General features: G+C 39.7%; 2 protein-coding genes and 1 pseudogene across 2 annotated transcripts; 2 read left to right on the top strand and 1 right to left on the bottom strand.

Moving 5' to 3' along the window:
* The first annotated feature begins 26,711 nt into the window (after nt 1-26,711).
* LOC138354304 (uncharacterized) lies at nt 26,712-35,229 on the top strand. The gene is made up of 3 exons (XM_069308454.1): nt 26,712-26,726; nt 28,943-29,032; nt 34,972-35,229. Exons 1-3 carry the CDS (start codon nt 26,712-26,714, stop codon nt 35,227-35,229), a joined length of 363 nt encoding a protein of 120 aa, XP_069164555.1.
* Nucleotides 35,230-36,181: 952 nt separating this feature from the next.
* LOC138354303 (NADH-ubiquinone oxidoreductase chain 4-like) lies at nt 36,182-37,446 on the bottom strand (annotated as a pseudogene).
* Nucleotides 37,447-38,017: 571 nt separating this feature from the next.
* Nucleotides 38,018-52,482, top strand: LOC138354302 (DNA excision repair protein ERCC-6-like). Its single transcript, XM_069308453.1, has 2 exons — nt 38,018-38,068; nt 52,087-52,482. Exons 1-2 carry the CDS (start codon nt 38,018-38,020, stop codon nt 52,480-52,482), a joined length of 447 nt encoding a protein of 148 aa, XP_069164554.1.
* The last annotated feature ends 19,607 nt before the right edge of the window (nt 52,483-72,089 follow it).

Below are 72,089 nucleotides of genomic sequence, written 5' to 3'. Positions count from 1 at the left end.
GAAGAAGGCTAGGAGGAGGATGGATAACGGCCTGAATAGATAGGCGGTGAAGAGGGGCAAGAGAAAGAGGGGAGGGCTGAGAAGAAGAAGTGGTTGAGAAGGGAAAGAGGGCACCACAGGAGACAAGGAAGACCGGGAATGAAAGAAGGAATCACCAGACGAAGAACCAGGAGGAAGACCCTGTGGCCCAGAACGCAAGGAGCAGGCGAGGTGGTATAGGAGGTGTCAAGGTCCAGGGCCTGGAAACGGCTGCGAAACTAGAAAAGCGGGAGGGGGCAAGAAGGCAAATGTAACACGAGCATAAGACATGCCAGAGAAAGAGGGAAGTCGACGAATCTGGCGTCTTGCCTCAGGAAAGGACAAAAAGGATGTTTTGATCACCATGTTTCAAATTGAAGCTGATTTCCTCAGATTTGTAGTACTCACCTAGTTGTACTCACCTAGTTGTGCTTGCGGGACCAAAGAGCTCTGGCTCTTTGGTCCCGCCTCTCAACTGTCAATCAACAGGTGTACAGGTTCCTGAGCCTATTGGGCTCTATCATATCTACACTTGAAACTGTGTATGGAGTCAGCCTCCACCACATCAGTTCCTAATGCATTCCATTTGTCAACCACTCTGACACTAAAAAAGTTTTTTCTAATATCTCTGTGGCTCATTTGGGCACTCAGTTTCCACCTGTGTCCCCTAGTGCGTGTGCCCCTTGTGTTAAACAGCCTATCTTTATCAACCCTGTCAATTCCCTTGAGGATCTTGAATGTGGTGATCATGTCCCCCCTAACTCTTCTGTCTTCCAACGAAGTGAGGTTTAATTCCCGTAGTCTCTCCTCGTAGCTCATACCTCTCAGCATGGGTACTAATCTGGTGGCAAACCTTTGAACCTTTTCCATTTTAGTCTTATGCTTGACTAGATATGGACTCCATGCGGGTGCTGCATACTCCAGGATTGGTCTGACATATGTGGTATATAATGTTCTGAAAGATTCCTTACACAAGTTTCTAAAGGCCGTTCTTATGTTAGCCAACCTGGCATATGCTGCTGCTGTTATCCTCTTGATATGAGCATCAGGGGACAGGTCTGGCGTGATATCAACCCCCAGGTCTTTCTCTCTCTCGGACTCTTGAAGTATTTCATCTCCCAAGTGATACCTTGTATCTGGTCTCCTGCTTCCTACCCCTATCTTCATTACATTACATTTGCTTGGATTAAACTCTAACAGCCATTTGTTCGACCATTCCTGCAGCTTGTCCAGGTCTTCTTGAAGCCTCAAGCTGTCCTCCTCTGTCTTAATCCTTCTCATAATTTTGGCGTCGTCAGCAAACATTGAGAGGAATGAGTCTATACCCTCTGGGAGATCATTTACGTATATCAGAAACAGGATAGGTCCAAGTACAGAGCCCTGTGGGACTCCACTGGTGACTTCACGCCAGTCTGAGGTCTCACCCCTCACTGTAACTCTCTGCTTCCTATTGTTTAGGTACTCCCTTATCCACTGGAGCGCCCTACCAGTTACTCCTGCCTGTTTCTCTAGCTTATGCAACAACCTTTTATGGGGTACTGTGTCAAAGGCTTTCCGACAGTCCAAAAAAATGCAGTCCGCCCACCCTTCTCTTTCTTGTTTAATCTTTGTCACCTGATCGTAGAATTCTATCAATCCTGTAAGGCAAGATTTACCCTCCCTAAACTCATGTTGATGGGTTGTCACGAAGTCTCTTCTCTCCAGATGTGTTACTAGGTTTTTTCTCACAATCATCTCCATCACCTTGCATGGTATACAAGTTAAAGACACTGGCCATGGCACACATGCATGGGAAAAGGCAAGGTGAGCGTCACAGCAATTAATGCAGAGAGCTTGGGATGAAGGGCACTCCATCTTAGAATAACCCGAGGTTCCACACTAGGGAACATAGAGACACCTCACTTGTGCACCTGCAGGGACCATGCCCAAGTTTCCAGCACCTGCTGCAGAGGGGAGGAGAGGGGATGTACTCCTGAACGGAGCATCTGGCACCAGCAAGGATGACGGAAGATGGAAGGGACCGACCACCAAATGTGACCTTCACAACGCGAAAAGGTTGACGACGACGACCACGAGGGGGTCGAGTAAATGTGTCTGTCTGGAGAATAGAATAGCCTTGGACCTCATGGATATATTATTATCATCGTGGCAGTCTTTCAGTTCCCTGTCACCAGTCGTTCATAGTGCAGGAAAAGAACTATGCCAATTCTGGCCTTAAACCGGGCATTTTTGGAGATCCGAACAAGGATTTCGCCAGTGTAGGACAATGAAGCCAAGCAGTCAGGCGCTTCCTGAGGGGGCCTGCAACAACACGGGTACCAGTACGGGTTGGGTTAAAAGTGACAAATTTATTTACTGAATCAATAAGGTGCTTATGGAGGAATATATCATCAGGATGAGTAGGGTAAACAGGACTAAGATCAAAATACTTAGTACACTTAGCAAGACTAAACAAAACCTGGAAAGTATTTGATTGGGAAGGAATCATGCGAGTGCTGAGGTGACCGAGTTTTTCACGTGAGGGAAATCTTCGAAACCTCTTTACCAATTGCTTTGAAATTTTGACACAACGTTGCATTCGAATAAGAACGTCTTTTTATATATCTACTATATACATGCCTCACCTGTTAGACGAAAAAACAGCACCATCTGTTGGATGTAAGAGCAACATGCACGCTATACTAAATATGTCAACAATTCCATTTCAATGTTTCCCATTGCATTGATAAATTTATTTTCATAGATTTAATTTATTTTCATTTTGATTTATTTATTTTGTGTGAATTGCATTGGAATTGAGCTGTGTCGTTTACCATACCGTTCATTTCGTGAGTATAGTTTATATTTTTTTATTTTTTCATGTTTTCATTTCCTTTTTTAATTGTTTTTATTATATTTCAGTGATGGGGAACATCAGATCACTTGATGTTCCCAATTTTCAGATGGGAATATCAGACCATTTGGGAAGGCATCGGATGAGGGAGTGGGGAATGGTGGTGACAGAGGTGAGAGATGGTGGGGAGGATAAGGGGGGACAAGGGAGGGGGGAATGGTGGGGAAGGACGAGGGGAGTTGGAGATGTTGGGGACGAAGGGATGAGGGAATGGAGAATGGTGGGGTGGACAAAGGGACAGGGGAGTGGGGCATGGTGGGAAAGAAGAGGAGATGGTGGAGCGGGGAATGGTGGGGAAGCCGGAGAGACAGGGAAGGATGCTGTGGCTCAGCAACACACATGCGTTACTGAGCCACAGCAACACGTGGCCGGGTACTGCTAGTAGTAAGTATATGTTAAACACAATTTGAATAATTAATAATTCCCACCCTATTTTGGGTCTATGCAATAGATTAAATGTGTACTAGGCTGTACATTTCAGAGTACAGTGCTAGCTAAATGAGCATCCTACCCTTGTTGGGTTAGTTCATAGAAAGAGATTGGGCTAGGTTAAGCATTATTCAGTTCGGCTTTAGCCTGAAATTGTCCAAACCACATCTAAGGATTGGGAAGAAAATTATATCATATAGTAATGTGCAGAAATGTAATAGTGCTAATTTGTGTTTTGTTTTGTTTTATATGGGAAATATTCACAATTTATAATCGGGAAATATATACACAATTATGTTTGGCCTTCTTGTCACAACCTCTTATGATAATTTATAGTATTGACTAGTTTTTTGGTCACATATGCTCTGGATTCACTAGTGAGGTGGACTCCATCTGAAGAAATATTCCCATGGAATGTTCGAGCTGTGAAATGGATATACATGGCTCCCAACCATAACCTCCTCCTAAGACGATAATTAGTGTAATTAGCTGTGCGGTTATAAAACTCTGAACCAACACCCCCAACGATTATTTCTTGTTGGTTGGCGAGATTCAATTAGAGTAAACACTACAGCCGAGTTATTCTCCTTGAAGGAATTATACTCAAAAGGTGGTTAATTGTCTCACCTGGGTTGGGAGATGGGTGTATGTTATGGCCACCTAGATAAATTATAGTTAAATGATTTTGCCACTCCAAAGCTGTTGTTAATACTGGGTTATTATATAAATTATGAACCAAAGCTCATGGTAACCTGATTATTTGTATCTGTTTTAGGTATGTTGGTTAATTTTGTGGGTAATTGGCTGTGGTCAACTATTGTTACACTAAACATTAGGCTTTATTGCCTAGCTCAACCTCAAGGTACCACCTCAAGGTAGGTAGCTGCTGTGGAGCTGCCTCCTTAAATTATTAATGGAGGTTTGCCAAGTTAGGCCTGGAATTATGGCTGGTAATTTGCTGCCATTGTTAATAATTAAATTTAAGTGTAACCTTATTTCTGGCTATTCTTGTTAATAAGGATTATATTTTATTAAAATATATTTAGTGCTCTGTTTTTTTATGGATAGTCTAATTTTCACTATCCGGTTCATTTAGGACCATAAAATATGTGAGAAGTTTCTCAGCAGAAATTAGTTAGTTTAACTGATTTTATTAAAATGAACTTAAAACAAGTGTACTGTATTATTTCATTTTAGCTTCTGCTGCGTGTTTCCCTGAACACATATCCTGGGGGTGGGGGTTATTCAATGGTAATTATAATCAATGATTGTAATTAATGATGCAATGTTATAGAGTTAGTTGCGAGCTACTGAAACTATTGTAAGCCTTAGCTGATTAGGTTTCAATATGAATCATCATGAGAACGTCAAGAGGGTCTGGAAAGGCAGGCATCTCATGGCCGGGCACTCGAATCACGTGTTGCCACGGAAGGTAACCCCAGGTTTTCAGCTTATCACCTCCCTCTGCCGAAAGTTTACAACGTAAGCACTGTAAAGCAAATATCCTCACAGCTAATCTCAAATCAGTAGCAATAATTTCTCAACTATACATGTACTCACCATGGAGATTTTAATTTCCGTGCAGTTTAACTGATCGGGCACTCAAATACCTTAATACATGGCCATCTATCAATAACTGAGTATATATAACCAACCGGATAGTGTGTGCTTTGTGGTCTGAAGGTTGCAGTACAATTGGAAGACCACAGGAGACGCTGATATCTGTCCCTATTAATTTGCTTCCTTCATGATCGAGACTTTATTGTATCATATCTTTTGCACAAGTGTGTCTTCCTTCCCCTATCAAGGTGTGTGTCACAATAATAGTCACGCTACTAAGTTTAACTCGTTCGTTAACTAGAGCAGTTAGGCTTTATTTTACACATGAAGTAATTGATTCTAAATCCACAAAAAGGTTTGATATATTTCCTAACGCTGGGCTAGATGTTTGTAAGATTTAAAGCACACTTAATATGGGCTAAGCTCGTGGCGTGACTATTCCACTGGCAGTGAGAGAGCATTGACAACTGTGGTAATTTACCTCGGGTGGAGGATTGCATTAATTCCTTCTAAGTTTTCGTTAATTCCAGTCTAAAATAACGTTTTCTAATATAAAGAAATAATTGACAGGAAATATTAATAATATAGGAATATTAATAATATTGTTGCTTCGATGTTGGCTGACGAATCATCCTATACGTTTTCTGAGAGATTTGTAGATGTTTCCTAACAGGAAATTAATATAGTTAGTAGAGTTAATTTTCTAATACAACGACTTTAACTAGTTGTATCAGGTGTTAGTAGTTTGGGGGTCGAAAATTTCCGACAAACAGTAGCCGTATCATAAGGCTTCAAAAGGACAAAGAACAAGCAGTCCCAAAGAACAAGCAGTGGTGTGCATCTGCAGCAGATACACACTAATCCCCCTCACGACGGCAACAGGCTGGAAAGGGAGGGGGATTATATCTTTCAGTGAACCGATTCTTGGTCTAGTTAATATCTTGGAGAACATGTAGGCAGTAATCCCCCTTTTTCCTTATTTCAATTGATGTAAGTTTGGTTTCTAGTTTTAAGTTCAATATTTTACTCCATCTGTGAGCAACTGTTATGACTCACTTTGCATCATATTTAATAGCCTCAACTGTAGCTGACTGGCCAGTAGAAAGTGAGTAAGACAGGCACTGCACAATCAACAAATTAAACTGCTTTCAGCAGAGATGCTGTGATGTAGGAAAAACGACAAGTTTCTGATTGATTTCAGCACTGGGACAGGTTTTCTGTTATGAAACATATGAATGCCAAAAGTTGACCCAGACGTTAAATAAATGTTCTTCATAATCGCAAAAAATCTGAAGAAATATTATATTAGCCCTAAGCTGCATGGCTATTATTCTCTAACAACCCTGTGGTACTTTGGCAAAATAAATATAACTACATTAATTCCTGTAATATTGTTAAAATGCGTGCCCTGGTCACAGAAAAAAATATGACCTAGTTTAGTCGTAATGGAGCGGAGGACTCTGTAATTTAAGGGTGTTTACACATTAATCACCCACAGTGGTCCCAACCCATCCTCCTGAATAGTACATCTCATTTTAACTAGTAATTTCCCTAACCTATAACCTCCTGTACTAAAAATGGCAGTGGCTCGCGAAATTGGCGTGATGTGTAGTTATCTGTTTCTGGGTTCTCGGGTAGGTTAGATTTGGGCAATTTACTACACTAATTTAGTGACGTTGGAAACGTTCCTGAGAACGACCTCCTGCTATTGAAGCAGCAGCCCATTCTCAAGAGTTGCGGCGAAGAAATTTTGACTGATTTACTCCAATGTCTTTGAATTATTTTTTCTCTAGTTTTTTTAGTGATATTATTCAAGTGTGTAATATGATAAATTTATATAATATGTGGATGGTTGTTATATGTAAAAAATATGGTGCGCATATTAGTCACGCAATTCTTCTTTTTAGAAAAAGAAAACTCTGATTTTGCCGCTAATCCAGTGCCTTCATGCTAGTTATGTATAAAACTATGTACATTTTTGTGCACCATAATGAACCACTAAGTTGGTGTGATGGGTTCAAACACAGCATAGCGACAACAGGTTAGTCAGCTGAAGCGACACCACCTTACTAGACATTGTTCGCTGATATTTGAACTTTGCAGACAGTTTTTATCACAGTTAGAATCTTCAATGATAGTATCATCGCAAAAAAAAACAAAAAAAAAAAACAGATTACTGATATATTTAATAATTTTTTGGGATGCTGTGGACACGCTGAACAGCGATGCTGTTAGCTCATGCTGCATGCGCCACCTTGGTTGCTCACTCAGCACTGAGGCCTTCAAACCCTTGGAATGGTGTCTATGTTTTTGCTTTCAATTAGCATCTGTTTTAGAGGTCTGAGGAAGTTGATATGAGCCCCTGTACCCACGGGAATTTTATCTCTTTCTCAGTAATCTAAATCACACATGTATGACTCACTCAGTGAAAGGGTTAGACTGCATATTAATCTTCGTTGATCAGGATGGGCAACATGATTGGAATGTAGTTTTATAGTTTAATATTACTATCTCTTCTTTGAGTTAGAAAAATAGTTCACTTAGAGAAGCAGAATTTTAATGAATAAAAACTGCAAAGTTCATGAATAATTATATATCACTATTTGCGGTAATTTTAAAAATTCAAGTCGGTTGAGTTATATAATTATAAAGAGAATGTTTGTCAGCTCATCACAAGCAAGGAGTAGCTTACCTGGGTGAATATACACGAGGATGGTACTGGTGTTGACTGGTTGGTGGCTGACGGCTGACTGTACTCGGCTAGCACCTGCGGCCACCTTATATACCACATGCTGAGGCTTCCCAGTTGTACCTCCAATTATCAGACTTGGCTTCTATGTTAATGAATAAACTATAATAATACATAATGCATAAAATAAACAAATTGTTGTGTGTGATTATTTCAATACGTATTTCCAGTTATATTATTGCACTTGACGGCCATCAAATGCTGGATTTATTTCATAACATATAATGACAACTGGCAACATTTATCCCAAGCCAATTACAAATTTACAGATAGTTGGAACAGCCAATCAGAACAGTACGTGCACCATGAATACATATTTTCAGTATATCTGGAACTAAATGGTACATTTCTGAGTGTATGTGTGTGTACTCACCTATTTGTGTCTGCAGGATCGAGCATTGACTCTTGGATCCCGCCTTTCGAACATCGGATGTTAACTGCAATAACTCCGGTTCTATTTCCCTGTTATACCTAGTATTAAAATTATGAATAGTATTTGCTTCCACAACCTGTTCCTTAAGTGCATTTCATTTTCCACTACTCTCACACTAAAAGAATTATTAATCTTACTTTTTCCGTCATATTTAACAACAAATGTTTACAAGAAAGACTGTATATATATACAAATATATATTAAATATATATTATAAATATATATATATAAATATATATTAATTAGAGTTTTCATTCGCATATAGTCCTGGGGACCATTCAGGCTTGTTCGCATATATAAATATATATATATATATATATATATATATATATATATATATATATATATATATATATATATATATATATATATATATATATATATATTAGTATATTTTGGTAGCAGTCTTTCCTGTAGACATATATTATTAAATATGACCGAAAAAGTAAGATTAATAATTCTAACACAAATTTTCTCAGTCTTTCGTACATTACGCTTCACTGTTGGAGGTAAATCAAAAATCAATTCTCCAAAATTCATTTTTATTTCTAGTCTGACGCGACACGGGCGCGTTTCGTAAAACTTATTACATTTTCAAAGACTTTAGTTCACAAATACACAACTGAATAGAACTTACGTATCTCCGATTTTATATCTACATTTGAGTGAGGTGGAAGGGGTGATGTGGCATTAACACAAGACAGAACAAGATGTGGTATTAATAGGGTATTAATTTCATCAACACAAGACAGAACAAGAGTATTAATAGGGTATTAATTTCATCAACACAAGACAGAACACGAAGCAATGGATATTGAATAGAAGTGTTTGTAGAAAGCCTATTGGTCCATATTTCTTGATGCTTCTATATTGGAGCGGAGTCTTGAGGTGGGTAGAATATAGTTGTGCAATAATTGGCTGTTGATTACTGGTGTTGACTTCTTGATGTGTAGTGCCTCGCAAACGTCAAGCCGCCTGCTATCGCTGTATCTATCGATGATTTCTGTGTTGTTTACTAGGATTTCTCTGGCGATGGTTTGGTTGTGGGAAGAGATTATATGTTCCTTAATGGAGCCCTGTTGCTTATGCATCGTTAAACGCCTAGAAAGAGATGTTGTTGTCTTGCCTATATACTGGGTTTTTTGGAGCTTACAGTCCCCAAGTGGGCATTTGAAGGCATTTTATAGACGACGTTAGTCTCTTTTAAAGCGTTCTGTTTTGTGTCTGGAGAGATTCTCATGAGTAGGCTGGCCGTTTTTCTGGTTTTATAGTAAATCGTCAGTTGTATCCTCTGATTTTTGTCTGTAGGGATAACGTTTCTATTAACAATATCTTTCAGGACCCTTTCCTCCGTTTTATGAGCTGCAGAAAAGAAGTTCCTGTAAAATAGTCTAATAGGGGGTACAGGTGTTGTGTTAGTTGTCTCTTCAGAGGTTGCATGGCTTTTCACTTTCCTTCTTATGATGTCTTCGACGAAACCATAGGAGAAGCCGTTATTGACTAGGACCTGCCTTACCCTACAGAGTTCTTCGTCGACTTGCTTCCATTCTGAGCTGTGGCTGGGAGCACGGTCGACATATGCGTTAACAACACTCCTCTTGTACCTGTCAATTATATATATATATATATATATATATATATATATATATATATATATATATATATATATATATATATATATATATATATATATATATATATATATATATATATATATATATATATATATATATATATGTACATATATATATATATATATATATATATATATATATATATATATATATATATATATATATATATGTACATATATATATATATATATATATATATATATATATATATATATATATATATATATATGAATGAAAACTCACACCCCAGAAGTGACTCGAACCCATACTCCCAGAAGCAACGCAACTGGTAACTACAGGGCGCCTTAATCCGCTTGACCATCACGGCCGTCAAAAGGAAGTGATAGCCAAGGCTATTTGAGCCACTTCCCCGACGGCAACTCGGATGGTAATCTTGGGCATAGCATTTCACCAAATCACCTCATTCTTTGGGGCACACGTGAGGAACACAAATGCGAACAAGCCTGAATGGTCCCCAGGACTATATGCGAATGAAAACTCACACCCCAGAAGTGACTCGAACCCATACTCCCAGAAGCAATGCAACTGGTAACTACAGGGCGCCTTAATCCGCTTGACCATCACGGCCGTCAAAAGGAAGTGATAGCCAAGGCTATTTGAGCCACTTCCCCGACGGCAACTCGGATGGTAATCTTGGGCATAGCATTTCACCAAATCACCTCATTCTTTGGGGCACACGTGAGGAACACAAATGCGAACAAGCCTGAATGGTCCCCAGGACTATATGCGAATGAAAACTCACACCCCAGAAGTGACTCGAACCCATACTCCCAGAAGCAACGCAACTGGTAACTACAGGGCGCCTTAATCCGCTTGACCATCACGGCCGTCAAAAGGAAGTGATAGCCAAGGCTATTTGAGCCACTTCCCCGACGGCAACTCGGATGGTAATCTTGGGCATAGCATTTCACCAAATCACCTCATTCTTTGGGGCACACGTGAGGAACACAAATGCGAACAAGCCTGAATGGTCCCCAGGACTATATGCGAATGAAAACTCACACCCCAGAAGTGACTCGAACCCATACTCCCAGAAGCAACGCAACTGGTAACTACAGGGCGCCTTAATCCGCTTGACCATCACGGCCGTCAAAAGGAAGTGATAGCCAAGGCTATTTGAGCCACTTCCCCGACGGCAACTCGGATGGTAATCTTGGGCATAGCATTTCACCAAATCACCTCATTCTTTGGGGCACACGTGAGGAACACAAATGCGAACAAGCCTGAATGGTCCCCAGGACTATATGCGAATGAAAACTCACACCCCAGAAGTGACTCGAACCCATACTCCCAGAAGCAACGCAACTGGTAACTACAGGGCGCCTTAATCCGCTTGACCATCACGGCCGTCAAAAGGAAGTGATAGCCAAGGCTATTTGAGCCACTTCCCCGACGGCAACTCGGATGGTAATCTTGGGCATAGCATTTCACCAAATCACCTCATTCTTTGGGGCACACGTGAGGAACACAAATGCGAACAAGCCTGAATGGTCCCCAGGACTATATGCGAATGAAAACTCACACCCCAGAAGTGACTCGAACCCATACTCCCAGAAGCAACGCAACTGGTAACTACAGGGCGCCTTAATCCGCTTGACCATCACGGCCGTCAAAAGGAAGTGATAGCCAAGGCTATTTGAGCCACTTCCCCGACGGCAACTCGGATGGTAATCTTGGGCATAGCATTTCACCAAATCACCTCATTCTTTGGGGCACACGTGAGGAATACAAATGCGAACAAGCCTGAATGGTCCCCAGGACTATATGCGAATGAAAACTCACACCCCAGAAGTGACTCGAACCCATACTCCCAGAAGCAACGCAACTGGTAACTACAGGGCGCCTTAATCCGCTTGACCATCACGGCCGTCAAAAGGAAGTGATAGCCAAGGCTATTTGAGCCACTTCCCCGACGGCAACTCGGATGGTAATCTTGGGCATAGCATTTCACCAAATCACCTCATTCTTTGGGGCACACGTGAGGAACACAAATGCGAACAAGCCTGAATGGTCCCCAGGACTATATGCGAATGAAAACTCAAGTGGTTCGAGTCACTTCTGGGGTGTGAGTTTTCATTCGCATATAGTCCTGGGGACCATTCAGGCTTGTTCGCATTTGTGTTCCTCACGTGTGCCCCAAAGAATGAGGTGATTTGCTGAAATGCTATGCCCAAGATTACCATCCGAGTTGCCGTCGGGGAAGTGGCTCAAATAGCCTTGGCTATCACTTCCTTTTGACGGCCGTGATGGTCAAGCGGATTAAGGCGCCCTGTAGTTACCAGTTGCGTTGCTTCTGGGAGTATGGGTTCGAGTCACTTCTGGGGTGTGAGTTTTCATTCGCATATAGTCCTGGGGACCATTCAGGCTTGTTCGCATTTGTGTTCCTCACGTGTGCCCCAAAGAATGAGGTGATTTGGTGAAATGCTATGCCCAAGATTACCATCCGAGTTGCCGTCGGGGAAGTGGCTCAAATAGCCTTGGCTATCACTTCCTTTTGACGGCCGTGATGGTCATGCGGATTAAGGCGCCCTGTAGTTACCAGTTGCGTTGCTTCTGGGAGTATGGGTTCGAGTCACTTCTGGGGTGTGAGTTTTCATTCGCATATGGTCCTGGGGACCATTCAGGCTTGTTCGCATATATATATATATATATATATATATATATATATATATATATATATATATATATATATATATATATATATAGATAGATATAGATATATATATATCGCCAGAGAAATCCTAGTAAACAACACAGAAATCATCGATAGAGACTGCGATAGCAAGCGGCTTGACGTCTGCGAGGCACTACACATTAAGAAGTCAACACCAGCAATCAACAGCCAATTAATGCACAACTATATTCTACCCACCTCAAGACTCCGCTCCAATATAGAAGCATCAAGAAATATGGACCAATAGGCTTTCTACAATCACTTCCATTCAAATACCCATTGTTTCGTGTTCTGTCTTGTGTTTATGAATTTAATACCCTATTAATACCACCTCACCCCATCCACCTCACTCAAATGAAGATATTAACAAATCGAAGATGTGTAAGTTCTGTTCAGTTGTGTATATGTAAACTAAAGTCTTTGAAAATGTAATAAGTTTTACGAAACGCGCTCAAGTGTCGCGTCAGACTAGAAATAAAAATAAATTTTGGAGAATTGATTTTTGAATTACCACCAACAGTGAAAAGAAACGTACGAAAGATCGAGAAAATTCGTGTTAGAATTATTAATCTTACTTATCCGGTCATATTTTATAATATATGTCTACATAAATATATATATATATATATATATATATATATATATATATATATATATATATATATATATATATATATATATATATGTATATGTATATGTCTACATAAATATATAAATATGTATATATATATATATATATATATATATATATATATATATATATATATATATATATATATATATATATATATATATATATATATATATATATATGTATATGTATATGTCTACATAAATAGACATAATAACTACATAATATATATATATATATATATATATATATATATATATATATATATATATATATATATATATATGTATATATATGTATAATATATGTCTACATAAATATATATATATATATATATATATATATATATATATATATATATATATATATATATATATATATATATATATATATATATATATATATATATATATATATATATATATATATATATATATATATATATATATATATAGGGGGGGGTACCACCTCTGGTGCAATTATAGGGACCCACAGCCCCCGAGAAGGGAACACAAAGCATTCAGGGAAAAACTTGCCATTTAACTCTGAATACGTAAGAGTGCTCGCTTCTCCTACTATCCCCTTTTTTATGGTGTACACTTTATTATGCAAGGTTACACAGTTACATGTCTGATTTTATACAAAAAATTAACATTAAGAGGACACAAAAATAAGTTTGCTTCCTAGAGGCTGTAGATTTTCTCGAACTCCTCCGACGCCGGGCAGGAACCGAGGATGCAGCGAGCATTCCCCCTCTGGATCGCGACACTGAGGCGCTGAAAGAGAAAACTGGCCGCTCTAGGGTCTCTTGTGGTGTCAATGAGCTTGAACCAAGATCCTTAAGAAACCTTCTTGCACTCTCTCCCCATGGGCCTAGGGTCTCACACCCTATTGGAACGAAATTGTACCGATGATTTAATTGCCTGTACTTGGCTGACTTGTCTCTTTCTCTGCGTGTCGCCGCGGCTCCTGCTGTGCCGGCAGAGAGGTTGATGTATGTGGTTGCCAGGGTGGATACACAAGTATAGTCCCATGCCAACCATGGGACTATATAGTCCCATATTGGGACTATATATAGTCCCATATATATATATATATATATATATATATATATATATATATATATATATATATATATATATATATATATATATATATATATATATATATATATATATATATATATATTATTAAATATGACCGAAAAAGTAAGATTAATAATTCTAACACGAATTTTCTCAATCTTTCGTACATTACGCTTCACTGTTGGAGGTAAATCAAAAATCAATTCTCCAAAATTAATTTTGTTCGCATTTGTGTTCCTCACGTGTGCCCCAAAGAATGAGGTGATTTGGTGAAATGCTATGCCCAAGATTACCATCCGAGTTGCCGTCGGGGAAGTGGCTCAAATAGCCTCGGCTATCACTTCCTTTTGACGGCCATGATGGTCAAGTGGATTAAGGCGCCCTGTAGTTACCAGTTGCGTTGCTTCTGGGAGTATGGGTTCGAGTCACTTCTGGGGTGTGAGTTTTTATTCGCATATAGTCCTGGGGTCCATTCAAGCTTGTTCGCATATATATATATATATATATATATATATATATATATATATATATATATATATATATATATATATATATATATATATATATATATATATATATATATATATATATATATATATATATATATATATATATATATATATATATATATATAACTGAAAACTCCTGGGAGTATGGGTTCGAGTCACTTCTGGGGTGTGAGTTTTCAGTTGCATATTGTCCTGGGGACCATTCAGGCTTGTTCGCATTTGTGTTCCTCACGTGTGCCCCAAAGAACGAGGTGATTTGGTAAAATGCTATGCCCAAGATTACTATCCGAGTGCCAGCGGTGGGGTGGTTCAAATAGCCTCGGCTATCACCTCATTTTGTCCGGTCGTGATGGTCAAGTGGATTAAGGCGTCTTGTACATACCAGTTGCGTTGCTCCTGGGAGTATGGGTTCGAGTCACTTCTGGGGTGTGAGTTTTCAGTTGCGTATTGTCCTGGGGACCATTCAGGCTTGTTCGCATTTGTGTTCCTCACGTGTGCCCCAAAGAACGAGGTGATTTGGTAAAATGCTATGCCCAAGATTACTATCCGAGTGCCGGCGGTGGGGTGGTTCAAATAGCCTCGGCTATCACCTCATTTTGTCCGGTCGTGATGGTCAAGTGGATTAAGGCGTCTTGTACATACCAGTTGCGTTGCTCCTGGAAGTATGGATTCGAGTCACTTCTGGGGTGTGAGTTTTCAGTTCCATATTGTCCTGGGGACCATTCAGGCTTGTTCGCATATATATATATATATATATATATATATATATATATATATATATATATATATATATATATATATATATATATATATATATATATATACATATATATATATATATATATACATATATATATATATATATATATATATATATATGCGAACAAGCCTGAATGGTCCCCAGGACAATATGCAACTGAAAACTCACACCCCAGAAGTGACTCGAACCCATACTCCCAGGAGTTTTCAGTTATATATATATATATATATATATATATATATATATATATATATATATATATATATATATATATATATATATATATATATATATATAGATAGATAGATATAGATATATATATATCGCCAGAGAAATCCTAGTAAACAACACAGAAATCATCGATAGAGACTGCGATAGCAAGCGGCTTGACGTCTGCGAGGCACTACACATTAAGAAGTCAACACCAGCAATCAACAGCCAATTAATGCACAACTATATTCTACCCACCTCAAGACTCCGCTCCAATATAGAAGCATCAAGAAATATGGACCAATAGGCTTTCTACAATCACTTCCATTCAAATACCCATTGTTTCGTGTTCTGTCTTGTGTTTATGAATTTAATACCCTATTAATACCACCTCACCCCATCCACCTCACTCAAATGAAGATATTAACAAATCGAAGATGTGTAAGTTCTGTTCAGTTGTGTATATGTAAACTAAAGTCTTTGAAAATGTAATAAGTTTTACGAAACGCGCTCAAGTGTCGCGTCAGACTAGAAATAAAAATAAATTTTGGAGAATTGATTTTTGAATTACCACCAACAGTGAAAAGAAACGTACGAAAGATCGAGAAAATTCGTGTTAGAATTATTAATCTTACTTATCCGGTCATATTTTATAATATATGTCTACATAAATATATAAATATGTATATATATATATATATATATATATATATATATATATATATATATATATATATATATATATATATATATATATATATATATATATATATATGTATATGTATATGTCTACATAAATATATAAATATGTATATATATATATATATATATGTCGTACCTAGTAGCCAGAACTCACTTCTCAGCCTACTATGCAAGGGCCAATTTGCCTAATAAGCCAAGTTTTCATGAATTAATTGTTTTTCGACTACCTAACCTACCTAACCTAACCTAACCTAACTTTTTCGGCTACCTAACCTAACCTAACCTATAAAGATAGGTTAGGTTAAGTTAGGTAGGGTTGGTTAGGTTCGGTCATATATCTACGTTAATTTTAACTCCAATAAAAAAAAATTCACCTCTTACATAACGAAATGGGTTGCTTTATCATTTCATAAGAAAAAAATTAGAGAAAATATATCATTTCATGAAAACTTGGCTTATTAGGCAAATCGGGCCTTGCATTGTATGCTGAAAAGTGAGTTCTGGCTACTAGGTACGACATATATATATATATATATATATATATATATATATATATATATATATATATATATATATATATATATATATGTATATGTATATGTCTACATAAATAGACATAATAACTACATAATATATATATATATATATATATATATATATATATATATATATATATATATATATATATATATATGTATATATATGTATAATATATGTCTACATAAATATATATATATATATATATATATATATATATATATATATATATATATATATATATATATATATATATATATATATATATATATATATATATATATATATATATATATATATAGGGGGGGGTACCACCTCTGGTGCAATTATAGGGACCCACAGCCCCCGAGAAGGGAACACAAAGCATTCAGGGAAAAACTTGCCATTTAACTCTGAATACGTAAGAGTGCTCGCTTCTCCTACTATCCCCTTTTTTATGGTGTACACTTTATTATGCAAGGTTACACAGTTACATGTCTGATTTTATACAAAAAATTAACATTAAGAGGACACAAAAATAAGTTTGCTTCCTAGAGGCTGTAGATTTTCTCGAACTCCTCCGACGCCGGGCAGGAACCGAGGATGCAGCGAGCATTCCCCCTCTGGATCGCGACACTGAGGCGCTGAAAGAGAAAACTGGCCGCTCTAGGGTCTCTTGTGGTGTCAATGAGCTTGAACCAAGATCCTTAAGAAACCTTCTTGCACTCTCTCCCCATGGGCCTAGGGTCTCACACCCTATTGGAACGAAATTGTACCGATGATTTAATTGCCTGTACTTGGCTGACTTGTCTCTTTCTCTGCGTGTCGCCGCGGCTCCTGCTGTGCCGGCAGAGAGGTTGATGTATGTGGTTGCCAGGGTGGATACACAAGTATAGTCCCATGCCAACCATGGGACTATATAGTCCCATATTGGGACTATATATAGTCCCATATATATATATATATATATATATATATATATATATATATATATATATATATATATATATATATATATATATATATATATATTATTAAATATGACCGAAAAAGTAAGATTAATAATTCTAACACGAATTTTCTCAATCTTTCGTACATTACGCTTCACTGTTGGAGGTAAATCAAAAATCAATTCTCCAAAATTAATTTTGTTCGCATTTGTGTTCCTCACGTGTGCCCCAAAGAATGAGGTGATTTGGTGAAATGCTATGCCCAAGATTACCATCCGAGTTGCCGTCGGGGAAGTGGCTCAAATAGCCTCGGCTATCACTTCCTTTTGACGGCCATGATGGTCAAGTGGATTAAGGCGCCCTGTAGTTACCAGTTGCGTTGCTTCTGGGAGTATGGGTTCGAGTCACTTCTGGGGTGTGAGTTTTCATTCGCATATAGTCCTGGGGTCCATTCAAGCTTGTTCGCATATATATATATATATATATATATATATATATATATATATATATATATATATATATATATATATATATATATATATATATATATAACTGAAAACTCCTGGGAGTATGGGTTCGAGTCACTTCTGGGGTGTGAGTTTTCAGTTGCATATTGTCCTGGGGACCATTCAGGCTTGTTCGCATTTGTGTTCCTCACGTGTGCCCCAAAGAACGAGGTGATTTGGTAAAATGCTATGCCCAAGATTACTATCCGAGTGCCAGCGGTGGGGTGGTTCAAATAGCCTCGGCTATCACCTCATTTTGTCCGGTCGTGATGGTCAAGTGGATTAAGGCGTCTTGTACATACCAGTTGCGTTGCTCCTGGGAGTATGGGTTCGAGTCACTTCTGGGGTGTGAGTTTTCAGTTGCGTATTGTCCTGGGGACCATTCAGGCTTGTTCGCATTTGTGTTCCTCACGTGTGCCCCAAAGAACGAGGTGATTTGGTAAAATGCTATGCCCAAGATTACTATCCGAGTGCCGGCGGTGGGGTGGTTCAAATAGCCTCGGCTATCACCTCATTTTGTCCGGTCGTGATGGTCAAGTGGATTAAGGCGTCTTGTACATACCAGTTGCGTTGCTCCTGGAAGTATGGATTCGAGTCACTTCTGGGGTGTGAGTTTTCAGTTCCATATTGTCCTGGGGACCATTCAGGCTTGTTCGCATATATATATATATATATATATATATATATATATATATATATATATATATATATATATATATATATATATATATATATATATACATATATATATATATATATACATATATATATATATATATATATATATATATATATGCGAACAATCCTGAATGGTCCCGAGGACTATATGCAACTGAAAACTCACACCGCAGAAGTGACTCAAACCCATACTGCCAGGAGCACTCTGCTGGCGTACAGAATCCCTTAACCTCTCGACCAACATGACCTGACAAAAGAGGATGGTTGCCGAGGCTATTTCCATCCCCCCGCCGGCACTCAGTTAGGAGTATATATATATATATATATATATATATATATATATATATATATATATGGGGAAATGTATATATATATATATATATATATATATATATATATATATATATATATATATATATATATATATATAAATATATATATATATATATATATATATATATATATAAATATATATATATATATATATATATATATATATATATATATATATATATATATATATATATATATATATGTCGTACCTAGTAGCCAGAATGCACTTCTCGGCCTACTATGCAAGGCCCGATTTGCCTAAAAGGCCAAGTTTTCCTGAATTAATATATTTTCTCTAATTTTTTTCTTATGAAATGATAAAGCTACTCATTTCATTATGTATGAGGTCAATTTTTGTTTATTGGGGTTAAAATTAACGTAGATATATGACCGAACCTAACCAACCCTACCTAACCTAACCTAACCTATCTTTGTAGGTTAGGTTAGGTTAGGTAACCGAAAAAGTTAGGTTAGGTTAGGTTAGGTAATCGAAAAACAATTAATTAATGAAAACATGGCTTATTAGGCAAATTGGGCCTTGCATAGTAGGCTGAGAAGTGCGTTCTGGCTACTAGGTACGACATATATATATATATATATATATATATATATATATATATATATATATATATATATATATATATATATATATATATATATATATATAGATATATGTTCCATCTGGAACAAACTTTTCTGCTATCTTGCGGATTTTCTTTCCAATCTGAGGCATAGGAGTATCGGCCGTAATGGTGGAGACAACAGATTTCCAATTCTCACGTTTAGCTGTGCGGATGGTCCTATGGGCCACCGCACTCGCCTGCTGAAATAAAATTTAAGAATCAGCCGTCTGCCGACGACGGTGTTTCTTCCAGGCTGTACGCTAACATGCAGACAACCCGAGCACAGTCTGCATTCCACCAGGGAACGCACTTCCAATGCCCCGGGAGGTAAAGCGAGGAATAAAACGGAGGGCAGCATCGAATATGGCGTCATGAAAAAGGAGGGGAGCACGGGAGAGAGACAGATCAGAGAAGTTGGAAAGGATAGCATGGAGGGTGAATATATGCCAATGGGTGACAACGATGGGGAAATGATCACTGTTATGGACATCATTAAGAACCCGCCATGTGAAATCTAAGTAAAGAGAAGACGAGCAGAGACGCGAAACAAGACATAAGAGGGTGCGAGTGCGGGAGTCCAATTGAGTGGGTTCACCAGAATTCAGAAGAGACAGGGAAGAAGAGAGGGCAAATGTTCGAGAAGGTATCCCCGGGTGTTTATCAGAGTCATCACCCCAGAGGGTATGTCGACAGGAAAAATCACCCATGAGGAGCTCAGGCTCTGATAAGGAGTCCAACAGGTGCTGAAGATAAGAAAGAAAAAGTGGGACATTTGGAGGGAGAAAAGTGGAACAAACTATATACCATTTACTCACAAACATACGGCCCTCAGAACATTGAATAGGGGACTGAAAAAGTAGGGGGATGAAGGGAATATCAGTACGAATCAAGAGAGCAGTAGAGTTATGGACTGCAGCAGAAACTGGAGGGGAAGGAGAAGAGAAAAAATAACCACAGAGGTGACTAGGACGAGCGCCAAGCATCGGCTCCTGGAGACAAATACAAAGCGATGAAAACTGTGTTTTCAAAAGTTGGAGTTCACAGAAGTTGGGATAAAATCCACGAATATTCCATTGAAGAATAACATTGTCTAAAAGAGAGAGAGAACAGTAACAGAGAACAATGAAGAAACAAATACAAAGATGAACACAGTATACTAAGATCAGGATCAGGGAAATCAGGGGTTAGGGGGCATGGGTAAATTTACCCAGCAACCCAAATTTGGCTCAGCAACGCATGCACGTTGCTGAGCCACAGCAACCTTTCCCTGTCTCCCAGTCATCTCCCATTTTCCCCTCCCCCATCTCCTCGGCCAGCCAACCATTCCTAACTTCCCCGTCCTCTCGTCCTCCCAATTATTCCCGACTCCCCCCTGTCCGCTCGTCCTCCCCACCATTCCCTACCTACCCCATCCCTATGTCCTCCCACCATCCCCACTCCAGCGTCCCCTCGTCCTCCTGACCATTCTCCCCTCCCTTGTCCCCTCGACCTCCCCACCATCCCCCACTCCCCTGTCCCCTTGTCCACGCCACCATTCTCCATTCCCCCTGTCCCCTCGTCCTCCCCACAATCACCTCCTCCCCTGTCTCTTCTTCCTCCTCTCCAACCCCCACTCCCGTCCCCTCATCCACTCCACCATTCCCCACTCCCTCGTCCGATGTATTCCCAAATGATCTGATGTTCCCATCAGAAAATTAGGAACACCAAATGATCTGATGTTCCCATCAGAGAAATATGAGAAAAACAGTTAAAAAAAAAGAAATTAAAAATTAAAAAATAAACTATACTCACAAAATGAATGGTATGGTAAACAGCACAGCTCAATTCCAACGCAGTGTCACACAAAATAATTAAATCAAAATGAAAATATATCGAAATCTATGACAATTCAATTTCGCAATGCAATTGGAAACATTGAAATGTAATTCTAACATTTAGTATAGCGTGTGTTGCTCGCTATGTGCAACAGATGGCACTGTTTCTAAAAAACAGAATAATTTTACCTTTCACATGTGTGGCATCTATACCTACACTTACGAAATGAACGGTATGTTAAACAACACAGCTTAATTATAACGTAATGTCACAAAAAATAATTAAATCAAAATTAAAATAAATCAAAATCTATGACAATTCAATTTATCAATGCAACCGGAAACATTGAAATAAAATTGTGACATATTTAGTATAGTGTGTGCTGCTATTGTATCCAATAGATGGCTCTGTTTTTCCAAAAAACCATGTTTTTTTTCTGTCACAGGTGAAGCATGTATATAGTAGGTATATAAAAACACGCTCCTATTTTAATGCAACGTTGTGTCAATATTTCAAAGCAATCGGTAAAGAGGTTTCAAAGAGTTCCCTCACATGAAAAACACTTTTTTCAAAAAAAGGCATGGTTTATCCCGTCACAGACGTGACATCTATGCAGTATGTATATAAAAACCTGCTCGGATGCGAATGGAACGTTGTGTGAAAATTTTAAAGCAATCGGTGAAGATTTTTTCGGAGATTAGCGATTTTGATCAAACGACCATAAACACTTTTAATTATATAGATGGCGTCACTGCGTCCTTCCTGTGTGGGAGTCTAATCAGATCTCTCAGCTCCAGCAGCAAATCACGCACTAGACTGAAGGCTTCTTGGAAGTTTTCTTTAAGTTCTTTCCATACTTCTTTATATTTCTCCGAATGGCCCTCTCTCTTATGAAGTACAATCACTTGGTCGTTTAGTCGTGCATCTTTTGAGTTGACTGTGGAGCTGTTTAAGGTGGGGACTAGGCGGCGATGCAATGACAATCTCTTACTACATTTCCAATAATCGCCGAGTTTCTCCTTATTCGTTTCTATTAAATTTCCTTACCTTCGGATTTTCATCCGGTTTTGCGTTCTCTGTGTTGTCGTTTCAGTAACTAATGCTCTTCTTGATTTCTTTATCACTTAGTTGTAGAATGATTCCTTTTCCTAGTTTCTGCGAGTTTACTTATAGAAGCTAGGAAAAGGATTTCCTTATGTTTGTTTATCAACAGAAGAAAAGTAGTGCATCTTTTCTAATGTTGACGTTTCTCAGAGTTCCCTTTTCCCCTCTCACCCGTCCAGAAATTTCCTGACGGTCTTTTACTCCCTTAACCTTATTTATATACTAACCTTATATTCTCCCTTAGTTGACCTTTTTCAACGGCCTTAATTCGATGACTAAACTCAGTGGTCAGTAGCTCATATTAACATTTCATGGTCAATATTTTCATATAGCCATCTCATTGTTTGTGGTGATCAGTAGTAGCCTCGCTGGCTGGTCGTCACTGTTTCTTCTTATTTTCTCCCTGACATGTTTCATCAGGAAGTTCCTTTCTATCACTTGTATATAAGATATTGGGAAGTGCTGGAGTTAGAGTCCTGGGAGGTGGTGGAGTTAGGGTACTGGGAGGTAATGGAGTTAGGGTACTGGAAGGTGATGGAGTTAGGGTACTGGGAAGCGGTGGAGTTAGGATACTGGGAGTTGGTGGAGTTAGGGTACTGGAAGGTGGTGGAGTTAGAGTACTGGGAAGCGGTGGAGTTAGATTACTGGGAGTTGGTGGAGCTAGGGTACTGGGAGGGGGTAGAGTTGGGTAATGGAAGATGGTGGAGTTATGGTACTGGGAAGAGGTGGAGTTAGGATAGTGGGAGGAGGTGGAGCTAGGGTACTGGAAGGTGGTGGTGTTAGGGTACTGGGAAGTGGTGGAGTTAAGGTATAGGAAAAGGTGGAGTTAGGATACTGGGAAGTGGAGGAGTTAGGGTATTGGGAAGTAGTGGAGTTAGGGTACTGGGAAGTAGTGGAGTTAGGGTACTAGGAAGTGGTGGAGTTAGGGTACTGGGAAGTAGTGGAGTTAGGGTACTGTAAAATGGTATAGTTAGGGTACTGGGAGGTAGTGGAATTAGGGTACTATGAAGTGGAAGAGTTAGGGTTCTGTGAGGTGGTGGAGTTAGGGTACTGAGAGGTGGTTGAGTTAGGGTACTGGGTAGTGGTGGAGTTAAGGTACTGGGAGGTTGTGGAGTTAGGGCACTGGGAGAGGTGAGGTTAGGGGACTGGGAGGTGATGGAATTTAAGAACTGGGAGGTGGTGGAGTTAGGGAACTAGGAGGTAGTGGAGTTTGGGTACATGAAATTGTTGGAATTTTGGTACTAGGAGGGACTGAACTTAAGGTACTGGGAGGAGTTGGAGTTAGGTCTTAGGGAAGTGGTGGAGTTAGGGTACTAGAATGTGATAGAGTTATGGTTCTGGGAGGTTGTGGAGTTAGGGTAATGGGAGATGGAGGATTTAGGGTACTGGGAGGTGGTGGAGTTAATGTAATATGAGTTTGTGTAGATAGAGTGTTGGGAGATGTTGGAATTAGGTTACTGGAAGGTGATGGGGTTAGCGTATTTGAAGGTGGTGGAGTTTGGGTTCTGTTAGGTGCAGGAGGTGGTGGAATTATGGTACTGAGAGGTACCATAAGGAGAGGAGAGGTGGTGGAGTTAGGGAATATTGGGAGGTGGAGGATGTAAGGTACTGGGAGGTGGTGCAGTTAGGGAACCGGGAGGGGGTTCAGTTAGGGTACAGGGAAGGGGATGAGTTAGGGTACTTAGAGGGGGAGGATTTAAGGTACTGGGAGGTGGTGGAGTCATCATGGTACTGGGAGGTGCTGGAGCTAGGGTACTGGGAGGCTGAGGAGTTAGGGTACTGGAAAGTGGTGGAGTTAGGAAACTGGGAAGTGGTGGAGTTAGAGTACTGTGAGGTAGTGGAGTTAAGAATCTATGAGGTGCTGGAGTTAGGGTTTTTGGAGCTGCTGGAGTTAGGGTACTGGGGGTTGGCGGAGTTAAGGTGATAGGGTTCAGAGTGAGGAAGGAAGGCAGTATTGATAGTTAGTTAGTGGTAAATGGGTTGCAATTGGTGGTTAGGAGGGGAATAGTATATGTAGTTTATGGTCAATGGATTGCAATTGTTGGGTAGGATGGAGGGGTACATGCAGTTAATGGTGATTTTTTTTGCAATTGGTGTGTAGAAGGGAATTGTACAAGTGGTTAATGGCCAATGGATTGCAATTGGTTGGTAGTATGGAGGCGTACATGTAATTAATGGTCAATGGGTGACGGTTGTTTATGGCAATGAATTGGTGTTAATAGGGAAGGAAGATGTTATATATCTTGTGTGCTTGTTATAGGGAAGGTTTTGGATCTACTCATGGTCCGTGTTTCTTGTCTGTTCTCTATGATTATAAAACTTCCTTGAACGTTAATATATTTTATTGTTAGAAACGACTCATGGGTCATTACAAAAGTCATATCATAAAGTAAATTTAGGTAGACATGGGCCACCACTGATTGGTGGGACTCCATGGTACCACCACTGGTAGGTGAGACTCCATGGTTCTACCACTGGTAGGTGGGACTCCATGGTGCTACCACTAGTAGCAGACTCCATGGTGCTACCACTGGTAGGTGAGACTCCATGTTGCCAGCACTGGTAGGCGGGACTCCATGGTGCCAGCACTGGTAGGTGGGACTCCATTGTGCCACCACTGGTAAGAGACTCCATGGTGCCACCACTGGTAAGAGACTCCATGGTGCAACCTCTAATAGCAGTATCGCTCTCTTTGGACACCGATTACGTCCATTTTTTTTTTCTCCCGAGTCCTAACTTTGGACAGGACTCGCGTCCACTACAAAAATATTTATATAAAATTCATTTTTTATCTGAACGACCTCGGGGTAGTTTCAAATTAAGCGCTTTTAGAATGCGCACAATATGATACCAAAATGAAAGATGTAACATGAAACATGATGTCGGAACACTTATATGATTATAAATAGGTTTTTGGTTAAAATTTTAAAATATTTGTTAAAATTTTATTTATTGTGCTATTATGTTGGGACTAGTTTTAAAATGCGCGCCTTTACGTCGCTAACAATGTGATACCAAAATGAAATATGTAACACAAAAATTTATGTCAGAATACTGGAAAGATATAAATAATTATGATGATGAACTTCCAGAATTAAAGTATTTGTTAAAATTCTAGTTATTGCTCTATTATTATGGGACTAGTTTTAAAATACGCGCCTTTTTATTGCGAACAATCTGATACAAAATTAAAGACGTAACACGAAAATTTATGTTATCAAACTGAACGAGTATACACATTATGTTGCAGCGTACAAATTGGTGCTCGTTTACGGGTAAATTTAGGCTTTCCTGCGGGGAGGCACGCCAGGCTTTTGTACTTTATATTCAAATACACCTGTAGGGAATTCATTTGCAAACACAATGATACCAAAACGAGCGACGTAGCACGAGAATTACTGTGAGAAAACTGAGACGAGTATAAACATTTTACTGATTTTGTGCGCTCACGGGTAACATTTCCGACTTTAGGCTTTGCTATGGGGAGTCTCGCCAGGGTTTTGGACATTATATGCATATACATCTGCAGGGAATTTAATTGCGAACACAATGACACCAAAAGGAACGACGTAGCACGAGAATTAGGGTGAGAAAATTGAAACGAGTATACACATTTAGGCGTCGCCGCACGCTCGCCCGCACCATTGGCGCCATAACGTCAAAGTCTGCGGCGCTCTCGTGGGGTGAGCGATAGTGGTAGTAGACTCCATGATGCGACCACAGGTAGATGAGACTCCATGGTGCCACCACTGGTAGGAGACTCCATGGTGCCACCACTGGTAGGAGACTCCATGGTGCCAGCACTGATAGATGAGACTCTATGGTGCCAATACTGGTAGGTGAGACTCCATGGTGCCACCACTGGTAGGTGTGACTCCATGGTGCCACCACTGGTAGGTGTGACTCCATGGTGCCACCACTGGTAGATCTCTACCTAATGTGTCTCGGGATGTCTTTAGTCTGCAATAGGGAGTCTAAAAATCTACCATGATGAACCTATCCAGATATCATGTAACACGTAACTATTCTTAATTTTATGTTATCGCTCAAAAAATATATTTTTTCTGAATTTTTTTGGCTCTTTGCATTTCTCCAGTGAAGCGTTATAAATGAAAAGATTGATGTTAGGGCACACGTGTGGTTTATGTGAAGTTTAGGACGTGCCGGACAGTGTGCCGCTTATATCCCCTACACACACACACGCACAATATTTCTTGTATGAATAATATGCATGCAGAATGAACAAACCTCTGGTCAGAAAACGAAGAAACCACGACGTTTCGGGTCGTCCTGTTAAGTTCATTGTTCATATGAACATTATTTTTCAAATTACCCCATTAAGTTTAAACATTCTATGTTCTCAGCCATGTTATTTAGAATATTACTAGTATGTAATCCAACATTTATTGACGAGAAAATAACCAAGAATTATGGAATTGCCACCAAGTTTCAATACTCAAGATATGTTCTTGACACCTTGAGAAAGGCCAAAAATATTGACAATAACTATACTTCAAGAGCTAGTCATACATAGCGGAGGGGTGAAAAGTATTACCAGTTGCAGTGGCTTCGTTGAACCAAAGTTGAACCGAAGGGGCCGGGAGCTCAAAAATATTCGTTCATATATGAAAAACAGTGAAAACTGTTAAACAAATCTCACGTTATTTAGCATCAGCGTCGTGAAAATTTCATCCTAATATGGTAAGAAGTGGATTTTATACAATTAAAAATAAGTGTGCGCAACCAGTACTGATGATAACAATAACACTCCTAGTTATTGAAACTCATAAATAATGCAGCGATAAAGTGATACAAGCACCTGTCCGACACACAATGAAGAGGAGAAGTATGGAGAGTCAAAGTGGATCTGTAGATGGTGCCTTCTAGGATTGCTGATTGCCAACTGGGAGGCGAAATTTCACACAAATAATAATGAGTAAGTATAGTACATTGCTGAATTGTATTATATATCATATACATACATTGCCCAATTGCAATATTTCTTATTTCTATCATTTTTTTTTTTTTTTGAGAGGGGGGGATTTTTATTTATTTTTAATTTTGTTTTTTCTCCTTAGTTTCTCATCTGATAATGTTGAGACTTCTACATCTTGAAGAATGCATACCCGTCAATACGTATGTAGAGTTACAACGAAGTTGATCGACATGTAAATCAGCCACAGGTGGCAGAACTTGAGACTTATTATTTTGACTGAGTTATTCACAGACTTCAAACTCTGTTTTCTTTGTTTCTTTAGGTTGTTTTTACTGAATGGGGATCATATGTGGGCTTCATTACTTATATAAATTACACTTATATATCCATTAACCCATTATCCTTATCACTATAATTTGTATTTTTAGGAGGTTATTTGTTCATTTCTTTATGTATTAGCCAAAAACTCTCAAATATTCGAATACGAATGCCAAGCAATATTTCTTAAAACTTACAAGATCATAGATCTTGTAATTCGAACCACTATATTAATTGGCGAGAAGTTTTTTTTTTCATTTTTCTGATATGAACAAGATTTTCTACTTTGAGACAAGCTGCCAAATTCAGTTTCTGTGCAGTTCTCGCCATTTTTACATATAATATGTAAAGTTCTTAGCTATCAGGTTTCCTCAATAGCGTTCATTAAAAATAACATAACTTTGGGAGTTATACATTTTTTAATCTAAATTTTGGCACACATTTTAAAGGCCCCATTCACTATTTTTTTCCAGTAACTATACTCTCAAACTAAAATATATATTGAGGGAAATGAACGATATATGCCATTCTGAGCCCATAATGAATAAAATAAAAATTGGTGAAATATTAAATTCAATATCTAAATTTGAAATTGTGAAATTTCCATTTTTTTTTAAATAATATAAATATTCTTTCCGGTTCATGTAATGATATTGATCCATTAGAAAACGTTGAAGCATCTACAATGCAGATTATGCACAAAATATTTGAGAGTATTTGATAAAGGTTGATATATTGCGCAACCGGCACCTGAATTTGATTGAGTCTATCCAAGTCAGCGTCCAAAACTTCTGAAGGTTAGTACTGGTATGCACAAACTGTATCTCGTATGTAAGATTTAATATTGCACAAGAGGGGGTGGAGCTTGAGGATGCGGAAGTGGAGGTGGAGGAGCTTGAGGACGAGGAAGTGGAGGAGGAGGAGCTTGAGGGTGAGTGTAACACCGTAAAGATGTTTTGTTTAGTTTTATTTAATACTAGCAGTACCTGCCACGCGTTGCTGTGGCTCAGTCTGGTTAAATGGGAAAGAAAGAAAAGAGAAAGTGCACGTTTCTAATATGTTTAATTTCACAATGCTTGTGGATATACAATATTTTTTGTTCCATTGTCTGTGGAGATATAGAGATTGTCTGGTTTGCCGACTCTAGAACACTCAATATATAATTGTCCACGTGAGAAGCAATCCGTGTCAAGATATAAACAGCACAATTCTAAAGATTGGCCCTGAGCTTTGTTGATTGTGATTGCAAATGCCAATCGAATTGGAAATTACAATCTCTTCAAGTGAAATGGTATATCTGTTGGAATCATAGGAATGCGAGGAATGAGGACATCTTTCCCTTTGAAAGGTCCTGTCAGATTGTTGCTTTTACGATGTCGCTGATTAATTTTTTTGCTGCAAGGCGTGTGGCAGTGCAAAGTTTTGACTGGTTGATATTTCGCAACATGATAATTGGCAAGCCTATTTTCAATTGTCGTACGTGTAATAGTATCCCTGACAGATCGAGTGAATTAAAACATTCTGTTGCATAATTAACTGCTTCATCTGCTTCCTCAACAGTGTCGACGGTCTTGTATGTGACTGCCTCGCTTTGAATGTTAGACTGAATAATATTGTTAAGGTCTTAGATGTTTTGTTTTTGGTAACATGAATAGCTAGTTCACTCAGCCAATCGTGATTCTTGTGGGAAAAACCTGCTGGGATTGATATGAGAGGAGAACTACCAGGGACTTGTACTGAACTAAATTAAAATTTACTGGTTACAAATTAATTCAACTAAAGTCTCTAGCTAGGGCCGTAAATCCCAGCTCCTCTTTCCCTAATGACGGATTGTGGGCTGTAAGGGGCAGGTGGGGTGAATGAATTAGTGGATAGGTTGATTGAAGATCCACAGTCCACCTGCCGACAGGTATCTCACATCAGCTTGTATTTTATACAAGGATAAGATTTAATAAATTCAGTTCTATGACTGAAGACTGGTTCTGTTTAAATCAGAGATTCAAACAAAACATAGTCTAGCCTAGTACCATAACTATCAACAGCCAATATATTCTTATACTATAAACAACAATTTAAATTGTAGAAGTATGATAAATGACGTTAAAAGTAGTCTAAGTACTGTTAACCAAGTACTAGAAATTATATTCAATTAAATGAACTTATATAATAAATTAAAGATAACTAAGCAAGTAATTGTTAACTTAATTTATATATTCAAGTATACATTTAGATATATTTATATTCAATTTATATAAAGAGGTTCAGTCAGCCTGGTTAAATCTTTTCCCACACAATGGACATTCATGAGATTTTGTTACCGTGACTAAATCTTCTACCACACAAGGGACACTCATGAAGTTTTGTGCATAGAGAAGATTCAACTGCTGCACTACAATATTAATAAACTTACTTAAATATGAGGCATTGCTTCGTTCTATAACTGACAAACAGACTTGTTGGAATATTAAAGTTATACAAGCATACAATTGGCCAACTAATACACTACTGTAATAACATTCAATATATTTCCCTGACTGCCGGGGTGCCTGTCTGATGGTATGCCAGACTGTATAACTCTCTCTCTTGCCAAGCTAGGCACGATATTTTATATCACAGCTTTGATGTATGATGATCTAGTAGCGTTGCTACGTGATTGTCCTTAATTGCAGTTGCAGAAGGATGATAGTTGAGGTGGAGGCAGAGTCACTTTGTGAGCTCCACTGTACACTTATTTAGATATAAATTTTCTAGGAATATTCCTTGTAGATAGTGTCCAGGTACTCCCCCAGTTCTAGAGAGTAATCACTGCTGATAAAGATAATTCGATAAAGTGTCCTGAACTAAGTAATGTCTGCAAGGCACCGTGATACGTTTTCACTGTTTTGTCAACAAATGTGTTCTGGCCCGGGGTGCTCCCGTCGGTCCCCTTTGTCCCGAGTTGGCTCCTCCCTCTCCTTTGAGAAGGGTAGCTTACAATGAATATTGATTGATTATTTTTACTGTCTAGACATATGATTGAGATAAGATGTGAATATAATATAATTAGATATAGCATTTAAAGATTGTAAGTAGTACTTGATAGTACCACCGATTCTTATTAAGGATTCGATTTATAATCCCTACCGGATATTGATTATGTTCCAACAGTTTTTTAATTAAGAAATCCTTCTAGAAGCTTTTGGATCCTTGAGACATCATGCACAAAGTCACGTAGGCATCTATAGGGCCCTATGATGTATGTGATCCAAGTGGCATTGTCATCTAGGATCAAGATGTATAATGAATCTATGGTGATTCTGTTATGATTCTGATATGATTTTGATATGATTTAGATATGATTTTGATGTGATTTTGATATGATAAAGAAATTATACAATTCTTTGATAATAATATAGATGTGGTGGGTAAAATTTCCCACAATTCTTATAATTGGTTTCAATATTGGAAAATACTTTTTTAATCAATACTTCTTTTGGTGTCACTAAATTGCAGAAGTTATGAGGCAATAAAATTCGTCCTAAGGTCAGATCAACCGGTCCATTTACGTTCCCAATTTCTAGATATTGATGTGAGAATATCTCAGCTGATGGATCGTTTTGCAGTAGCTACATAACTACACGCATATTTGTAGTTAGTTTAAATGTCTTTACGCGGCGCCACAAAGTAAAGTATTTCAGGCAAGCATTTATTTTGTCCGCTGGTGTCGATCAAGGAATTACAGGTAATGTTTGACTGAAATCTCCTGCAAGCAATATTAATGCATTACCAAATGGTCTGATGTTTCCACACAAATCTTGCAATGATCGATCATGATCCTTGAGCGATTTTTTTGTAGTTCATTGTGCATTCATCCCAAACAATAAGTTTGTATATCTGCAATACTTTTCCCATGCCGGATACTTTGGAAATGTTGTACGTGGGAGTTTCAATGAATTTCATGTTCAACGTCAATTTCTAAACCGAATGAGCAGTTCTTCCAACTGGTAGCAATGTCGCAGCTACTCAGGACGATGCAAGAGCTAAGGCTATGCCATTTTGGGATCGAATTGCTGTCAGAATCAATCTAATTAAAAAGGTTTTACCAGTTCCTCCTGGCGAGTCTAAGAAGAAGATTTCTCCAAGCCCGTTATTGACAGTTTAAATTATTTGATTGTTAATGCCTTTTTGCTCAAGCGTTAGCTTGGGAATATTTGATTGCACATAAAACATTGTCTTATGTGCATTGATCGCTCGTGTTGTAATTTTGTTCATGACGCAATTCTACATCGAACGAAGCAGCAGCAGATCGATTCGGTGACAGTATTCCCTATTGATTGAGAACTATGTTCGTAATTTTTAAGCATAAATCCTTAATCATTATCAACGCTTCGCTGTAGATTTCTGCTGTGAAATTAATGTTCATATTTGAATTTTCTTTGCGTATTCGACGGACAACATCTTAAGCTAATTGCGATTTATATTTCTCCTATAACTCTCTTTGAGATGAAGGAAAGCAGGCGGCCAGTATAACTGCAAACAATACACGAATTTCATTAGGATGTGACGTGTTTAACGCATCATTAATGCATACATCCCAGTGTCGGTCGTTCTCCAATAAATTCAGAGCTTGACATGCACTACTGAAAGTGGCATGTGTAACGCCGTTGACAAATATCAATTGCTGGAAAGACGTTGGACCGGGCACATTTACCAACAGCATGCGAAGAAAGAAGCATTCATCCTGATTGGGTTGCACGGTGTTCAATGTGCCTATCGTAGTTTATTTAAATATGCCAGGTTGTCCGTCGACTCGCTCTCCTCTTCTGCATCTTTCAAATGATTTTCTGCTATCATTCCATATGTAATACGGAGGCACTTCCGAATACAGCAGTGTTTTCCCAAATGCGTCATTCTGACATAACGTTAAGAAAACAGTTAACATTGTAGCTGGTGGATTTATAGCTATTTGTTGCACATTTGCAGCTGTGAAATACACGCATTGTCCATTTTCTTGTTTTAAAAACAAAACAAAAAAAATACTAACAAAATATTTCAATTAATACGCAGATCAATCGACACAGCTCAATTCCACCACCAATTGCACTGAAAAATAAGAACAGTTAAGAAAACGAAATGAAAAACAATGAAAAAATATAAAATAAACTATACTCACGAAATGAATGGTATGCTAAACAACAAAGCTCAATGCCATGTTACACAAAATAATTAAATCAAAATGAAAATAAATTGAAATCTATGAAAATTCACTTTATCAATGCAATCGGAAACATTGAAATGTAATCGTAACATATTTAGTTCAACCTGTGTTGCTATTACGTCCAACAGGGATGGCTCTGTTTTTCAAGAAAAGCATGTTTTTACCCGTCACAGGTGTGGCATCTTTATAGTAGGTACATCAAAACACACGCGAATTTTAAAGGAATGTTGTGTCAAAATTTCAAAGCAATTAGTGAAGAAATTTCGGAGATTACAGCGTGAGTTGCTCTTACGTCCAACAGATGGCGTTGTTTTTCAAAAACAGCATGTTTTTTTTTCCTGTCCCAGGTGAGGCATATATATAGTAGGTATATAAAAACATGCGCCTATTTGAATGCAACGCTGTGTCAAAATTTCAAAGCAATCGGTAAAGAGGTTTCGAAGATTTCCCTCACATGAAAAATACATGAAAATTACAGTTTTTCAGAAAAAAACATGTTTTTTTTTCCGTGACAGACGTGACATCTATATAGTATGTATATGAAAACCTGCTTGGATGCGAATGGAACATTGTGTGAAAATTTCAAAGCAATCGGTGAAGAACTTTCGGAGATTAGCGATTTTGAACAAACGAACATTTACATTTTTATATATATAGATAGATATATATAGTTCATGAGTCACAGACAAGGATTTAAGAGGCGCCATTCTGTCGGCCTGATAGTCACACCTTTAGAGTGTTAATGACCACCAAGTGACCAAGGTCAGGTCATGTGAAGTTCACCTTGTTTCTGCTAAGCTCATAATTGCAGGCGTCTAGCCAGTGGGTCCTTCAAACAAGCCGCCTGTTTTAGGCGGCCCGAATTCTTGGGTAAGGACTCACTTTGTATAGTAATAATGAACCTTCAGTTTGATTGCTTGAATTCCGATATATATCCTGATAAATATACATGATGAATTATTGAGAATTATATACTTGATTCACTTTACTTGTAATCTGATTTTAATTGTTCCTAGATCTGGGATTTTTGGATACTATATGCAAACTAGAGTGTAGAGTTCTCTGGAGTGATTAAATAAAAGAATCTTGCCTGGAACATGATTCCAGTTGACACATGCTAATAACATATTTTGATACAGACAAGTTCCTTTCCTTGTCTTGTATGTACTGATGAGAATGGATGGTGGCAGCCTGTCTACTTCTACTATCTACTTTTCTACTTCTACCTATCTACCCTTATACCTCTACCACTACTTCCAATTCATCTCCGTACCCTCTCTCCCCCTTTCCCTTTCACGTGACGACCCCTCCTTACTCCTCCCACCTACTCCTCCCTACCTCTCTCACCCCGAACCCTCAATAATTACTTCATTATTCATCTCTTTCCTTTCGTTCTCTTGTACGTTTGTGGCAGTGAAATGTTTCTAGAGTTTCTGTAGAGTTTGCGGGTAGCTGATCAAGTTACGGCACCTTGTAGTTGTAGCACCTAGGTAATCAAATACCTAGGTTACAAGGTGTTGAACTAGAGAGGTTGTAGTAGGAGCTCTGGGGGAACTCTAGGATAGTTAATTGAGGGCGGATAATTGACAAAAGAGAACTGTTTCCCCCCGCCCGCGTTAGTTAACTGGGGGGGGCCGGATAATGGACTAAAGAGAGCTATTTCCCCCACCCTCCATTACACGAGGAGGTGGAGGTTGAGGACGTGGAAGTGGAGGTGGAAGAGCTTGAGGGCGAGGAGGTGGAGGTTGAGGACGCGGAAGTGGAGGTGGAAGAGCTTGAGGGCGAGGAGGTGGAGGTTGAGGACAAGGAGGTGGAGGTGGAGGAGCTTAAGGGCGAGGAGGTGGAGGAGCTTGGGAGCAAAGAGGTGGAATTTGAGAACGCGATAGTGGAGTTGGAGGAACTTGAAGGTGATGAGATGAATCTTCAGGACACGGAGGTGGAGTAGAACAGCTTGAGGGGGAGGCAGTGGAGCTTCAGGACACGGAGGTGGAGGTTGAGGAGCTTGAGGACGCGAAGGTGGAGAAGCAGGATCTCTAGGAGGTGGAACTTAAGGACGCGGAGGGGGAAGAGTTTGAGAGCGAGGAGGTAAAGCTTGAGGCCGCAGAGGTGGAGGTGCTTGAGGGTGAGGAGGTGTAGTTAGAAGACGAGGAGATGGAGGTGGAGCAGCTTGTTGGGCGGAAGTGTGGATTGAGGACTCGGAGGTGGAGTGGAGAAGCTTGGGGGCAGGTGGAGCTTGAGGGGACGCAGAGGTGGAGCGGAAAAGCTTGTTGGGAAAGAGGTGGAGCGGAAAAGCTTGTTGGGAAAGAGGTGGAGCTTGAGGATGTGGATGTGGAAAAGATTGATAGCGTGGAGGTGGAGCTTGAGGATGCGGAGGGGAAACAGATTGAGGGCAAGGAGGTGGAGCTTGTGAAGGTGGATGTGGTGGTTCAGGAGCGTCAGGGCGAGGAGGTGGAAGGGGAGGTGCATCTTGGGCGGATGTGGGGATTGAGGACGCAGACGTGGAGTGGAGAAGATTGGAGAGAGGAGGTGGAACTTAAGGACGCGGAGGTGGAGGTGGAGGATCTTGAGGGCGCAGAGGTGGAGCTTGAAGATGCGGAGGTAGAGGAGCTTATGGGCGAGGAGGTGCACTTGAAGACGCGAAGGTGGAGGTGGAGGAGCTTGAGGGCAAGGAGGTGGAGTTTGAGGACATGGTTGTGGAAGTGGAGGAGCTTGAGCATTCAACTACATACCTTAATAAACCCTGCAATATTATTAAAGATATAGTTAAACATAACAAAGAAACCCTAACAAAAAAATAACCTCACTAAGTGCATAGAGGATTTTCATATCACTATTTAAAATAAACCCTTTTAACTTTGACACCACAAATCAACGTTTTTTCTGACTATTTAAATTAATTACAACACTACAAATCTCTTTAAAATTATTATATTTAAAGAAATTCAATGAAGACTCAACACATAATAATCCCTTAAATTAACTTTCCAGAACAACATGCATATAATTACCTAAAAAACGTTCCAAGTTGTCTAACTGAATATAAATATAACACATAAGCCGCCCTAAAAAGAGATAATCCAACTAACTTAATTATCCTAACTTTTCTTCACCTAACTATCCTGATAAATAAATAAATCTCTCCTAATAAAATTAATGTAGGAGGAGGTGCTATGTTACTAATCCTTAATAAAAATCCCCACAGACCTAAAGAAGGTATAAAACTTAATAATCATTTATTAACTAATAAATTTCGTCTTCCCAATCGCTCATAAATGATATTAGATAAATAAAATAAACCAGATGAACATAACCCATGACCAACCATAATAATTACAGCCCCATTTACACCTCATCACCTAAATACCATTAAGCCCCTTAAAACTATCCTTATATGAGCTACCGAAGAATAGGCAATTAAAGACTTCATATCTACTTGCCATAAACATAAAACCCTTACAACAACACCACCAAGAACACTAATATGCACGCACACCCTACAAATGCTCACACTGTGAAAAATACCGTAAAATACTAATTATACTTACTTCTCTTATACCAAACGTAACCAACCCTTTTGTTAAACTTCCTCCTACTATATATAATCTAATTAAAGACATTAATAAAGGTAAAGAAGCAAACAAAGTATAAAGCAATATATAAATACCAGCTTGAGTTCGCTTAGGCTGGTACCCCCATCCGAAAATCAAAATTAAAGTAGGAATTAAAGAATTCTCAAACCTTAAATAAAACATCAAATAATTTATTGAATAAAAAGTTATCAATAATGCAAACAACAAAACTAAATTTATTATTAAAAATAAGCAATTGAATTTATTTACTATCTGTCTTCTATACATAACATCTTCTATAAATTCTATACAATTCTATTCTTCTTCTATACATCGACACATCTTCTATAAATAACAAGCACAATAATCCAAAAACTAAGCATTACCAAAATAATCCTCAAATAGTGGAGGTGGAAACTGAGGTTGCGAAGGTGGAAGTGGAGGAGCTAGAGAGCGAGGTGGAGCTTCTGGTCGATTAGTTGGAGGAGTTGGAGGGCAAGGAAGTGGAGCTTAAGGGCTAACAGGTGGAGCTTGAGGACCCGAAAGTGGAGGTAGAAGAGCTTGAAGGCGAGGACGTGGAAATGGAGGAGCATGAGAACAATGAGGTTTAGCTTCTGGATGCGTAGGTGGAAGAAGAGGAGCTTGAGGGCAAGGAGGTAAAGCTTGAGGACGCTGAGGTGGTGCTTGAGGATACAGATGTCGAGTGGAGGAACTTGGGGGAAAGAGGTGGAGCCTGAGGACGCGGAGGTAGAGACGATTGATAGCGAGGAGGTGGAAGTGGAGGTGGAGGAACTTGAGGGCGACGAGATGGAGCTTAATAACGCGGAGGTGGAGGTGGAGGACCTTAAAAGCGAGGAGGTGTAGCTTGAGGACGCGAAAGTGGATGAGCTTGAAGGCAAGGAGGTGGAGCTTGGAGACGCGGAGTTGGAAGTTGAGGAGCTTGAGGTTGAGGAGTTGGAGGTGGAGGAGATTGAGGGTGAGGAGGTGGCGCTTGTGGACGCAGAGTTGGAGGTGGAACTTAAGGACACTGAAGAAGAGGTGGAGGAGCTTGAAGGGGAGGAGGTGGAGCTGGGTAAGCTAGAGGGCGAGGCAGTAGAGCTTAAGGACGTGGAGGTGTAGGTGGAGGAGCTTGAGGGCAAGGAGTAGGAGCTTGAGGACGAAGAGATGGAGGTGGAGGAGCTTGAGTGCGAGGAGGTGGAGTTTGAGGACGCGAAGGTGGAGGAGCATAAATGCTAGGAGGTGGAACTTGAGGACGCGGAGGGGGGGAAGAGCTTGAGGGCAAGGAGGTGGGGTTTGAAGACGAGGAAGTGGAGGTGGGGGAGCCTGAGGACGCGGAGGAGCTTGTTGGAAGGAGGTAGGGATTGAGGATGCGGAGGTAGAGGACGAAGTGAGTAGTGGTAAACGACACATAACGCTGCTGTTTTGCTTTTTCCAATGGAAGCGTTATGTGTTGTGTTTTTCGTTATAAATGGCGACAGCAGCGATATGGTGCATGGGTGTTTTTTTGGGTTTTACCAACGGCAGCGATATGGCTCCATGTTTTTTCGTTACCTCAGTGAGATTAAATGGCAGCGATATGGATCCATGTTTTTTCGTTACCTCATTTGGATTAAAAGGCAGCGATATGGCTCCATGGTTTTTTGTTACCCCAGTGGGATTAAATGGCAGCGATATGGCTCCATGCTGTTTCGTTACCTCAGCAGGTGATTGCTCATTTCCAGGTCTCAGCATTCCGCTCAAGGGGATTAAAAAGCTGGTCAATGAGTCGTGAATATTTCGTTACCCCAGCGAGTGATTGCTCGACTCCAGGTCTCTGTGGGAACCGACCTGTGAGATTTATATTTATTTAATTTATATAGAATTTATATATACGTTAATTTGTATACTTCGATAGCAATTGGTATGATGTTAAGTGGACTGTATTTCTGCAATAATCTCACAAATCGATCTACTGCACATTAGGGGGGGTTTATATTGAATTTATATATATGCAGCCAATCAAACTACAGTATTAACTACACACATTGAAGAGGTTCCTTATCTTATTTGTACAGCAGGCCTTAGTCCACCAGATATAACTAGGATGTAGACCCCAAATTTTCCTCGTGTGAGGTAGCTTCCATCACCCTGGTAACTGATACACAAAGCATGCTTCCTCGTCTTGACCTGTCAAAAGGGCGCTAGCTATGAAGCCAGAATCCTAATATATGACAGCTATATCAGAGAAAACACTGTACATTGAACCATAATGACCAAGGCTTAATTACCTAGTTTGAGTCGATCATTTGTGATCTAACTAGCTCACCCTTTATATCTACCTAATATTCATGAAACCCGTTTATCTAAATAATTACATAAACGGGTTTCGGAAAGACACCTCCCTTGTATTTGCTGACAGCGTGTTGATGAAGGAAGACCAGTACTCTGATCTTTGTCACACTTCGTCCAAGAGAATTTATAGGAGCTGTTACTTGCTCCAACGACTCTGGTCTAACAATAACAATGGCTGACTACTCCCTCACAACTAACGCCTCCCTCACTTTATAGAGATGTCAGTAACTGATTGAATGGTCACATTTACTCTACTTTGATTCTGATAATTAAATTAATTTATATGAGATGTTTTTATGATGGTAAAGTCCAAAGACTGATGTATTTAAGAATAATTCCCAGCAGAATAGCTGGTGAATTTATAATAGTATGTGGTAATGATATCCCGTTTTCTATAGACGGAAAGTTCCACTACAAGTTACATTTTCTATGGATTAACTTGTATATACAATGCAGCAATATTATCTGCCTGTATGATATTAGAAAATGGTGTCGGATTTTCCAACATAATTCCCCGGGGGGCTGCTCACGGGTCGAAGTCCTATTTAGAACAGACTAACACCGATACTCCTCCCTCGAATTATTAGATTAATTTGATGTTAGTAGTTAGTAATCACACATTTGTGCGTCTGTTCGTACAGGACGGATGTCCCGCACTCGAGTTACAGGGGTTAGAAGTCCAATGCGATTTCATTTCCCTGTTAACTCTTGAGAGGCTAAAATTCAAGCCTAATTCATATTATTTAACCCAGAAGACTGGATGTGATCAAGTACTAAAGTCAAGTATGATTCAGGGACTGCAGTGAGAGCAGTGACATTAGATATAACTTGAAATTGTTCAGGTAACTGGTCACTGATATATAAACACTGAGGCCCATGGAATTCATCTTGATTAAATAATAAATGTATCAAATCAGTAATCAGATTTATTGGGGTTTAATTTAGTTAATTGATTCAGAGGATTGAATAGCCTATCATTAAAGTCAAGTATGGTTCTGAGACTGCAGTGGGTTCAGTGACATTGGTCGCAGTGACTTGTAGCTGGTTTAGGTTACTGTTCACTGATTTACCACTGAGGCCTCATAAACTCATCTTCAGCTTTAAATGATGATATTAACATCAACCTCTGTTACTCTAGTCAGCTGTAATCTCCTTAGTATAATGCTACTGGAGAAATATAATCAGCTGACAAATTTAGATTTCTACTGGTATTGTTTATCTGCAGCCATAGGTCTCCTCAGGCTTGATACTGGGCCTGAGAGTAATTTGCCTCCTGCAGAATTTAACATGGTTATGCCCTGATATTTAGTAGGGCTACCGATGAATCTATGGCAATAGTCTGTCCCTACAAGGAGACCGAAGTCGGTGAGGTGATCAGACTTAATATTATCTGCCAATTTTATTCCTCTATTTCTCAGGAATTTGGCTGTTGCTCTCAGACCTTGAACTTGTAGGTCTACTGGTATTTTGTCCACCACAATGGCTTGTACTCGACAGACGAACCTGCCTAAACGTACTGATGGTTGTACCACCTGGTAGACTTGAGGTCCTGCATCTGTTGCAAACCCTGAGATGTTGAATGACATCTGGGCTACAGGCCTTAATTGTAGTTCATCTGCCAACTTTTTAGTGACATGTTCTCTGGGATCCTTGGTCAAACAACCCACGGGTATGGACCTTGGCCCTCTTATTCAGGATGGTAATTTTGGCAGTAGGCAAAGTCGTATTACCTTTAGACTTTGCCGATTGGACACTCTTCGTTTGTTGCACCTTGCAGTACTGTACTGTGGTGGGAATGCCATCTTCCACCTTGGGTCTTGAATACGTTAATTTCGTATATTTGCACAGTGCTGCATGGTGCCTACCTCTTCTACACCTGTTGCAGGTGTTGAATTGGGTATCACAATAGTCTATGTTGTGTGACTTGAGACACCTTGCACATCTCCCTAATTCCTGGAGTCGCTTAATACGAGTGTCTCTGGTTGGATAATTAGCACAACAATATGTTGAATGTTTCTTTTTGCAGAACATACATGTCCCCCAGCCTACTGCACGTTTGGAAGTTACCGGTTTGTGTGAACTAGTAACAGTAGGCTTGGAGGATTCTGCTGCATTGCCAGATTTTCTGCAACTTGATGTGAGTGTAATTGACTGATGATTATTTGGGGTAGTTGTTTTACCCTTTAATTGACTCTTATTTTCTATTTCTGAAGGCTCGCATGAGGCTTTAACTTCCTCATTTGCACGTCGTTTGTTTATGATGGAATGAAAACCTCCAGTGATGTCCTGTACTGTCAGGATGGTGGTATGTTGATGTGCATATAATTCATCTAGTATATCGCTGGACAATTTTCGTTGAAGGACTACTTTGGTCATCCATTCACTAGTAGTTATATCAACCTTAAGACTGAATGTTCTTAGTAGTGACTCAAACTCCATGCTGAAGGATTGTAATGAGTCAGCAGTCTGATCAGGTTGAGGTAAATCCAGCAATTGTAGTACTAGATGTATGACAGTTTTCTCATTGCCAGCATTATTCATACTGGCTAGTTGGTTAAGCCTTGTGGAGCTTGCAATGGGGCTGCTCATAATACTGAACAAGCACTGATGGTAGCCTAGGGTAAAATTCTGCACTCATTAGGCGATAATCCTATCTCTACTAGAGGTTAGCACTTAAAATTAATACACATTATATATATACAATCATACACACTAATGATTTGAGTGATAAACCAGTGTCACTGGAAGTACCTTTAGGTTAGCTCTTCTATATCACCCTAGGATGGTATAGACACTAATTAATCACTCAAAGGTGTAATGATCATAAGTAAATTATTATATATACACAACTCAACTCGAGTTGATAAAATTTACACCCAAAATAGGGTCTGCACCATTCATTAATGGTGCTAGGTTGTTCAATATAGTACAACTAGACTATGGTAATGGGACTAGGATGAACAATAAATAGTTCAACTAGTCAATGGTAATATCCTACCATGTTGTGGGTTATCAATTGGTAAATATTATATTGTGATCACTAGTGCAATATATATTAAATAATTCTCTATTTTGGAGAAATAATATACACAATTATTGATAATAGCCTCTATGAAACTTCTAATATTATCAAGAAGTATTAAATATTATTAGTGACCTCGCAAAATTAACTCCACAAATTTCGTGGATAATCTCTCACGAAATTTAACACCACGAAATCCGTGAACAATCTCGCGAAGACACAGCCACTAATTTGGCTGGCTTCAATATTAGCGCTGTCATTTCACGGAATAACACGCCACCAAATATCTGTGGGTGATCCTGAAACCGCTGACTGAGGCTGAACTGAACTGAGAGGGCTCCTGAGCTCGCTCGACGCAACGCCGCCGTCTTTGACTGGCTTTGTATAAATCACACTGCACTAGTATATTTAATGAATCCACTGGTTAACTGGTTTATCCAGTACTAAGATGACCAAATAATCTGTCATCCGACTCGAAGATGACCAATAACGTGGGTTCAAAGTACCAAATAATCCAGTTCCGAAGGTCCAAATAATTCTGTTTCGAAGGACCAAATAATGTGGGAACCGACCTGTGAGATTTATATTTATTTAATTTATATGAATTTATATAGAATTTATATTTACGTTAATTTATATATTTCGATAGCAATTTGTATGATGTTAAGTGGACTGTATTTCTGCAATAATCTCACAAATCAATCCACTGCACGTTAGGGGGGTTTATATTGAATTTATATATATGCAGCCAATCAAACTACAGTATTAACTACACACATTGAAGAGGTTCCTTATCTTATTTGTACAGCAGGCCTTAGTCCACCAGATATAACTAGGATGTAGACACCAAATTTTCCTCGCGTGAGGTAGCTTCCATCACCCTGGTAACTGATACACGAAGCATGCTTCCTCGTCTTGACCTATCAAAATGGCGCTAGCTATGAAGCCAGAATCCTAATATATGACAGCTATATCAGAGAAAACACTGTACATTGAACCATAAAGACCAAGGCTTAATTACCTTGTTTGAGTCGATCATTTGTGATCTAACCGGATCACCCTTTATATCTACCTAATATTCATGAAACCCGTTTATCTAAATAATTAGATAAACGGGTTTTGGAAAGACACCTCCCTTGTATTTGCTGACAGCGTGTTGATGAAGGAAGACCACTACTCTGATCTTCGTCACACTTCGTCCAAGAGAATTTATTGGAGCTGTTACTTGCTCCAACGACTCTGGTCTAACAATAACAATGGCTGACCGCTCCCTCACAACTGATGCCTCCTTCACTTTCTAGAGATGTCAATAACTGATTGAATGGTCACATTTACTCTACTTTGATTCTGACAATTAAATTAATTTATATGAGATGTTTTTATGATGGTAAAGTCCAAAGACTAATGTATTTAAGAATAATTCCCAGCAGAATAGCTGGTGAATTTATAATAGTATGTGGTAATGATATCCCATTTTCTATAGACGGAAAGTTCCACTACAAGTTACATTTTCTATGGGTTAACTTGTATATACAATGCAGCAATATTATCTGCCTGTATGATATTAGTAAATGGTGTCGGATTTTCCGACAGTCTCAGCATTTCGTTCAAGGGGATTAAAAAGCTGGGCTATGTCCCAGTCCATTTTCGTTACCCTAGCGAGTGATTGCTCGTCTTCAGGTCTTAGCATTTCGCTCAAGGGGATTAAAAAGCCGGTCTATGAGTCAGGTGTTTTGCGTTACCCCAGTGACCCTGAAAACTAAATGTAGAATAACCTCATCCCTAGTCTATTTTAATTCTCCTATTTACTTCCAGTCTATGTTTGCCTTTCCATTGGAGACTTTCAGCGCTGTGGAGAGGGGGGACCTGCTGCCTGGTATTGTATAGTGTGGGTTGGTGGTGTTGTCGTTGTTGATCCTTCTTTCTGGACAACCCAACCCACAACTCGGTAGAGTGCTTATACTTTACCAGGAGATCACCCTGGGCGCTTCTGGCTCTTGAAGAGGGGCTCAACGTCACACGTTTAGGGGATGCGGCTCCAATACTTAGCCTCGTTGTCACGTGCACACGCCCACTCGAGCCGCTATGACTCCCCACTCTCTCCTTATGTGATGTGATCTCCTCAATTCCCTCTGACTTATTAGTTTTCTGTTCTACCCTGTCCACAGCAGTGGTTCATGGTTCTTTCTTTCTCTCTCTCCTTCTTTACTACATCCTGGGAAGCCTCACTAGGACAAGGCCAAACACCAGCAAATTTGAATACATTTACTGGACAAAGCACATATACAATACATACTCACATATAATAATAATGAATCCTACACTCTATACTATTTCAGTCAGGTTGCACTCTAACACCATCAGAACTCTACCATCTGCTTATCAAGTGGTATCCTATCTCCTGGTTCACCACCTAATATTACCAATCTCATCAAGTAGATCAAGTCTTATAATACAATGTTGCACTATCAGCAAGAGAATATATATATATATATATATATAAACATGTACAAGGAAAATCAGCGTATGAGTGCTATAACATATATATATCAGTATAAACGTTCCTTGGTACACAACAATGATCAATTGATCACCCTATCAGTCCTAGAACACATACATCTGTAGGTAATCCAGCCTACGACTGTAACTCTGAACCTCAGTATAAACACTCCTCGGCACAAGAACGGCAAACAATCACTCACCTTTCACTGCGTTTTGCATGCTAATGACAACCGAACACTCTATCACCTCCCTAAAAGTAATCATTTAGAACTTCCCTTCCACATCTGGAAGTTCACTACCCTTATCTCTTCAGGTTCTTCCGGGTTTAACTACCAGGATCCTCTGCTGCTCCTCCAGGCTGCAACACCCTGAAGTTTTCCTCGGGCAACTATGGTGCTTCGCCACCTCTACTAGGGTCCTCACAGCTCTCCTGGCTGCTACACCATGAAGTTTCCTCGAGCACCTATGGTGCTTCACCACCTCTACAGAAGCACGTGACACTCCTCTTCACTGCTTCTCCTCACAGCTCGAGGTCCTCTCCTCCACTACCTTGGAGTCTCATCAACTACTCCCTCTGTGCTGGCTTCGATGTTCTCAGCAACTTCTTCCCCAAAGACAAACCTGCAACCCATCGACACTCCAATAAAAATGTTTCCCCTTAAACACATAAACAAAAATAACCACACAATATGTTTGCCTCCAACATTTATCTGTTCTCTACATACTGTGAGAGTGGACTCCCCCGTTTTGGGCTATGTCCATGCTGCTCCTTGCCCGGCAGTCCTCACTCACTCTGGGAGGGTCCTCCGCTGTCAGGAGCTGGGCTCCCTCAGTCACCTGCCAGCGCTCAGAGGGGACGGACGTCGCTCCGTCCTCCAGGACGTTCCTCCCTCTCCACTCTCTTATTTTAGGCCTTCTGCCTTATCAAAACATGTCTAACTTATCAATAAACATTACTACTGTCGCTGGGCACACGACCAACTACAAGTAATCGCTATAGACTGGCTAAAATCGTGCTTACCACAGATTGTCTGGTTGAGGGCGCTCCTCCCTCTGATGGAGTCTGGTCAGGGCACTCCCACGGCCCACAATAATGTCTCTGTCGGATTAATAAACACTCCTCGCCATCCAGGACTTGAGACCACAACGTTCCCAGCTCGATTCCACAGTTGGCACGTCTGCACACTTCTCGTCTCTTGGAGATATATCACTAGGGGTTCCTTTCTGACGGGAGCTCAAACGGAGCACGGCTTCCCCCTGCGATGTTTGGCACTCAAGTGAGGTCAAAGCACTCCAGAAGCGAGCCTCTCGCCTCCAGCAATTTATCCACATCTCCTAACCAGTCATTTATCTATTTTCTTATTCACTGCCCATAATCTCAAATTGTTTATTAAATCTAACCAACTATTTTACATCTGTGTTATCACCTCTATATTTCCAAGACCTTCTAGTCAGGTCAGGCTCAATAGAATAATTCTCAAAGGGGAGACTCGTTTTTCAGCTGCCTGGGATCATAACACTGGGTAACAGCTTCTCCCCCGAATCAATCTACCCTGGCTTTGCGCCCTGGTGGGACCACTCCAGACCAGGCCGACACCAGAGTGCAACTCCATAGTCTCCTGAGACTGATGGATGCCTAGTACTACTATGTTAACTAGAACATCAACTGTTGCTATTAGATGATGAGCGTCAGTAGGTCTATTTCCAATCAATATTCCTTTTCATCTCCATTTATTCACATCAATAATGTAACTCTATTAATATTCAGAAGCTTTTATTTATTCCCCCTTCGTATGTAGAAGCTTTATATTTAGTGTCTGGCCATGGATCGTATATTGAGCACAGGAATAAAATCCATTCATATGAAACAAAGGGGAGCAATACAGAGCATGAACTAACTTGTATCTCACCATTCACCCCTGTTACCAAAGCAGTATTTGCCCAGGTCTTTTTGCCAAATCTGAAACATATCCAATTAATACCCATTGTTACGTTTTCTGTCTCGTGTTGATATTTTTAATGGGCTATATATATCCCTCTTTTTCAATTCCATTCACTCACACCTATATCATATCACCCCATATTTCTTCGCATTTCTAGAGAATGTAATTTAAGTTTTGTCATTCTTTTTTGAAGGATTGCTTATCGAGCATAGGGTGAATACAAATGATAATTCGCTATCCCCCATTTTGTATGAAACCAGAACTCTCCCCCCAGACATGGTGACTTCAACAGGGGATTCAGTAGTGTTCCAAATATATATAATTTAAAAAAAAAACAGGCTACACCAACACTCAGACACTTTTATTTAAATCCTCCTTCACTGCTAGTCCTATGTACGTCTCGCAATCGCTCGAAAACATACCCCCCTCACCTTACTGTAGCATATAACAAATCAAAATACTCATTCAGTGTGCATATATATATATGAACTACATTGAGTAAAAGCAGCCTCGCATGTTTTGAAAAATAGACCTTCTGCAGTTACCTTCATTCTGATATTCTAATCCTTAATGTGGTTTCATCCACCAATAGGGCACGTTGCTTTAAAACATAACGTTACAAGCGGTTCCATGGAAGGACCTTGTCTCTCATTAGCACATTCCTCAATCTCTACTGTTCTCTCCAAGTGACATCACAGGCTATGTCATAATGCCTTGTAAGCACTCATATCTGGCTAATTGTATCATTGCTCATATTTTTCTGTTATTCAATTTATCAGCCCTATATTATCAAACCATAGTAACATAACCTATTATAAACAAACAAATACATTCCACATTCTACAAACCCGTTGTTGTTTAGCAAAGTCACAAGAGCTGGTCTGGTATATGGATAGAGAATGGTCTGCGATTAAAAAAAATAGGTGTTAAGGCTCCACTGCAACCCAACTGTTCAACTATGATGTCACAAAGATGAGCAATGAGGCCCTAGCATGCTGCTTTTCAGTGTGGTCTATTTAATGCTATTATTAAAAAATGGCTAGACTATCCATCCCCACCTAACCTAACTTCATCAAAAACTAAAATAGCGATCCAAATGTCGTACCGCAATTTGAGCAGAATGGTACATCTGGCAGCTCAGCGGATTAGTAGATATGTTGATAGGCTATTCAACTGTCCTCACATCCGACAAACAGCTATCCAAATGTCGCACCACAATTCATCCATCTAGCAACTCAGCTGGATGCTAGCCACTATATTCATAGGCTAATCATTTCTACACGTCAAAAATCCTAATCCTGCTATGCGAATCAGTTGACTTGTTTCTAAACCAACAATCATAAATGCATGCATGCGTACCTACACATACTCAACAACCCTTACACACATAGACAATAGCCTGTTTTTGCCACTATTGCCACATTAATCAGATGCAAATAATGCTACATGAATCCAATACAACATTTACACACCAGATATGACATTTATGCACAAAATATATAATTGACACATAAAATATATCGTTTACACACAAAATAGGCCATTCATACACAAAATATGTCATTTATAGACAAAATATGTCATTTATATACAATATATGTCATTTATATACAATATATGTCATTTATATACAATATATATCAGTTGCACACAAAATATACCATATACACAAATATTATATACAGTCAAAGTATGACAGTTACAGAGAGCATTTTTTTTTTTTTTGAGATATATACAAGAGTTGTTACATTCTTGTACAGCCACTAGTACGCTTAGCATTTCGGGCAGGCCCCTGGAATACGATCCCCACCGAGAAGAATCGTTTTTACAACCAAGTACACATTTTACTGTTGAGTTAAACAGAGGCTATAGTTAACGATTTGCGCCCAGTAAATCCTCCCCGGCCAGGATACGAACCCATGACAAAGCGCTCGCGGAACGCCAGGCGAGTTTCTTACCACTACACCACGGAGCATGGTATTTGCATAACTATAAGAAATTGCTTACATGCCCATGCAATAATAAACGCGCTTTCACTAAACTTACACAATTCCATGAACATAATTTTCACAAAAAAACACACATCGTCTCATAAACCAAAATTCACTTACACACTTGCACATGAAGATCTATTTTTCCGATTACATATACAGAACTTACACAAATACACAATTCACACAAAAAATACAGTTGCACCAGTTCCATTTAAGCAAAATTCAAAAACACAACTTGCGTAAAATTAACTATTCGCACAAAACGATTATAAAACAAGGACAATTATTACACAAATTGTGTAATTATTACACATCTTTGTACAATTAATACAAGCAAAGTTGCTGTATAATTACATACCTTGCGCAATGACAATCAATACACAACATGTGTAAATACATAATTCATACATATACAATTACACAACATGCGCAATTAATACACAACTTGTGCAATTGTTATACATTTGTTCATAATTATTATTACACAACTTGCCTAAATACAATCAAATACTTATCCAGCATAAATATATGCAATATATAATCAAACCAAATATATAAATATACAACTAGCACAAATACACAATTCACTCAGAAATACAATTACAACATATAGACAAGTAATACACAACTTACACAAAAATTTAATCACTACTCAACTAGTATTGTATAAACAATACATAACTAGCGCATATACATTAAATACAGAACTACACAATTCCACAAATACACACACACAAACATATGCATTTAGTACACAACTTGCACAAATAATACACAATTTGCAGGAATATAAACAGTACATTATTACATAATACACAACTTGCTCTAATATAATTATTATGCTATCTGTACGAATACAGTCACAGCCAACTAGGCTAAACAATACACAATTTGCATAATATTTTTCTAGGTATGTTTAAGAGATTAATTATAATGTGCTGAGTTTAACCAACTCCCCCTAAAGTCAGAATTTAACATGAATGAATGGTACGTCTGACATCCTCAATATAAAAACATACATACATTTTCCATTAATATTTCAACATTATTAGTGCTATACTATTCATCTAACATATGTCCATGTTCTTAATGCCTTATTAATACATCCTTGTTAGATCCTCCTCAATCATTTCACACATATTTATTTAGGCACAGACTTATTGGTTCTAGCCTTAGTTATGTTAGGGCAGGTGGAGGTAAGGTGAAGTCAGTAATTTTGTGCATAAATGTCATATCTCTTGTGTAAATGTATTGGATTCATATAGCATAAATTACATCTGATTAATGTGGCAATAGTGGCAAAAACAGGCTATTATCTATGCGTGTAAGGGTTGTTGAGTATGTGTTGGTACGCGTGCATGTATTTGTGACTGTTGGTTTAGAAACAAGTCAACTGATTCGAGTAGCAGGATTAGGATTTTTGACGTGTAGAAATGATTAGCCTATGAATATAGTGGCTACCATCCAGCTGAGTTGCTAGATGGATGAATTGTGGTGCGACATTTGGACAGCTATTTGACGGATGTGAGGACAGTTGACTAGCCTATAAACATAGATACTAATCCGCTGAGCTGCCAGATGTACGATTATGCTCAAATTGCGGTACGACATTTGGGTCGCTATTTAAGTTTTTGATGAAGTTTGGTTAGGTGGGGATGGATAGTCTAGCCATTTTTTTAATAATAGCATTAAATAGACCACACTGATAAGTAGCATGCTAGGGCTTCATTGCTCATTGTGATGTCATTATTGAACAGTCGGGTTGCAGTGGAGCCTTAACACCTATTTGTTAATGGCAGACCATTCTCTATCCCTATACCGGACCAGCTTTTGTGTCTTTGCTAAGCGACAACGGGTTTGTAGAATGTGGAATGTATTTGATAGTTTATAATAGGTTATGTTACGATTGTTTGATAATATAGGGCTGATGAATTGAATAACAGAAAAATATAAGCAATGATACAATGAGCCAGATATGAGTGGTTATAAGGCATTATGGCATAGCCTGTGATGTCACTTGGGGAGAACAATAGAGATTAAGGAATGTGCTAATGAGAGACAGGGTCCTTACTTGGAACCGCATGTAACGTTATGTTTTAAAGCATCGTTCCCTATTGGTGAATCAAACCGCATTAGGGATTAGAATATCAGAAGGAAGGTAACTGCAGAAAGCCTATTTTTCAAAACATGCAAGGCTGCTCTTACGCAATGTAGTTCAAATATATGCACACTGAATGAATATTTTGATTTTATATGCTACAGTAAGGTGTGAGGGGGTATGATTTTGAGCGATTGCGAGACGTACATAGGACAAGCAGTGAAGGAGGAATTAAATATAAATGTCCGAGTGCTGGGGTAGCCTGTTTTTTTTTTTATTATATATAATTGGATTACTACTAAATCCTCTTTTGAAGTCACCATGTCTGGGGGGAGGGTTATAGTTTCATTCAAAGTGGGGGGATAGCGGATTTTTATTTTTATTCACCCTATGTTCGATAAGCAATCCTTGAAGAAAGATTGACAAAGCTTAAATTACATTCTCCAGAAAGGCGAAGAAACATAGGATGACATGATAGAGGTGTGAGTGAAAGGAGACAACAAAGGTGGGATATTAATAGCCCATAAAAAATATCAACACTAAACAATGGGTATTATTTACATATGTTTCAGATTTGGCAAAAAGACCTGGGCAAATACTGGTTTGGTAACAGGGGTGAATGGTGAGATACATGTTAGTTCATGCTCTGTGTTGCTCCCCTTTGTTTCATATGAATGGATTTTATTCCTATGTTCAATATACGATCCGTGGCCAGACACTATATATAAAGCTTCTAGATACGTAAGGGGAATAAATAGGACCTTCTGAATATTAATAGAGTTACATTATTGATGTGTATAAATAGAGATGAAAGGGGATATTAATTGGGAATAGAATTACAGAAGTTCATCATCTAATAGCAACAGTTGATGTTGTGGTTAAGATAGATTGGAAGTAAATAGATTTAAAAGAGACTATGGATGACGTTATTCTACATTTGGTTTCAGGGTCACTGGGGTAACGCAAAACACACGACTCATAGACCGGCTTTTTAATCCCCTTGAGCGGAATGATGAGACCTGGAGATTAACCATCACCCGCTGGGGTAACGAAACAGCATGGAGCCATATCGCTGCCGTTTACTCCCACTGAGGTAACGAAAAAACATGGAGCCATATCGCTGCCGTTTTATCTCACTGATGTAACGAAAAAACATGGAGCCATATCGCTGCCGTTTTATCTCACTGATGTAACGAAAAAACATGGAGCCATATCGCTGCCGTTTTGACTCATTGAGGTAACGAAAAACATGGAGCCATATCGCTGCCGTTGATAAAACTTAAAAAAAAATGCACTATATCGCTGCCGTTAATAAAAATTTGAAAAACCCATGCACCATATAGCTGCCGTCGCCATTTGTAACGACAAACACACGACACATAACGCTGCCGTCGGAAAAAGCAAAACGGCAGCATTATGTGTCGATTACCACTACTGAAGTACTTGAGAGCGTGGAGGTGGAACTTGAGAACGTGAAGGTGGAGGTGCTTGAGGGAGAGGAGGTGGAGCTTGAGGACGAGGAGGTAGAGGTTGAGGAGCTTGAGGCCGAGGAGGAAGAGCTTGAGGATGCGGAAGTGGAAGTGGAAAAGCTTGATTGCAAGGGAATGGAGCTTGAGGGCGAGGAGGTAGAGGTTGAGGAGCTTGAGGCCGAGGAGGTAGAGCTTGAGGACGCGGAAGTGGAAGTGGAGAAGCTTGATGGCAAGGGAATGGAGCTTGAGGACGCGAAGGAGAAGGTGTAGGACCTTATGGGCGAGGAGGTAGAGCTTTAGTAAGTGGAGGTAGAGGTGGAAGTGGAGGAGCTTGGGTGTGGGAGGGCGAGGAGGTGGAGGTGGAGGAGCTTCAGGACGCGAGTCGAGATGGAGGTGGAGGTGGAGGAGCTTGTGGATGATAATCGAGGTGGAAGTGGAGGAGCTTCAGGACGCGAATCGTAGTGGAGGTTCATGAGGGCTAGGAGGGAAAGTGGAGGAGCTTGAGAGGGAGGAGGTGGAACTTGAGGATGCAGAGGTGGAGGTGTAGGAGATTGAGAGCGAGAAGGTGGAGCTTGAGGAGGTGGAGGAACTTGAAGGCGAGGAGGTGAAGCTTAAGGAGGCGGAGGTGTAGGAGCTTGAGAGCGAGGAGGTGCAGGAGCATGAGGGAGAGGAGGTGAAGCTTGATAACGTGAAGGTGGAGGAGCTTCAGGCAACGAGGTGGAGCTTTATAATGCAGAGGTGGAGGAGCTTGAGGGCTAAGATGTGGAGTTTGAGGACGCGGAGGTGGAGGAGCTTGGAGGGAGGAACAAGTGGATGGAGTGACAGAGGGATGAGAGGAGCGTCCCTCTTTTTTGGGGGGTGGGGGGGGGCAGGTAAAACGGAGATGGTTTTATCTTTATCTACTCTGACTGATAAATAGGAGCTGCCTCGTATGGGCCAATAGGCCTTCTGCAGTTGCCTTTGTTCTTATGTTCTTATGTAACAGGGAAACACAAATTAATGACATCGAAATAGGGAGTGAGCTAGGGAACAGTGATCACAAAGTAATCAGATTTAGCATAGAATGGAATAGACCTGTAGGAGAAAATTCTGTTAAAGTGCCAGATTTTCGAAAAGCTGATTTTAATAGCCTAAGAAATTTTTTGGGTCAAATAGATTGGAAAGTCTTTGGTATGGGGTGTGGGCCGGTCTTGGAGCGAGACATGAACCCAGCGATAGGTGACGTAAAAGGGGATTTCAATGTGGATTTAATATATAACTTATTTAAGAATATTCTAAACAAAGGACAGGAACGTAGTATACCATACAAATTGAATGGACCGAATACTAATGACCCGAAGTGGATAACAAATAATTTAAAGAACCTTATAGGTAAAAAGAGAGCTTGGTACAAAAGGATTAAGAACGGGGAAGTCAGTTTAGAACAGGAATTCATACAACTGGTTAGAAATGTTAAAAAAGAGATAAGGAAAGCAAAAAGAAACTATAAAGTTCGCATAGCAGAGCAAGCAAAGTCAAATCCTAAAGGGTTTTTTCAGTTATATCGAACTAAGACTAGGGAAAGGATAGGTCCATTAAAATCTGAGACAGGTCAAATAACGGATAATGACAAGGAGATGAGCAGTATTTTTAACAAATATTTTATATCTGTATTTACTAAAGAAGAACTTAACAATATGCCTTCAGCCGAACAAGTCTATGTGGGTGGGGATGAGGACAGGTTGACTAGTTTAGCAGTTACCAGGGAGGATGTAATTAAACAATTAGAAAAACTAAAACCAAACAAATCCCGAGGGCCGGATGAAGTGTTTGCCAAGGTGCTTAAAAAATGTAAAGAGGAGCTTTCCGAGCCACTGTCTACCATATTTAATAAATCAATAGAGTCAGGCAGAGTGCCAGAGTCATGGAAGGTAGCTAATGTGGTACCAATTTTTAAGAAAGGAGATAGATCACTTGCGTCAAACTATCGGCCAATTAGCCTAACGTCTATTGTGGGAAAGTTACTTGAATCAATAATTGCAAATACAATTCGTCTCCATCTTGAAAAACATATATTAATAAATGAGTCGCAACATGATTTTACAAATGGCCGTTCATGTTTAACAAATTTGCTAACTTTTTATTCCAGCATAGTTGAGGCAGTTGATAGTGGTAAGGATTGTGGTGTTGTGTACCTTGACTTTAGCAAAGCTTTTGATACAGTGCCACATGAAAGACTAATTAAAAAAATAGAAGCTCATGGTATTGGGGGTGCTATATTAAGTTGGATTAGGGCATGGCTATTCCAATGGAAACAGAGAGTTAGTATAAATGGGGTTAAGTCAGAGTGGGATATTGTTGTTAGTGGAGTACCTCAGGACTCTGTCCTGGGACCTCTGTTGTTTATAATTTATATAAATGATTTAGATTCAGGTTTGAGTAGCAACATTTGCAAATTTGCCGATGGTGCTGGGGTTGGTGGGGGGTTTGAACATAAGAACGTAAGAACAAAGGTAACTGCAGAAGGCCTATTGGCCCATACGAGGCAGCTCCTATTCTATAACCACCCAATCCCACTCATATACTTGTCCAACCCGCGCTTGAAACAATCCAGGGACACCACCTCCACCACGCTACGCGGCAATTGGTTCCACAAATCAACAACTCTGTTACTGAACCAGTATTTACCCAAGTCTTTCCTAAATCTAAACTTATCCAATTTATACCCATTGTTTCGTGTTCTGTCTTGTGTTGATATTTTTAATACCCTGTTAACCCTTAAACTGCGCATGGCGTATATATACGCCCTGAGTAACATGTCCCATGGTGCGCATGGCGTATATATACGCCATAGGGTGCCAGGCCTGATTCAAATGGCCCGCGGCTACGCGGGGTTCACAGTAGCTTCCTCAGGGCTCTTGTTAACAGATGCCATTTAAAAAAAAAATCGTGGGCAATATTCTTAGGTGTGAGAGGCACAGTACTGTTGGAGCAACCAAGGCTGGCGCACGCAGCATGAGCGAACAGCATTGCTGTTCAGCTTGTGACCACAGCATCGCCGAAAAATGTCAAAATAAATATATAATTGTTATTATTTAGCGATGACAATATTACAGATGACCAATGACTGTGATATAAATAACCAGGGTTGTGATAATAGCAGGATTGTTATAATAATTAGCGCTGTGAGAGGAGTGATGCTGAGAGATGGAGGGAGACAGCATCGTTTACTGACTGTGTGGCTAGCTGTTATTGTTTGCATTCACCATACCAGGTCAGTGGTTCTCTATGGTGAACACAAATGTAGATACTTATATATAATGTGTGTATTAGTGTAATAACAGCAAAAGGATTATACTGGGAGGAGCCATATGGGTGACGGAGGTGACGTCGTCTGCACGATTTGTCTAGCTGTTTAGAGAGTGGCCACTATGCTTTTTGGGCGCACTACAAGCTTAGGTGTACAGTTACGGTGCATAAAACATGTAGATATTTATATATAATATGTGTATATAGGGTAATAACACTGCAATCAGTATTGTTGGGGTAGAAAGTTTAGTGCGTGTGACCTTGAAAGAGTGAGGGAGCCACCAGCCGCCATCTGTGTATAGCGACGACTCTTAGTGCCTGAACTAACTATATCAGCTTAGCTGTACAGTTGTGGTGAACAAAATATATACATACTTATATATAACGTCTGTATATAGTGTAATAACACCACAAATGGTATTATTGGGGAAGAAAGTTTAGTGCGTGTGTTGAGGGAGTGGCAGCGAGTGGCTGGCTGGTGTGTGGCGGTAACTCTTCGTTGCTTTTCGACTCTCAATACCAACTTAGTGGTTCGTTATGGTGATCAAAACATACAGATACTTATATATAACCTGTGTATAGAGTGTAATAGCAGCAAAACAATATGTTTATTGTTTTTATAAACATAATAATTGAATCACTAATATGCACATCATACTTTTGAGTATAGCGATTATTCACCACTTCTATTATATAAATATATTACAATACACACTATTGAATAATATTACTGCAAAAAAACTAAGAAAAAATCAATCGGAGACATTGAAACAATTAGGAAATAATATCTTAGTGGCAACTCCCATCTGTCAGCGCGGGTGACGCTGACCGGGTCTGACGACTGCTCTGTCAACGCCCACTTTTTGCCAGACTTCCTCGGTCAATTGCGCTAAAAATATGTCACCTACGATTTTTTTTTATTTTTTCCGTGCACAGGGGACACAAATTAACATGTTTAGAAGACGAAAATTTTTTTTTTAATTTTTTTTTTCTTGCGCACAGGGGTGTAAATGTCCCAAGGACCCCTGAGCAGTGTAAGGGTTAATATCCCACCTGTTATGTCCATTCATCCACTTGTAAACTTCTATCATGTCACCCCCTAACTCTTCGCCTTTCCAGTGAATGCAACTTAAGCTTTGTTAATCTTTCTTCATATGAAAGATTTCTAATTTGGGGAATTAACTTAGTCATCCTATGTTGGACACGTTCAAGTGAATTTATATCCATTCTATAATACGGCGACCAAAACTGAACTGCATAATCTAAATGGGGCCTAACCAGAGCAAGATATAGCTTAAGAACCACACCAGGTGTCTTGTTACTAACGCTTCGATTAATAAATCCCAGTGTCCTATTCGCCTTATTACGAACATTCATGCATTGTTCCTTTTGTTTTAAATTCTTACTAATCATAACTCCCAGATCCTCCACTGTGAGAGGTTGTGTTAGCTGGAGCTCTGGAGTAACATTATTATTGCAATAATGGAAGGATTAGTGAATGTTTTGGTGAGTTTGGTTGGAGCTCTGAGCAGCAGAGATGGATTCCCTGAGGGAGGAGGTACGACGGCTGAGACTTCGAGAGGAAACGAAGGAGGAGACCAGTGTTGACGAGACCTTATCGTGGAGAGTAGTGAAAGACAGGGGTCTTAAGAAGACCTTGACAAGGCCGCCTACAGACGCCCTAAGGACGGCAAATTCATTTGCCGTGTTGGAGGACGAGTGCTGTAGTGCGCCTGCAGCGAGGAAATCAGCGAGGAACGGCGGAGCGCAGGCCCCTCAGGCTGCTCAGAAAGTTAGGGCGGTACCGAAGCGAATTTTGGTTGTGGGAGATTCCCAGGTGAGGTATTTAGACAGAACGTTTTGTGCCAGAGATAGGGGGAACAGATTAAGGGTTTGCTATCCGGAGCTGGAATTGGTGATATTGTTGAAAACATGAATGATATTTTGACTGGAAGTGGGAACAAACCCATTATTTGTATTAGTGGAGGGGGTAATGATGTTGGGCGAGTTAGGAGTGAGGAACTAATACAGAGATTTAGGACAGCCATTGAATTAGTTAGGAGCAAGGGAGGAATCCCGATCATATGTGGCATTCTTCCAAGAAAGGGAGTGGGAAATGAATGGATGTCGAGGGCACTTGGTGTCAATTGCCGGCTGGAAAGATATTGCAAATCAAATGCAATATCTTTCATAGACAACTGGGAACGCTTCTATGGAAGAAATGAAATGTATACTCGTGATGGGGTGCATCTATCGAGGGCTGGGGTTGTTGCTGTTGCAAACTCGTTGGATCCAGTGGTTAGAGGTGTTTGTTTGGGTTTAAACTGTTAGTAGATAGTGGTATGGGAATTGATTTGGAGGAAGGAGGTAATAAAAGTATGTGTTCGTGGGAGAAAAGAATTGGCAAAATGATCAGGGAAAGAAAAGGGCCTCAAAATAACAATTCACTTAGGATATATTACACTAACAGTAGAAGTCTAAGAAATAAAATTAATGAATTAAATGCTCTTGTCTGCACAGAAAAAATAGATATTATTGCACTTACCGAAACGTGGATGAACGTAGAAAATAGAGAACAATTAGCTGAATATCAGATAAATGGATTTAAACTATTTCACATAGATAGATATATTAGACGAGGAGGGGAAGTAGCCATATATGTTAGGGACAATTTGAAATGTAGTCTCAAAGAGGGAATCAAAACTGAGCCACACACAGAAACTATTTGGATAGAATTAAACGAAAAAGCAAATAATATTATAATTGGAGTTATATATAGGCCACCAAATTTAGACAGAATGGAAGCAAAGCATCTATGGAATGAAATATCTAGAGCATCTAGATCTAACAGTATTTATGTCATGAGTGACTTTAATTTTAGTGGAATAAACTGGGTGAACAAAACAGGGAATAGTGAAGCAGAAGATTTTCTAGAATTAATTGACGATTGCTTTCTTACGCAACACATTAATGAACCAACGCGGGAAATTAATATTTTAGATTTAGTGTTAACTAACAGGGAAACACAAATTAATGACATCGAAATAGGGAGTGAGCTAGGGAACAGTGATCACAAAGTAATCAGATTTAGCATAGAATGGAATAGACCCGTAGGAGAAAATTCTGTTAAAGTGCCAGATTTTCGAAAAGCTGATTTTAATAGCCTAAGAAATTTTTTGGGTCAAATAGATTGGAAAGTCTTGGGTATGGGGTGTGGCCCGGTCTTAGAGCGAGACATGAAATCAGCGATAGGTGACGTAAAAGGGGATTTCGATGTGAATTTAATATATAACTTATTTAAGAATGTACACTAACTTCTACTTCTAACTGTACACTACTTCTAACTTCTACTGTACACTAACAGTAGAAGTCTAAGAAATAAAATTAACGAATTAAATGCTCTTGTCTGCACAGAAAAAATAGATATTATTGCACTTACCGAAACGTGGATGAATGTAGAAAATAGAGAACTATTAGCTGAATATCAAATATATGGATTTAAACTATTTCACACAGATAGATATATTAGACGAGGAGGTGGAGTAGCCATATATGTTAGGGACAATTTGAAATGTAGTCTCAAAGAGGGAATCAAAACAGAGCCACACACAGAAACTATTTGGATTGAATTAAACGAAAAAGCTAATAATATTATAATAGGAGTAATATATAGGCCACCAAATTTAGACAGAATGGAAGCAAAGCATCTATGGGATGAAATATCTAGAGCATCTAGATCTAACAGTATTTATGTCATGGGTGACTTTAATTTTAGCGGAATAAACTGGTTGAACAAAACAGGGAATAGTGAAGCAGAAGATTTTCTAGAATTAATTGACGATTGCTTTCTTACGCAACACATTAAGGAACCAACACGGGAAAATAATATTTTAGATTTAGTGTTAACTAACAGGGAAACGCAAATTAATGACATCGAAATAGGGAGTGAGCTAGGGAGCAGTGATCACAAAGAAATCAGATTTAGCATAGAATGGAATAGACCAGTAGGAGAAAATTCTGTTAAAGTGCCAGATTTTCGAAAAGCTGATTTTAATAGCCTAAGAAATTTTTGGGGTCAAATTGATTGGAAAGGCTTGGGTATGGGGTGTGGGCCGGTCTTGGAGCGAGACATGAACCCAGCGATAGGTGACTTAAATGGGGATTTCGATGTGGATTCAATATATAACTTATTTAAGAATATTCTAAACAAAGCACAGGAGCGTAGTATACCATACAAATTGAATAGGTCGAATACTAATGACCCAAAGTGGATAACAAATAATTTAAAGAACCTTATAGGTAAAAAGAGAGCTTGGTACAAAAGGATTAAGAATGGGGAAGTCAGGTTAGATCAGGAATTCATTAAACTGGTTAGAAATGTTAAAAAAGAGATTAGGAAAGCAAAAAGAAACTATGAAGTTCGCATAGCAGAGCAAGCAAAGTCAAATCCTAAAGATTTTTTTCAGTTATATCGAACTAAGACTAGGGAAAGGATAGGTCCATTAAAATCTGAGACAGGTCAAATAACGGATAATGACAAGGAGATGAGTAGTATTTTTAACAAATATTTTATATCTGTATTTACTAAAGAAGAACTTAACAATATGCCTTCAGCCAAACAAGTCTATGTGGGTAGAGATGAGGACAGGTTGACTAGTTTAGCAGTTACCAGGGAGGATGTAATTAAACAATTAGAAAAACTAAAACCAAACAAATCCCCAGGGCCGGATAAAGTGTTTGCCAGGGTGCTTAAAGAATGCAAAGAGGAGCTTTCCGAGCCACTGTCATCTTGAGGTTATCTTGAGATGTTTTCGGGGCTTTAGTGTCCCTGCGGCCCGGTCCTCGACCAGGCCTCCACCCCCAGGAAGCAGCCCGTGACAGCTGACTAACACCCAGGTACCTATTTACTGCTAGGTAACAGGGGCATTCAGGGTGAAAGAAACTTTGCCCATTTGTTTCTGCCTCGTGCGGGAATCGAACCCGCGCCACAGAATTACGAGTCCTGCGCGCTATCCACCAGGCTACGAGGCCCCCCTGTCTACCATATTTAATAAATCAATAGAGTCAGGCAGAGTGCCAGAGTCATGGAAGGTAGCTAATGTGGTACCAATTTTTAAGAAAGGAGATATATCACTTGCGTCAAACTATCGGCCAATAAGCCTAACGTCTATTGTGGGAAAGTTACTTGAATCAATAATTGCAAATACAATTCGTCTCCATCTTGAAAAACATAAAATAATAAATGAGTCGCAACATGGTTTTACAAATGGCCGTTCATGTTTAACAAATTGCTAACTTTTTATTCCAGCATAGTTGAGGCAGTTGATAGTGGTAAGGATTGTGATGTTGTGTACCTTGACTTTAGCAAAGCTTTTGATACAGTGCCACATGAAAGACTAGTTAAAAAAATAGAAGCTCATGGTATTGGGGGTGCTATATTAACTTGGATTAGGGCATGGCTATTCCAAAGGAAACAGAGTTAGTATAAATGGGGTTAAGTCAGAGTGGGATAATGTTGTTAGTGGAGTACCTCAGGGCTTTGTCCTGGGACCTCTGTTGTTTATAATATATATAAATGATTTAGATTCAGGTTTGAGTAGCAACATTTGCAAATTTGCTGATGATACGAAAATCGGTAGGGAAATTAATTCGGAGGAGGACTCACTATCACTTCAAGTTGATCTAGATAGGGTTTTGAAATGGTCAAAGGATAGGCAAATGCAGTTTAATGCTGATAAATGGAAAATTCTGAGGCAAGGTAATGATGATAGAGTTACAAGATACGAGCTAGATGTTGTTGAGATTGCGAAGTCGGAATGCGAAAGGGATCCGGGAGTTATGATTAGTAAGAATTTAAAACAAAAGGATCAATGCATGAATGTTCGTAATAAGGTGAATAGGACACTGGGATTTATTAATCGAATCGTTAGTAACAAGACTCCTGGTGTTTTTTTTAAGCTATATCATGCTCTGGTTAGGCCCCATTTAGACTATGCAGTTCAGTTTTGGTCGCCGTATTATAGAATGGATATAAATTCACTTGAACGTGTCCAACGTAGGATGATTAAGTTAATTCCCCAAATTAGAAATCTTTCATATGAAGAAAGATTAACAAAGCTTAAGTTGCATTAACTGGAAAGGTGAAGAGTTAGGGGTGACATGATAGAGGTTTACAAGTGGATGTATGGACATAACAGGGGGGATATTAATAGGGTATTAAAAATATCAACACAAGACAGAACACGAAACAATGGGTATAAATTGGATAAGTTTAGATTTAGGAAAGATTTGGGTAAATACTGGTTCAGTAACAGGGTTGTTGATTTGTGGAACCAATTGCCGCGCAACGTGGTGGAGGTGGTGTCCCTCGATTGTTTCAAGCGCGAGTTGGACAAGTATATGAGTGGGATTGGGTGCTTATAGATAGGAGCTGCCTCGTATGGGCCAATAGGCCTTCTGCAGTTACCTTTGTTCTTATATTCTTAAGTAACTAACTGCCAAAAGATTAAACAACCCCTGGCCCACAAGTGGCATACTGTTCAGTGCGCCAAAGTGTTAATAAAACAATTACTGTAACAAGAAACACGAATATGAAAAAAATGAAAATAGAATTTGCCTAGTTACAAAACAAGAAGTTAAGAGATACTCATCAATGATTACCAATATAATACAAAGAGCCAAAGCTTCCTTTTATGAGAATGGATTTAAAGAAGCAAAAGGAAATATGAACATTACATCTCTACCATCACCCATGTCTAACATCCTAGGGTCTAAACAACAATCACATACCAAGCAGATAAAACTCTCCAAAGATGGATACACACTTGCAACAGACTTACATATTGCAACTAAGAACATAAGAACATAAGAACAAAGGTAACTGCAGAAGGCCTATTGGCCCATACGAGGCAGCTCCTATTCTATAACCACCCAATCCCACTCATATACTTGTCCAACCCGTGCTTGAACAATCGAGGGACCCCACCTCCACAATGTTACGCGGCAATTGGTTCCACAAATCAACAACCCTGTTACTGAACCAGTATTTACCCAAGTCTTTCCTAAATCTAAACTTATCCAATTTATATCCATTGTTTCGTGTTCTGTCCTGTGTTGATACTTTTAATACCCTATTAATATCCCCCCGGTTATGTCCATTCATCCACTTGTAAACCTCTATCATGTCACCCCTAACTCTTCGCCTTTCCAGTGAATGCAACTTAAGCTTTGTTAATCTTTCTTCATATGAAAGATTTCTAATTTGGGGAATTAACTTAGTCATCCTACGCTGGACACGTTCAAGTGAATTTATATCCATTCTATAATATGGCGACCAAAACTGAACTGCATAATTTGATACAGTGCCACATGAAAGACTGATTAAAAAAATAGAGTCTCATGGTATTGGGGGTGCTATATTAAGCTGGATTAGGGCATGGCTATACCAAAGGAAACAGAGAGTTAGTATAAATGGAATCAAGTCAGAGTGGGAAAATGTTGTAAGTGGAGTGCCTCAAGGCTCTGTCCTGGGACCTCTGTTGTTTATAATATATATAAATGATTTAGATTCAGGTTTGAGTAGCAACATTTGCAAATTTGCCGATGATACGAAAATCGGTAGGGAAATTAATTCGGAGGAGGACTCACTATCACTTCAAGTTGATCTAGATAGGGTTTTGAAATGGTCAAAGGATTGGCAGATGCAGTTTAATGCTGATAAATGTAAAGTTCTGAGGTTAGGTAATGATGATAGAGTTACAAGATACGAGCTAGATGGTGTTGTGATTGCGAAGTCGGATTGCGAAAGGGATCTGGGAGTTATGATTAGTAAGAATTTAAAACAAAAGGATCAATACATAAATGTTCGTAATAAGGCAAATCGGACACTTGGATTTATTAATCGCAGCGTTAGTAACAAGACACCTGGTGTGGTTCTCAAGCTATATCTTGCTCTAGTTAGGCCCCATTTAGATTATGCAGTTCAGTTTTGGTCGCCATATTATAGAATGGATATAAATTCACTTGAACGTGTCCAGCGTAGGATGACTAAGTTAATTCCCCAAATTAGAAATCTTTCATATGAAGAAAGATTAACAAAGCTTAAGTTGCATTCACTGGAAAGGCGAAGAGTTAGGGGTGACATGATAGAGGTTTACAAGTGGATGAATGGACATAACCGGGGGGATATTAATAGGGTATTAAAAGTATCAACACAGGACAGAACACGAAACAATGGGTATAAATTGGATAAGTTTAGATTTAGGAAAGACTTGGGTAAATACTGGTTCAGTAACAGGGTTGTTGATTTGTGGAACCAATTGCCGCGTAACATTGTGGAGGTGGGGTCCCTCGATTGTTTCAAGCACGGGTTGGACAAGTATATGAGTGGGATTGGGTGGTTATAGAATAGGAGCTGCCTCGTATGGGCCAACAGGCCTTCTGCAGTTGCCTTTGTTCTTATGTTCTTATGTTCTTATAATCTAAATGGGGCCTAACTAGAGCAAGATATAGCTTGAGAACCACACCAGGTGTCTTGTTACTAACGCTGCGATTAATAAATCCAAGTGTCCGATTTGCCTTATTACGAACATTTATGCATTGATCCTTTTGTTTTAAATTCTTACTAATCATAACTCCCAGATCCCTTTCGCAATCCGACTTCGCAATCACAACACCATCTAGCTCGTATCTTGTAACTCTATCATCATTACCTAACCTCAGAACTTTACATTTATCAGCATTAAACTGCATCTGCCAATCCTTTGACCATTAACTGATTTCAATAGCTTCTTTTCATGAATTTGTGCAAACCTTGGTTGAAAAATTCCAAAGACCCAGACACATGTTACTACATATCTCACAGATAGCTAACACTCTACTCCTTTTACCAGTCAGCCGGACAGACATTATATCCATAATTCAATTACTTAAAATCAAAGCTTGGAACATTAATGAAATAATGTCTATGATATATAAGAGTGCTGCCCTGCTCTTGCAACACCCACCAACACTCTTGCTTGATATAATCTACACTGCCCTTGACAAAAATGAGTTCTCAATTGGCCTCTTCATTGACTTGAGGAAAGCCTTTGATACTATAAACCATAACTACCTCTTAAGGGGCCCAGTGATTGGGCACCGAAACTTCATCACACACACTCAATTTTTTGTGTGCATAATCCTCGTGGCAAATGCTCCAACATTTCTTTTTAAATCAACATCACAACATGAATGGAAAAAAAGAGTTACAAAACAAAACAAAACAAAAAAAATCAAATTGCTCTAAATATTTTGTCACCAATTGTTATTTTATTCATTATGGTCTCAGAATGGCATATAACTTTCAATTGCCAGTGAGAAAAATATTGTTCAAGAGTATAGTTTACTGTAAAATATTTTTTGAATGGGGGCCATCCAAATATGTGCCAAATTTATATGCAAAATATTTATAACTCCAAACGTTATGGCTTTATGACAAATCGATTCATTAGGAACCTTAGCACTAAGACCTTTGCACATAATATGTAAAAATGGTGAGAATCGGTCAGTAATGAATTTTTTATTACGTCTCAAAAGTATAAAATGTTTTTCACAGAGAAAATTGCATCTCAAGTTCTCAACAATAAATATAGTACTTCTAATTTATAACATATCTTGTAGGTTATAATTAGGATTGCTTGGCATTCGTACTCGAATATGTGAAAGTTGTGGGTCAATATGTATTGAAATGAAGTCACGAAAAAAAAATATCTAGGGATAAGTTAGAGAAAACTGAAAAAACAGACACTGGGCCCCTTAACAGTTTAACAGTAGGTTAGACATATACATGAATGAGATTGGGTGGATATAAATTGGAGCTGCCTCGTATGGGCCAATAGGCCTTCTGTAGTTACCTTCATTCTTATGTTTATTATAACAAAACATATATGTTGCAATACCTTATTTCCCATTTATTAGTGATAAGGCCCTCATCTCGTCCTCATTAATGAATACAAGCTAAATAGACAGAATAGTGTTTGACCTCTGCAAATAAATCGGCCAAAAAAAATAAAAGATAAAAGGTTAGGTTAGGTTAGGTTAGGTTAGGTTAGGTTAGGTTAGGTTAGGTTAGGTTAGGTTAGGTTAGGTTAGGATAAAAATAAAAGATAAAAAATAAAAATAAAATATGTATTCTCCAAGATGTAGAAGTCACAACAAAATCCACATGGAAACAAAGGAGAAAAAAAATAAAGTGGATGTCTTCTTTTTGTATAGACGTAATAAATATTGCCATTTGGCTATGTATTTATATGATATATAATAGAATACAGCATAAAACAAAATAAGAGGGGTGGTAGGAGAAGAAAATATTAGTGTTCAGTGAGAATCCACAAGGTCTTCTCTGAATACCCTTTATTTTCTTCAAGGCTCTGGGTCCCTACAATTGCACCAGAGGTGGTACACACCCCTATTATTATTTAAACAGGTGAGTAAAAATAGGTGAGTACACACATGGTATCAGCAAGCTTAGCCTCCAAACACACACACACACATGGTATCAGCAAGCATAGCCTCCAAACACACACATACACATGGTATCAGCAAGCTTAGCCTCCAAACACACACACACACATGGTATCAGCAAGCTAAGCCTCCAAACACACACACACATGGTATCAGCAAGCTTAGCCTCCAAACACACGCACACAGAAAATGGGGACATTGAAACAGTTGATAAACTTGATTTCAAGAGAGAGAGGTCACTATGGGGAACTTCAAATTTTTTTAATAAGTAATTAGGCAGACTTGTTGCTAGACAGGGAAGTAAATTAAATGTATGCCAAATTTTGCAAAATATACAATGAAGGCACACAAACATTCATACCAAAAAAGAGATGCAGGGCCAGAAAACAGGATTGGTTCAACAGAAATTGAGAGAGAGCCACAGACCAAAAGACACAAAAATGGAATGAAAGGCATTGAAAAACTACAAGCAGATGTCAACAAAGTTTTCGATTGGGCAGCAGAAAATAACATGATGTTTAACAGTGATAAATTTCAGGCACGGCAAAAATGAGGATCTGAAACATAATACAGGGTACAAAACACAATCGAATCATCCCATAGTAGAAAAACAGCATGTCAAGGATTTGGGAATAACGATGTCCGACGATTTAACGTTTAGGGAGCATAACCAAGCAAATATTGCGTCAGTCAGAAATATGATCAGATGGATTATGAGAACTTTCAAATCCAGGGATCCCATCACAATGGTTGTACTCTTCAAGTCACTTATGTTGTCCCGTCTCGAGTACTGCTCAGTATTCACTTCCCCCTTCAGAGCAGGAGAGATTGCTGAAATAGAGGGAATACAGAGAACATATACGGAACGCATAGACGAGATAAAACACCTAAATTATTGGGATCGTCTCAAAGCTCTCCAAATGTACTCTCTAGAAAGGAGACGAGAGAGACACCAAATAATATACACATGGAACATACTGGAGGGCCAGGTCCCAAATCTACACAGTAAAATAACAACGTACTGGAGTAAACGATATGGAAAAAAATGCAAGATTGAACCAGTGAAGAGCAGAGGTGCCATAGGCACAATCAGAGAGCACTGTATAAACATCAGAGGTCCGCGGTTGTTCAACGTCCGTCCAGCGACTATAAGACATATTGCCGGAACAACCGTGGACATCTTCAAGAGAAAACTGGACTGTTTTCAAGGAGAAGTTCCGGATCAGCCGGGCTGTGGTGGATATGTGACCCTGCGGGCCGCTCCAAGCAACAGTCTGGTGGACCAAACACTCACAAGTCGAGCCTGGCCTTGGGCCGGGCTTGGGGAGAAGAGCAGAACCCCATCAAGCAGGTATCAATATAGAAAGAAGCCAAACCCACAAATAGCGATACAAAGATGCGAGAAACAACTATACAGCAGTAAGGGGAGAGGCAGAAAGAAATTTGTAAAAAGGGATAATGGATAAATGTAAAACAGAACTGGGCCTATTCTACAAATTCATAAACAACAAATTGCAGGTAAAGGATAATATCCAGCGGTTGAAAATAGGAAACAGATTCACAGAAAATGATAATGCAATGTGTGAAACATTAAACGAAAAGTTCCAAAGTGTGTTTATACAAAATGAAATCTTAAGAGAACCAGACACAATAAGAATTTCTGAGAACATCATAGAGCGTATAGAGGTGTCTAGAGATGAAGTGGAAAATATGCTAAAGGAGCTAAATAAGAACAAAGCAGTTGGTCCAGATGGAATTTCACCATGGGTTCTGAGAGAATGTGCATCTGAGCTCAGCCTTTCACTTCACCTGATCTTTCAGGCATCCCTGTGTACAGGAGTCATAGCAAACATGTGGAAAAAGGCTAACATAGTTCCAATCTACAAAAGTGGCAACAGGGAAGACCCCACCCCCTCAATTATAAATCTGAATCATTGACAAGTGTAACAGTGAAAAGATTGAAAAAAGTAATAATAAAAACTAAATGGGTAGAACACAGACAGTATTGTTTTCGATCTGGAAGATCCTGTGTATCGAATTTACTCAGTTTCTATGATTGAGCCAAAGAGATTTTAAAGGAAAAAGGTAGTTGGGTTGACTGCATCTATCTAGACATAAAAAAGGCTTTCGACAGAGTTCCACATAAGAGGTTGTTCTGGAAACTAGAAAATTTTGGATGTGTGACAGGTAAGCTTCTAACAAGCTTTAAACGATTCTTCGCGGCAGGGGATCGTATTCCAGGGACCTGCCCGAAACGCTACGCGTACTAGTGGCTGTACAAGAATGTAACAACTCTTGTATATATCTCAAAAAAAAACAAAAAACAAAAAAAAACATGGATGAAAAATTTTCTGACTGGTAGAAAAATGAGGGCAGTAATCAGAGGCAATCGGACAGGAGAAGTGTCACAAGTGGAGTACCACAGTACATGCACCAGAAATGTTCATTGTCTACATAAATGATCTACCAGTTGGAATACAGAATTATATAAACATGTTTGCTGATGATGCTAGGATAATGGGATGGATAAGAAATTCAGATGATTGTCATGCCCTTCAAGAAGACCTGGACAAAATAAGTATATGGAGCACCACTTGGCAAATGGAATTTAATGTGAATAAATGCCATGTTATGGAATGTGGAATAGAACATAGATCCCACACAACCTATAAATTATGTGAGAAATCTTTATATAATTCTGATAAAGAAAGAGGTCTAGGGTTGATTCTAGATAGAAAATATCACTTGAGGACCACATAAAGAACGTTGTGTGAGGAGCCTATGCCACGCTTTCTAACTTCAGAATTTCGTTTAAATACATGGATGGCGAAATACTAAAGAAATTGTTCACGAGTTTTGTTAGGCCAAGGCTAGAATATGCAGCAGTTGTGTGGTGCCCATATCTTAAGAAGCACATCAACAAACTGGAAAAGGTGCAAAGACATGCTACTAAGTGGCTCCCAGAACTAAAGGGCAAGAGCTATGTGGAGAGGTCAGAGGCATTAAATATGCCAAAACTAGAAGACAACAAAAAGAGGTGATAAAATCACTATGTACAAAATAGTAACAGGAATTGATAAAATCGATAGGGAAGATTTCCTGAGACTTGGAACTTCAAGAACAAAAGGTCATAGATTTAAACTAACTAAACACAGATGCCAAAGAAATATACAAAAATTTCCTTTCGCATACAGAGTGGTACACGGTTGGAACAAGTTAAGTGAGAAGGTGGTGGCGGCCAAGACCGTCAGTAGTTTCAAAGCATTATGTGACAAAGAGTGCTGGGTAGACGGGACACCACGAGCGTAGCTCTAATCCTGTAACTACACTTAGGTAATTACATATGGTGTCAGCAAGCTTACCGTCGAAACACACACAAACAGCCTGCCTATTATTCAAGGCCTTCTCTGAGTACACTTTATTTTCTTCTCTGAGGCTATGGGTCCCTAATCTTGCACCAGAGGTGGTACCCCTTTCAATTTTCTAACTACTGCACTGAGCACCTGATTTTGGCAAAGACTTCTTAGTGCAACTGTCAAGGACATAGTTCTGGTATTTTTTTGTTTATAAATATTCAGGTATAGTTAATGTCAAAATGTTTCAAAACTCAACAATTTATATTTCAAAACAAAAAACCAGCGTTGAATATAATGAAATGCCATTTTCTGGGTGAGACCAGGAGGCTCCCCGGAGCTTTACCGGCTGATATGCTAATGTCAGACTTTGGCATCAGTCATGTGTATGGAGTTCTAGGGCCTACCGGGGACCACGGCCAGAACCTGGCCCCCTCAGAGAGGCAAGGGAAGCAATGGCCTATAGAAACCCCCTTGTGGTTGAAAGCATTCTATGTCTGCCATCGACCGGGTCAAGCATCCAGAAAGGTAAGCATTCCAAAACAAACCCCTATTCTGGTGAAAATTGCTACCTAAAGCCGAACTAGTGGATAGAACTCTTCAACAGAAAACAAGGAAACTAGTATGACGTCATACGTCACCGCGCCGCTGTCTGCGCAGCTCCCCCCTCCCGGGGAGGGGGAAGGGGGAGCCCCAGACCTCCCACGCCAGCTATCCACCCTTCAGTTCTGAGGCTGGATGTCAAAACACGCGAAAAACCGCCGACCGGAGGGAGGGAGGGTTGCCGGGGAGCCTCTGAGTCTCACCCAGAAAATGGCGTTTCATTTCATTCAACGCTGGTTTTCTGGGGGGGGGGGAGCCCCGTCGGCTCCCCGGAGCTAACTACCCACAGAGGAAGGTCAAAGGGACAGAACCGGGAGGCGGACACCACGCACCCCCACGGAGGCGAGACAACAGGCAGCAAACGCCAACCCAAGGTGCCACAGCCCCGAAAAGTCCCGGGAACAACACGAGAACAACGAGCAGCAAGGCCCCTGCACGAACACCAAAAATCCATGCCCGAAAGACCGCAAGGCCACGTCGCCCAGACGGCAGCGAGAGCAGCGAAGCCACGAACGCCACAGGCATGAGGAAAGAACACAGGCAGCTTAGCCGCAAGAACACGGCTGACCACCCGGGACACCATCACCCGCGAACCGGGAAGAACAGAACCGGATCAACGCAAAACGCGCTCCGGACCCAAACGCTGTGGCACGCAAACAACAGCGGAGGGCCGCCACTGAACACAAAAAACGACACACCCCAGGCCCGACCAACGTAGCACCAACAAACCCTGGACCCCTCCAGAACGCAGCATCCCCGAGGCGAGACCGCGAGGCAGAACATAAGCAGCCCCAACAAGGCCCCTCCGAGCCCAGGAAAAGGCGGAGCCGCGGGAAGATCTCGGGCGCGACCACCGAAACCCAGGCGGCACAAGGAGATGGAACGTCTGCCGAACAGAAAACTCCCCAAAGCATGCAAGCCCGCCAGGAGTTCAGAAACGACGGGTCCGACGCGAGACATCGCAAGACCCCTCCCCCAAAAAATAAAAACCGGCAGGGCAAGCTAGGAAACCAAAGTAGGCGGAAGGGTCGCCGCCAGAACAGTACCCGAACCAAGGGGGCACGAACAACTGCAATAGACCGAGACAAAGAAGCACATCACAGGACACAGGCTGAAAAACGCCTAACACACGCAGAACACCCCTGCTGCAGAGGAGGCAGGAAGAAATAGCAGAAGCATAAAAACCCCAGGAAAACAACCAGGGGTGGACAATCAGGCAGGGACAGAAAAAAAACCCACGCAATCCCCAGGCACAAAACAGCAGCAAAGTGCCACTCCACAACCGACACAGGAACAAGGACACTCCACCGTGAAACACGGTACCAATGCACAAGTGCAGCAGCAGGAACAGGCACCACTGCAACATGCAAATAGCAACTCCCTTCTGCAAAGGCAGAGAACGGAGCAGGCAGACCCCAGACAGGGCCAACGGAGACACGACAAAACCCCGCAGGCTCAGAAACCTGCACCAGGCGACCGACGGCGGAGAAACCCCACTCGATACCTGCTGGAGGAGGTACTGGGAGCTCTTTTACACCTCAAGCCCGGCCCAAGGCCAGGCTAGACCGGCCAGAGGGTGGCCCACCAGGCAGCTGCTAGGAGCAGTCCACCGGCCCACATACCCCCACAACCAGGATGGGCCGGAACTGCTATACGAAAACAGGCTAGTGTGCCCAGGAAGTCTACGGACGAACCAGCAAGATAGCTTTTGCTCGCAAGTAGGTCGTGTAACAAGGACAGACCTCGGATGGTAATACAGTGTTCCCCAAATGTGCCAATAGCACCATTGCACTCCACTGGTACTATCCCGCAAGTTCTACCAGATAGGCGGGACCCAAGAGCCAGAGCTCAAACCCTGCAAGCACAGCCAGGAGCCTTACCAAGTGAGTACAGAACCAACCCTACAACCCCCACACCTCACAACATTAAAAAAGGTGGGTCCCCTGAATGACTCCAGCATGGGTTGGACATGAGGGGGACAGGAAGGGTTGAAAAAGGGACAGTCACTGGTGTGCGAACGGTCTCAGTCGTACAAAAATATACCTAAATAAAGACAGGTATATAAACAACTCCGCATCCAGCGCCCAGCCAAAAGACGCCAGACCGCAGAAACTCACCTGGCGAACGGTG

This window comes from Procambarus clarkii, chromosome 62, assembly GCF_040958095.1.
Source record: "Procambarus clarkii isolate CNS0578487 chromosome 62, FALCON_Pclarkii_2.0, whole genome shotgun sequence".
NCBI classification, from domain to species: domain Eukaryota; kingdom Metazoa; phylum Arthropoda; class Malacostraca; order Decapoda; family Cambaridae; genus Procambarus; species Procambarus clarkii.
Note: the sequence above shows the minus strand (reverse complement) of the source record. Positions and strands in the feature narration are given on the sequence as shown.

Coding starts and splice junctions, on each gene's coding strand:
- LOC138354304 (XM_069308454.1), top strand. Junction 29,033..34,971: donor TTGAGGGTGAGTGTAACACC/GTAAAGATGTTT, acceptor TTACACGAGGAG/GTGGAGGTTGAGGACGTGGA.
- LOC138354302 (XM_069308453.1), top strand. CDS start 38,018: ATGGAGGTGGAGGAGCTTGAGTGCGAGGAGGTGGAGTTTGAGGACGCG. Junction 38,069..52,086: donor TGGAGTTTGAGGACGCGAAG/GTGGAGGAGCAT, acceptor TGCACCATATAG/CTGCCGTCGCCATTTGTAAC.